The following is a 72,089-nucleotide window of genomic DNA, read 5'->3' as shown; positions in this document are numbered from 1 at the left end:
TTCAGAATACCCATAGTTCTGCTCTAGTAGACAGTCTTGTTTGTAAAAAACATAAAACTACGCTTGATATTTCCAACGGCTTTTTCAGTCACAACTTGTCCCCCTGAAAGCAGTCAATGGACCGACTTTACCACCGGCGGAAAACAAAAACAATTCCGACATTTAGCCATAGGCTACAAAAACAGCCCGGGTATATTCGCCGCCCATGTCTTCTCTTTGTTAGACGGTATAGATCCTGATGCGTACTCGTACGTTGATGATATTTATCTCATGGACGACTAATTATGGCCGCATCTTTGTCGTGTGGACTGCATCATAGTTTTGTTTGCGGATTAAGGCTATAAATTTAACTTTGCAAAATCACACATTGCAGAGTACAAAGTGCTGTTCTTGGGCTGCGAGCTCAATAATGAAGGTAGAGTCTTGGCGCCTCACTTCTTGGAGAAATGCGCATGTTTGTGATCACCGACAACACTGAAAAAATTACAGTCTTTGCTGGGATTTTTGAACTTCGGACAAACTTACATTCCCGAATTTCCCAGCATATCAAGATATTTGTATTCTTTGATACAACCTAATTTTTCAAAAGCCTGCTGGCTTCCGGAACATTCAGCTATCCTGCAATCTTTGCAGTCTGATCTTCTGAATCTAAATACTTGTTGACACATGATAACCACACAAACCTGGTGGTACGTATCGTGCCATGCGTGGTGGGTTTCACTTACTTGACGTTTAATGAAGGTGACACAGTGCCTATTGCTTACAAATCACATTTGTATACTTCGACTGAATTGCGGTTTTCCGCTGTTGAAAAAGTGTTGACAGCTGTCCAGATGGCGATCCTGAAGGAACGCGCACTGGTGCAGGGAAAACGCATTTTGGTTGTGACACCATATCTTGCTCTAGAAGCAGTGACGAAAGAAAGTGTACCAAACTCAAATGCTTTGCATCCGCATGGATACATTGGGCTACTTCGTTGTCATTCCCGGCTGTCACCTTTATCTTTGACTCCTCACTGCAGACACAGGAGTTTTTACAGTATGAATTTGTTCATCCTGCTCGTCTGTCTATGGGCCCATTGGAGGAGTACCATTGTATCATTTACACCGACGGTTCCGCACAACCGGCGACCGGGTCAATGCATTCTTATTCAGCAGCATGTGCGATTGTGGCAGGTGCCATAGTGAACGGGGAGTTCAAGTCCAGTGTTGTGCACACGCAGGCACTAGGTGATTGTACTGCCCAATTAGCAGAGCTGGGCACTCTAGTGCTTGCTAGTTTGACAACCTTAATTGTAAGTGATTCTTACTACTGTGTACAGTCTTTCAATGACAACTTACTCTTTTGGTCTCAAAATGACTATCATGATTCTAAATGCAGCGCAATTAAGCACTGTTAGAAATGGGATTTCTGGTTGGCTAGGGCTTGCGCCAAAGCCAGGCAGAAACCACCACTCTAGTCAGGGCAAGGAAGGTACACGCCAAAGATAACCCCTGCTCACCCCCTTGGTAGCTTGGCACGAGCAGTCAGGCTTATCTCTGAGGCAATGTGTAAAGCGTTTGCGCGCGCACCCAGCAACAACACCCAAGGCCCACCACAAAGGAAACTCCACACAAGGTATTATATAAAAATAGCCTTTGTATTATACCAAAACACATTAGATAAAAACACACACTTTACAATGTGCCAACAGGCACGGGCAGAATTTACAAGGGATTATATATACAGGGGACAGGGCCACATGGACCACTGTCAGGAATTAGCACTTTGTAGAAATTACACTTAGAACGTAGGAATAATACTTTAGAACATAGCACATACAATCACTGTAGCACTAAAAATAGAACATGTAGCACACAACCAGTAACTACTGGTAACAGGTAAGTACCACCTACGCAACCCTAACCACCTTAGGAAAATATTGTGCAGGGAATCAGGACCTCACTAGTACCACCTGTACTAGGAAGAAAACAACCACCTAAGTATCACAATACCTATAGGGGTAAACGCACATTACACATGATGCATCACATTCAGAGGTGTAGAACAAGGCACATGACGCATAAACACATTCCGAGGTGCAGGTTAGGAAGAATAGCGCCAAACTCACATTAGCCACAACCTGTGGCAGTCCCTAGGCCAACTGGCCTTGAAGGGGCAAGGACGCCCTGTGTCCAGAAAAGTCAGGGCGCGACTGCGCAGGCTGCGCAAACCAGGGCGCACAAAGCACAACCTACACGTAGCAGTTGCCCACTAAGTGCTGGGCAACTGGGAGAAGGAGCGTGGGCACCACTGTGCCCTTTTTCACAAGTATTTCGGCCGTTGGAGCCTTCTAGTCTCTGAAACAAATATGCCCCCTAGAGCCTGTCAGGGCTCTATTAACATATTGCCCCCGACGTTGGAGCGACCTCTGCGCTCAATGATCTGCCTCCGCATAGGTTGGAGCCTCGCGGGCTCTCAAATAATCATGCCCCCAGGAACGTTGGAGCCTCGCAGGCTCTACCGGCAATGTGGGACCGTTGGAGCGCACCAGCGCTCAAGGAAACTAATGCGGGCCCCGTGGGAGCCTGTGAGGCTCTGTGACGAATCCTTGCCCTCAGAAACTAGAGTCCCTACGGACTCTGAAACAATTTAGGCCGTCTTCGTAGGAGCGCCACTCGCGCTCGGGGACCAACGCTGTGGTCCCGTTGGAGCGGCCTCTGGAAGCGGGGCCGCTCTGCACCCGCCTCTCCCCACCCGGACTCCCTGTATTTACTCACCGGCTGGGGGAGAGGTGGCGCAGGCCGAACTCAGTCTGCGGGGCTCGCTCCCTGCAGTCTTCACCGGGGCACCTCTTCTGGCGGCACCGGAGCGCGGGGTGGCCTCCCGTCTGCTTCCGGGTTGAGACGAGGCCCCGCCCACGTCACCACAAGACTTGCCTGGCTTCCTGTTTGCACAAGGGCCGCGGCGGTGACTTTCTCAGCGGCAACGAGGGGTAGGCTCCCTCTGTAGATGCGATATACGGCGGGGTGGGCACCCGCCATAAAATAAACAAATTAGCAGGGTGAGCACCCACGGGCACACCACCATGCGGGGTGAGCACCCGCCGGTTTAAATAACACGAGGGGGGGGGAATCCCTACGCCGGGGATTCCCTCGTTTGGAAAGAGGCGACACAGGATCGCTCTAAACGCGCTGGGGCATCCAATAAAGCTCTCCTAGTGCTATATGTAAAATAAAGGCGCCTCCAGGCATTTGGGGACACAAATAAAGCGCTCCCAGCGCTTTAGGGGAGAATTACCACAAAGTCCAGCAAAGTCCTTAGGAAGGTGGGCAGGGGCCAGCTCACTGGGCCCTCCAGGCAGGAAGGCAGTCCAAAGTGGTGGCTCCTCCTGGCCTCCAGCAGCAGCAGCCCCCCTCAGGATCCTGGAAGAGAACAACTTCTGTGGGGACACAGCCCCATTTTTATACATCTTTTCCCTTTGTTCTGGGTTCAGGGTGAGGGGGAAAACTAGTCGCAGCTGGTTGGGGAGCACCCTTGATGTGCTCAGCCCCTCACTCTATTCACTGGCAGGGCTAGGGTCATCAGTCGCACCACAGGGGGCGGAGCCAGCATTGTGTGGGCAAAACCCTGCCCTATTCAGGTCCAAGGTGCACTCCTCCCCAGCCATCCGCATGCTAATCTCACACTCACCACTGGGGCAGACCCAACCAGACTCCTGGAGCCAGGCTCACCAGCCAGCTCCAGCCAATCACATGCCAGACACACTTCACACAGAAGTGCCCACTTCTAGAAGTGGCACTTCCACACTAGGAGTAACGTCTTTTACTCAGCACTCCGTTGTTGTCAAAATTCAAATAATGGTAATCCAGTTGATAATGCTTTCTTTTACAATTTGTTTTTTAATTCGAGTTGTGAACAGTTTCTTTGACATTCATACTATTACAAGAATAGTATAATTCGTTCATGATCAAGTTCAAAGTTCAAAATATTTCAGCCCTATGCATTTCGGGCGAACCCTTCTTCAGGGGACTTACATTTCTCGGCTGAGATGACATGAATTTGCCTCCGGCCTTTTAATCCACTTCCAGGCACGGCTACCACTTTATCTCACTCTTGCCGACCCCTGCACTCAGCCCTTGTGCGGTGTCTCGTGTCTCGGCCTTTCTCTTCCTTCCTTCCCCTTTGTGCTTTTGTCCCTTTATAAATGCATAGGGCTGAAATATTTTGAACTTTGAACTTGATCATGAACGGATTATACTATGCTTGTAATAGTATGAATGTCAAAGAAATTGTTCACAATTCGAATTAAAAAACAAATTGTAAAAGAAAGCATTATCAACTGGATTACCATTATTTGAATTTTTACAACAACGGAGTGCTGAGTAAAAGACGTTACTCCTACGGGAGACAACGCATTCACATTTATAGTTTTCACCTCCTGGCTCAGGAGGCTGTTTACCAGGCACCCTAAATAAACTCAACAGCATCTACCATAAACACAAGGAGTGCGACGTTCCACAATCCAATTGGAGTTTCACACTTCCACACTAGGTACATGCACGCCGCACATATCATCGCGCAGCATTCAATCACACGAGTCCGCACATACCAAACTCGGGCCTGCACACCCCACGCATCAGGAACTACTAGGGACACATACATTCCCCATGCATTCCTATGGGAGGGCAGGCCTATCTCACCACATGCACTCAGAGTGCGCACGCACTTTACCCTGGGACACAGGGAAAGTGCGCAGAAACCAAAAATCACCACACCAAGTCACCAGTAAAAAGCAAAAAAGTTCAGGGGTGAACCTGCCAGAAGGGCCAAGTCCAACACAACCCCCTTCCAGCCAAAACGCAGGGCAGACCAATCACCACCGTGATGGACTTCCCTGCTTGGGGCGATAGAACACGGACGCGGGCCCGCAACTGCAGGGACACCCTCCGGTTCTACGCCACGGTGAACCCATGGAATTCTTTCTAACACCACTGTCTGGACCAACTGGGCTACCCCACTGGTACTCCCAAGCTGTCCGCGGCCAAGACCAGGCCCTAGGCCACCCAGGTGCCACTGGTCTTTGCCTAACCATAGAGTGGGGGGTAGGAAACCCTGGCACATAGCGTCCATTCTCCACTCTTCCTGTCTGCAAGACAGGACTAGACCGCCACTGGTTCTCCAGCCTAGGGTCTACACCCTCAGGCGGACCAGGAGTCTCAGGGAAGGCTCTCCTCCCCCTACCTCTTCTCCTAGGGTTCCTCCTCCTCTGGCGAGGGGTACACCTAGAACGCCATTCCAACCCAGGGTTTAACCCCTCAGGTTGTACCGGGGCCCGAGGTGGGCTCTCCCACCATCTGCACCCCCTTCCAGAACCCTGCTCCCTACCAACTGGGGCGGTACCTCTGGAAGAAGAACCGGTCGGGACGCTGATTACAGACGTCCCACCCTTCAGGTCAGGCTGATCCCAAACCTGGCCTTCCAACCTCCGGCCTAGAACCTTTGGTGGAATAATCGCCTGGCACTCCAGGACTTTTGGGGAGTTACACTCCATCCCCCTGAGGCTATCAAATGACACATATGTCGAGCGACTGTCTGTCTGGCGCTGATCTCCCGTCCCCTGTCCACCTGACAGTGCGCGGAGATCCCCCAGAACAGAAGTGGTGTCACCCTGGTCACTACACGGGATCCTAGCCCAACTGGGAAGTCCCTGACCCACCGGCTCTTCCACTGGGGAACTCATCCCCCAATCACTCCTCACGCTGGACTCCTGTACCCTCCCTACCGGAGCGGTACTGCCAGACTCCAGAACCACAGGAGCCCTGTTTACAGGCGCTCCAGGTCCTCTACTCACTAAGAGATCTTCCTCAAGTGGACTAACAGGACAGCCTAGGTCCCCAACTTGGTGTTCCCTCATGAAACCATCCAAGTCCTGAGGCAGGGTTTCGGGCATCTGGGGACCCTCAGTCACCCCCTTACTCCTGCTCCACTGAGCCAGGCAGTAAGCCCCTACACCCTCCTCGCTATCCTGAGGCCTAGCTGGGCTACACTGAGCCTCCTCCACCACACTGGGCTGGAGGATCTCTGACCCACTATTGTTGGAATCACTCACTAATGACTCTAGAGAACCTCTGGCCCTTTCCCAGCGCTCTGCTTCCTCTGCAAGTTCCCATGGACAAAAAGAGCTATACCTCAACAGGTGTTGGCGCAACCCTGGAGAACAACTACTGAGCATCTGCTCTTTGATAATCATATTTAGTACTCCATCCAAATCCTGCTCCGGGTTAAACACCAGCCAGTCCACCAGGGCATCATGACATTCCTCCACAGCCTCCTCCCAAGACTGGTGAGACAGCTTCTTACTGCCCCTGAATTTCAACCTACATTCCTACTCTCGGGAACAAGGTACCACACTCGGGGGACTGGGACTCTCTGTACTGCACTTTATATCGCTGCCACCACTGGACTCCACCCTCACTGGGGAATCCAGAAAACTACCACTGTGCTCAGGGGACAGGGAAAGGGATGAGGCGCTATCTCCTACGCTGGACCCAGCAAGTGACTCCCTACCTACGGGGTCCTCACTCTCTACTGGCGTCCAGGTACTGTCATCTTCTTCTGAATCTTCAGGGCTCCCCACAGACCCACCACCCTCCAGGTGAGAGGCCCGGGCCCTGTCTTCCTCACTGCGCTCACGTTTCCATTCACCTGCTTGCCATCCAATCATGTGGTTCCTCAGTTCGTACACAGTGTCTGACTCTCTCACCCCTATGTTTCTCTCTCTACAGAACCTTCCCAACTCCTGCATACTGTATTAAACTAGATCACTGGGATCAAAAGCAGGCTCCATTCTGGCAGACGTTCTAGAGAAAAGATCACACAGGGAACCTAGGGGTCTGAGCTTAACACAGGAGCACACAATTCACAAAAAGGATTCAGCAAGCTCTCTATCCCAGAGAACTCACACTCACTTGCGTAGTGCCACACACCATTCATCCACACACAACCCTCCCCTCGGACTGGTAAGGCAGTTTCTACCACCCCTGATTCCTCAACCTGACCACCACGTGACACAGGTACCAACTCTGGGCGCAGGGCGGGGGACAAATGTACTGGACACTATTACGCTGCCACCACTGGATCCCACCCTCTGGTGAATCCAGAAAACACAATGCACTTGGGGGGATGATCTACCCTCCTGAGCTAGGGACACCTAACTCACAGTGCACAAAAACACATTTCCAAAGAAATGACAATTAAAAACAAACTTAAAACAATAATCCCTATACCATGTGATTTATCTAAATACAGAGTTTTGCAGTGCAGCCAGCTGCTGCTGCGGTACTGCGCAAACGCAAGTCCAAATCCCACCGCTGATCACCAATGTCAGAAATGGGATTTCTGGTTGGCTAGGGCTTGCGCCAAAGCCAGGCAGAAACCACCACTCTAGTCAGGGCAAGGAAGGTACACGCCAAAGATAACCCCTGCTCACCCCCTTGGTAGCTTGGCACGAGCAGTCAGGCTTATCTCTGAGGCAATGTGTAAAGCGTTTGCGTGCGCACCCAGCAACAACACCCAAGGCCCACCACAAAGGAAACTCCACACAAGGTATTATATAAAAATAGCCTTTGTATTATACCAAAACACATTAGATAAAAACACACACTTTACAATGTGCCAACAGGCACGGGCAGAATTTACAATGGATTATATATACAGGGGACAGGGCCACATGGACCACTGTCAGGAATTAGCACTTTGTAGAAATTACACTTAGAACGTAGGAATAATACTTTAGAACATAGCACATACAATCACTGTAGCACTAAAAATAGAACATGTAGCACACAACCAGTAACTACTGGTAACAGGTAAGTACCACCTACGCAACCCTAACCACCTTAGGAAAATATTGCGCAGGGAATCAGGACCTCACTAGTACCACCTGTACTAGGAAGAAAACAACCACCTAAGTATCACAATACCTATAGGGGTAAACGCACATTACACATGATGCATCACATTCAGAGGTGTAGAACAAGGCACATGACGCATAAACACATTCCGAGGTGCAGGTTAGGAAGAATAGCGCCAAACTCACATTAGCCACAACCTGTGGCAGTCCCTAGGCCAACTGGCCTTGAAGGGGCAAGGACGCCCTGTGTCCAGAAAAGTCAGGGCGCGCCTGCGCAGGCTGCGCAAACCAGGGCGCACAAAGCACAACCTACACGTAGCAGTTGCCCACTAAGTGCTGGGCAACTGGGAGAAGGAGCGTGGGCACCTTTTCACAAGTATTTCGGCCGTTGGAGCCTTCTAGGCTCTGAAACAAATATGCCCCCTAGAGCCTGTCAGGGCTCTATTAACATATTGCCCCCGACGTTGGAGCGACCTCTGCGCTCAATGATCTGCCCCCGCATAGGTTGGAGCCTCGCGGGCTCTCAAATAATCATGCCCCCAGGAACGTTGGAGTCTCGCAGGCTCTACCGGCAATGTGGGACCGTTGGAGCGCACCAGCGCTCAAGGAAACTAATGCGGGCCCCGTGGGAGCTTGTGAGGCTCTGTGACGAATCCCTGCCCCCAGAAACTAGAGTCCCTACGGACTCTGAAACAATTTAGGCCGTCTTCGTAGGAGCGCTACTCGCGCTCGGGGACCAACGCTGTGGTCCCGTTGGAGCGGCCTCTGGAAGCGGGGCCGCTCTGCACCCGCCTCTCCCCACCCGGACTCCCTGTATTTACTCACCGGCTGGGGGAGAGGTGGCGCAGGCCGAACTCGGTCTGCGGGGCTCGCTCCCTGCAGTCTTCACCGGGGCACCTCTTCTGGCGGCACCGGAGCGCGGGGTGGCCTCCCGTCTGCTTCCGGTTTGAGGCGAGGCCCCGCCCACGTCACCACAAGACTTGCCTGGCTTCCAGTTTGCACAAGGGCCGCGGCGGTGACTTTCTCAGCGCCGTAAAATAAACAAATTAGCGGGGTGGGCACCCACGGGCACACCACCATGCGGGGTGGGCACCCGCCGGTTTAAATAACACGAGGGGGGGGAATCCCTACGCCGGGGATTCCCTCGTTTGGAAAGAGGCGACACAGGAGCGCTCTAAACGCGCTGGGGCATCCAATAAAGCGCTCCTAGCGCTATATGTAAAATAAAGGCGCCTCCAGGCACTTGGGAACACAAATAAAGCGCTCCCAGCGCTTTAGGGGAGAATTACCACAAAGTCCAGCAAAGTCCTTAGGAAGGTGGGCAGGGGGCAAGGCTGGGCCAGGGGCCAGCTCACTGGGCCCTCCAGGCAGGAAGGCAGTCCAAAGTGGCGGTTCCTCCTGGCCTCCAGCAGCAGCAGCCCCCCTCAGGATCCTGGAAGAGAACAACTTCTGTGGGGACACAGCCCCATTTTTATACATCTTTTCCCTTTGTTCTGGGTTCAGGGTGAGGGGGAAAACCAGTCGCAGCTGGTTGGGGAGCACCCTTGATGTGCTCAGCCCCTCACTCTATTCACTGGCAGGGCTAGGGTCATCAGTCGCACCACAGGGGGCAGAGCCAGCATTGTGTGGGGGAAAACCCTGCCCTATTCAGGTCCAAGGTGCACTCCTCCCCAGCCATCCGCATGCTAATCTCCCACTCACCACTGGGGCAGACCCAACCAGACTCCTGGAGCCAGGCTCACCAGCCAATCACACGCCAGACACACTTCACACAGAAGTGCCCACTTCTAGAAGTGGCACTTCCACACTAGGTACCTGCACGCCGCACACATCATCGCGCAGCATTCAATCACACGAGTCCGCACATACCAAACTTGGGCCTGCACACCCCACGCATCAGGAACTACTAGGGACACATACATTCCCCATGCAGTCCTATGGGAGGGCAGGCCTATCTCACCACATGCACTCAGAGTGCGCACGCACTTTACCCTGGGACACAGGGAAAGTGCGCAGAAACCAAAAATCACCACACCAAGTCACCAGTAAAAAGCAAAAAAGTTCAGGGGTGAACCTGCCAGAAGGGCCAAGTCCAACAAGCACAAAATGCTTTGAGTTCGAGTCGCAGATCTTACAGAACGTCTGCTTCTCACACATGTGATTCATACTCTTGGCCACCAGCGCTTAGTAGTACATGCGGTAGGCAATAGTTTGGGGGATGAAGGAGCTAAATCTGCAGTAGCTACGTGTTCGGTAGCAGAAATTACAAGATCCATGAATAAGAATGATAATGACATCTTGGCAGCAATAGCCGCTACAGAGAAGGGTGGCAATTACCCGCAGGGTTTCCCTTCCAAATACTCTTATAATCTAAGTCCAAATAAGGTTCCTTATGTGAGAATTCATGACGTTGGCGATAGGTTGATTCCCAACGCAGACCGCAGACCTTCTCTGATAACAGCCGCACACAAAGGCATGGTTTCGACGCACCCAGGCGTGTCAGCAACTGTTTCTATCTTGCAGCAGCATTACTGGTGGGGCAGATTATATAAACAAACCCGTAATTATGTGACATTTGTCAGAAGATTAAGCTGTGTACAGCAACGTGCCCACCACAAACACAGCTATGCAATTCTAGTAAACCTTTCGGTTGTGTTTATTTAGATCACTGCGGTCCTTGTTCTTCAGATACTGCCTATAAGTTCATCTTAGTTGCAGTTGATTCGTGCACATGCTTTCTATGGGTGTGACCACAATGCAGTGATGATGCACAAACTGTCATCAGGGATTTGCATGACTTTGTGGGAATTTTTGCATGTGGCACCTTACATTCAGACCAGGGTCAGGCGTTCGCCTCTAAGGTGTAAAAGAATGCCATGAGGTCTTTGGGGGGGCAAGTCAAATTTTCGTCTCCATTCAGGCATGAGGGCATTTCAGTTGTAGAGCGAATGAACCATGACTTAAAGCAATCCTTGACAGTTAAAGTCTTAGGTACTGGCAGGAACTGGTTCGCAAATTGGTATAGCATACAACGTGCACTAAATAATCTCCCTAGAAGATCTCTGGGTGTGCGGACCCCATACTAAATGCACTTTGGCATGAAAATGTTTGTGCCAGACCTTGATGGTCTAGACATGGCGGCAGCTGCCACATCTTTTGACGTAGATAATCATTCTGCTATATTCTAGAAACTACAAGAGACCCAAGACAGTCTTGCAAAGGAACATTTATCCTCTGCCACTGATGCAGCACTGCAGCTACCCAGAGTCAGAGACCTAGTCCGAGAGAAGCTGGAGAACAGAAAAGAGTTTGGGCCCTCTTATCGTGCACCTGTCCCAGTGCTTGGTGTGAAGGGTACTCGTACAGTCATTTTACCACCACTTCCTGGTTACAAAGACAACAGATACATCTCAGTGGACAATGTCAAGTTACAACGTCTTGCTGATCCTGAATAGTATAATACCAGCTGCTTCCTGTCCAGCAATTTCCTGGAATCCAGTGTTGGGCACTTCTGACAACATGCAGCGTGACACTGCCATAGAGATAGACTCTGTTGCTAATCCCTTTCTAAACCCCCATGCTTCCAGTCATAGTGTGGAAACTGAATATGCTTATCCCCTGGTTTGCGATCAGATACCCTTAACCAGTTGCGTTTTTCATTTGACTCGAACTCCAAATTATCATTGGCCCCTACCAAATTCTCTATTTTTGTCACCTGGTTTAAACAGACTTATTTGATTCCACCTTGGACATACATCTGGTTGGTGCTCATCGACATTTTTCTGTTTATGTCAATTGGATTTGTGACTTTTTTTTCCTTCTCATAAATGGTCACTACCTACCTGAACGCTCTGCTGTAAAACTGGTTGATGGAACTTTGGCCCAGCACTCGTCTTCTCACTTCAAGAAAAGAGACCAGACTTTTGTCAACATCTCCGCCTGGCCGGTTGCGGATGGCATAGTTTGGGATGCAGTGGAGTTCCAGATTCATGGCCCTACAGAGATAATTAATGTACCAAATGTACTTCGTGTTTCCATTGGTGATGTAGTGAAACACAATATACTGTCTGATGATTGGGACGTACAAGCCATACAATCTTTGTTTTCTGATTTGAAGTATGATGCTGCATTTGATGCTGAAGATTTGTACTTGAATACTGCAAATTATGCTGATTTGTTTTGCTACCAGCATTATGGACATCATTATCTGCCTAAAGCTAATACATTTAGACATGTTTTTAATTACACACAGTGGGAACATTGCCCGACTCCATTGGAAGGTAGCTCAAAAACGCTTTTGAAAGAATTTACATATTTTACGTATTTTGATAAGTCCAAACCAGAGTCATTCTATTTTAGATTAAATACTTTGTCCAATCCTAAGGGGATGCTCACCCACACTAAATTATTGTATTCCAAATCCTTTATTAATACATTGTCGGTGGGTGGCTATGATCTGTGGAAAGCCACAGTGGATCTTAAATCTGTGTGGGGTTCTAGATCCTGGCAGGTGCGGGGCACAGAAGCTTTACATCGCGCTTGCCTCATCCCAACCCAAATTTTATTTTTAAATGATTCGATCTATCAGACTACTTGTTTTGGACTGGCTACTTCGAAGCAAATGAATGCCCCCATCATTCCTGCTCTGGCTACATATCAGAACTGGAGCAATCATACTGATTATTCTACTGAAAATTTGCAATCGTTTTTTATAAATGATACTTTTAATATTTCTAGTCTAGACCCAGAAGGTTGGTTGGTTTGGCAGACCAATTCGGATGCTTGCCAACTCCGTTTCCATGACAAGGCCCCCGGCTATACACAGGATAGGCCAGATCCACGTTTTTCTAACTCCCATTCGGTTACCACCTACTCTGTTGGAAAATTATGTCAAAATTGGTTACAACAATCAACACTATCATCAGTAAAACAACATTTGTAGTTATTATCAGGTGACATTCATTTGACAGATTTTATAAAAGGGCCTGCTGGCTCTAGATCGAAGCGATATATTTACGCAGCTTACAAGGAAATCTGGAAGCTGTCTCAAATTGAAGCTGCTTCCCGTTTACGGGCAATAGACCAGGCTAATTTAGAAAAAGTACTTGCTGTTGTTGGTATAAGTATTAACACACTTTCTTCCTGCATTTACACGTTGGATAATATTGTTTCATCTGTTGTTGATATTGTACAAGATGATGTGTCTGTTTTGTATCATGGACAAAATCAATTGCGTTCAGTTATGCAGTTTGCATGGACATTACAAACTCTGAAGATGGGGAAAGTTCCTTGGAATTATCTGAACGCGTCATCTTTATTTTTGCCTTTTAACTTAACAGACAAACAGTGAATTATGTCCATGAAAGATGCCACATACACTCTTTTACATATTGAAAAATTAGATCCTTTACCATTCTCTGTGGCCGAAACTGACTCAGCTGTCTGGCTCATCCATGGGGTAATAACCTTACCGTTTCCTTTCTTTAAATTTAGCTCCTGCATGAAACATTACCCCCTAGGCCGCTATGAGGCCTTAGGCAGTGCTTTCCTTCATGAGGTATGGTCATTACCATTCACTTACAGATGCTTGCGGGATGACAAAGAAGTTTGCCTTACTGGGGAATCATGTGATTCAACCATAGGTCATTCTCTGATTTGCAAGAATATACAGTTGCACAGAGCTTGTAACCTTACGGCCCCGAATCTGGCATGCGTTCTGAAAGGTATTCCTGTGCCAGCTATTACACCTACTTTTGCTCTGCTTGCATCGGTAGTTATCTGCTTTTAAATAATGAGGAATGCTGCGCATGCTTGCTGGCATCCCTTACATTGTGACAGTCTCACAACGTTTCCACCCCCACACGGGAGACTCGATAACTCGGTCTGGCCTTCCATTCCGACCTTGAAGGCAGACTTCAATAAGTTGAGCAGAATAAGAGCATTATTGTCTCAAAAAGAGGTTTCTCTCACAACTGCAAGTGAGATATTCGTCCTTCATGTGGCTAATACCCGGACAGAGATGCAAGCGCTTCTTAATACTGACCTCCCACTTCATTTCGGTGCATTAATTCACACCATTTTCAATGCCTCTCATACTACAGGCTTGGCCCATTTTTTTTTTAAGTTATTGGCTCTGGTCTTGTGACTTATTTCCAAACTATATTTGGTGTGATACCGGCATTTATTCATTCTATTTTTTCCAGCGTTTTCGGTGGGTTGCCACTATTACTTGCCTTAGCTGCTGGAGTTCTGCTGTTGATTTGCCTGTTGCGAAATGGCTGCTCCTCCTGTGGCTCTACACAGCCTAGAATGACTACAGATGCTTCATAGCCTTATGCTTGAATGCTATGGTAATCTGCCCCTGGCCACACTCAGCGTGGCTTATGGATTAACCTTCTGTTTCGCATACTACACTTGCATGCAACCAGTCTTCACCTGCTTGGAATGTTCGTTTGAATGGGCATTGGATCTTTGCCTCTCCAATACGATATCTCCTGCACTGGAATTTGATCTGCTAATGAGTCCCTTAGTGTCCCATGAGCAAGAATGTTCCGGTGTTGGAATTATGGTCTGCGCGGCTGCGCTTGGAGTTTTGGCATACTGGGATATCTGTGCAGCGGCACAAGATTTCCTACAACAAAGTTACAACAAAGTTACATCGAGTTCTCCTGCAATGAATGGTACTGGACGCACCCATTATTGAGGAACACATATGTTCATTCTGTTTACTAGACTGGATGGCGTCTCTTTTTTCTGACGATAACAATGACTTCCTCTTGGAAGCTGTTGCAACTTACTGCTCATACACTCTGATGGATTAACTTGGCTGGCACCCATCATCTGCCAGATTTTATTTTGTTGTATGTTTTACCTTTTTTTTACATGGTCAAAACAAAATGTCAACCATTTGTGCAAGATTTCAAATTAACTCTCTTTGCCTAGCTTTAAAGTCACCTAAAGATGGATACTCTTAATTCTTGCTCAAACTTCTTCAACTCTGTGTTCTCCATAAACGTCTGTCCGATGGCCTGACCAGGGGAGGGTGTAGTGAGGACATGAGATTAACTGCGGACATTGCTAAGTTAGCGTAAGTTAGTATGTTTTAGGCTGCCATTTTGCCGCTTGTTGCACGCGTTCCTACATGGTTCTGTTCTTGTAAATATTCTGCTTGCGCTTTTTGAACTGTCTGCCTTTCACACATCTAGCTGTACATTGTGCTCCTGGTCTGCACAGCGTGTTCAAGGTCGAAAAACAATGTATGCTGTTGATTCACTTTGGTCAGTCCCACGCCCATAGACATAACATAGAACACAGCTGCACTACTGAAACTCGGGTGCTTTTAATATGGCATTACAGGCATGAAAAAGCACTTGGAGAAAATCATTCCAACGAAGAAGAGCTGTGCTTGTCCTGAGATGTAAATCCTTGCATCTACACTTGGAGGTACGGGGTCCCCCTGACAAAGCCCAGAGGTCTTCTATAATTATAATAAACTAGCTCATAGCACGGGGAGGGTGGTAAGGCGCTGTAGTCCTGTTTCCACTGTCATTATAATATGATTTCCCATTTTGTGCTTTATGGAATTGTAACAATGCTGATTATATTGTTCTTAAGCATTTTGCTGCTAGTATTGGCTCGTGTACTGCATTATAGAGCATGTTAGTTAAAATAAACATTTTAAACTATACTGTGTCTCTGTTTACTCATGTTGTGGACAAGTATGAGTGTTTGAATGAAAGAGTCTTCTTCTTCCTGTGATTTCTGAGAGGGTCGGAGTGACATGTTCTAGGATGTCTAAACATTGGAAGCTTCACTGTAGTACGGAGAACGAATGGGACACTATAGCTAGTCGGATTGGGGTTCTGGGCACCAAGGTGGGTTTTCTGGTACACCACTACACACCGAGGTCCTGATTTCCTGCGCATAGTTCTGTGTATGTGCAGAATCCCTGCAGCACCGCCATCATAATATGGCGGGGGGAAACCGTGGTCCTATGACGGAAGGCCCACCACTGTACGGCTGGCGGTGGTGGGCCTTCTGCCATCATAATGACCCCCTTACTCCTCAGTATTTAAATCTCTGCCCGTGCAGTGGTCCAAAGCCAGCAAAGTTATACAGGTACTCGTAGTATTTAAATCTCTGCCCTTGCAGCGCTTTAAAGCCAGCAAAGTTCTACCAGTACTCATAGTGAGTTGCTACTTATGTTTAAGCAGCTCACATCCAGTGTAGAAGCAGCAAAAGTATTTTTTTTGCCCTTGAAGCAGTCCCAAAACCAAAGATGTCGACCATCGTAATACAAGTATGTTGGCTACTTACTTCTGCGATGCGGTCCTAGTGGAAGCAGCAGAAATATGCTGGTATTCGCGGCAGAGCAAAATAGATGGCACTCGCGATTGGCCGCACTTTCTAAAAATGGCGTCACATCAGAGAACGTCGATGGAATGTCGCACGTTCCCAAAATGCACTTGACTTGCCTTGTCACATCTGCTCAGCTCAGATCCTGACTTGACTTGCCTTGATGCATCAGCCCTGCTTCGATCCTCACCATAGTTTGGCAAGAGAGGGAATCATCACGCGAACCCTCCACGTTGCAATGGCTCCTTGCTGCAGTGCTCGCGAATCAGTCGGAGCTACATTGGTTCACGCGGTAAGGCAAATTTGAAGACAAATACTGCCAAAATTGCTTCTTTTAAATCCGGTCGCTCAGTGTTGCATGTATAATCAGCTCACCATCAAATCCAGCATGACGAATCAGTCGGTACATAAATCCAAATGCCAGGGGCATTGTAAACTGATATCCTTCAATTGTACGCAGTTGAATTAGAAAATCCATCACCATGTTCAGTCTTCTTGGATGTCATGATATCCCATCCTCGTCGCCATTTTTAAGAAGGAAGACACTGTTTAAATTGTAGATCATCTTTTATTTCAGATATCAGGAACAGCCCCCAGGAGCACACATAGTTCAGCTGCCAAATGTCCTCTGGACTTCTTCTTCTCCCTCCACATTCCAGAACTCAAAACTCCAAAGGCTGGCAGCATCATAACATAGCAACCGTATCCCAGGGCAATACAATACTGGCACATAACACAGACTAATGCAATATTAGGATATAACAGTCAGGCCATACATGAAGGTACCGCCTTGTCACGCAAGCTAAAATTATACATTGTACGGAGAGTTAACGATGAAGGTGTATTAAACCAGGTTTACAAAGTGCAGCTGCGGAGAGGACCGGACTGGCCATAGCGGGCACTGGGCGTTACCCCGTTAGGCCGCTAGGGTGGGGGCCAGTTTTGGGCCCCCTGGGGGGGCGTTTTTGTTACCGGGGTTGGCAATATCGCCCCCGGTATCAAAATTAAGCCTGGGCAAAGCACTACGCTACGCTCACGCTACTTCGCACTGCGCGAATTGCACGTAGCACAGTGCGAACACGCGTAGCGTAGTGTTGTGTAGTGCTGCAGTCATTTTTTGCTTGCTAGCGGTCCTCAACGTCAAGTTGGCGACCGCGAGCAAGCAAAATGACATCCCGGCGAGACTTTTTCCTTGTTCGCGATCAGCAACATCAAGTTGGCGATCGCGAGCATGGAAAATAAACCTCCCGGCGAGATTCCCAACGCGAGGAGGTCAGGTTTCTCATTTCGAGTGGTCGCGTATGCTCGCGACCTCTCACGATAAGAAACTACCAGTTCGCGTTGAGAAAGCTGCCGCTCGAGTAAAAATCTACTCGAGCAGCAGAAAACTACAGCTCGCACTGTGCAAGATGCCATTTTCAATGATTGCACAGTGCCGGTTGCTTGTCCGCACTGTGCAATCATTGAAAACGACATTTGGCACAGTGCGAACAAGGTACTACGCAGTGCTACGCGTAGCTTGCGAAGTGCTACGCGTAGCTCGCGTAGTGCGAACTGCACTTTGCGTAGCTTCGCGAAGTGCTACTTCACGAACTACGCCCAGGGTTAATCAAAATCTGCTGAAAACGGCCCTCGCAAACTGCTCGGCTGCACTCCCCCTCACCGCAGGGGGGGGCGGCTGAGCAGTTTGCCAGGGCGGGTTTCTGTTCCCAGTCCGGCCCTGGCTGCAGATAATCATAACTTGCAAAATAAGGCTCCGAACAGAACTGTTGCCAGGCAGAGATCAAGTAGGTGTCAGAAAATGTAAATTGACATTAATGAGAGAAGAAATAAATGACTTACCATATCCATTAAGTAGAGTCACCTCACAGCAGTACTCTGTGAAGTGGCTCAGGAAAAGGTGCCCGGAGTTGTGTTTACTGAGCCGTCCGTACCTGAAGTGACCAGCCACCAAAACTGCCGAGTAGAGCTCAGAACAACTTCACAGGCCTTCGAAGAATAAAGAGCCGGAAGCAACTTTTGGACTAGCGACATTTTTTAGATGGCAGCAAAGAAAGTCAGGTTTGCTGCTATCATTAAAGATGATTTCGAGGCCATCACATCGCATGGTCTCACAGATGAGTTTCCTAAACCAAGTCACATTGATCCACCAGCCAGTGTCAGTGAGTTCCACACTGGTCTAAAATGCTGCTGCGTTCCTGAAACCACCACCACCTGTTGATACAGTTAAAAATCTAAATAATGGCAATAGATGGACTGGTTACAGACATTTAATGATTTCATTGATACACGTGAGGAGACTGATACGAAAAGATTATCGAGTATCTTAAAAATCTTGCTGGCGATGGTGTGAAAGAAGTCATAAAGAAAATGTTGCGAACATACAAAGAAATCACATACCATCAGAATAAAGAAACGTTGAATATCAAGTTCAATCCTGTGCCAAACAATTACGAAAGATATATTTTAAGTCAAGATTGACAAAGAGTGGGTGAAACCACCAAACACTGTAAGTTCAATGAATTCAATGATGAAGAAGCTATGCGTCTTAGAGTTATAGATGGATGCTTGTCAGATTTATTCAGACTACGAATACTGAGAGAAGCTCTTAGTCTGGAGCAAGTGTTGATGGCTGCCGGAGCTGAAGAGCGTGCTGAAAGACAGGCTGATGATATGGAGGCTGGAGGCGCTCCCAGTGAGTAAATCATCAGCGTAAAAAGTAAGCCAAACACATAGACACAAAGTGATGTCTACACGTAAAAAGAAGTTATGTTTTAGGTAAAAGGTAAATGTCCCACCATTGGACAGTTATGTAAAGTCTTTGGGAAGGAGAACCATTTTGTGACAGATTGCAAAGCGAAGGAAAAAGTAAGTGCCACTCCATCGAAAACAAAAGTGTATACATGAGCTGCATTGAATCTCACAACAAGTCAAAGTTTGTTTTTTGCGACGATGAAACACAAGAGACCAAAGGTGCTAGCACCCATCCATGTGCTTTAAGGTACAGCGTCAAGTGCCTGTTTACTCAGTTTTAGCACAGCTGCTGATATGGGACTGATTTCCATGAATTACAAAATGTATGCTCATCATGCAATAGTAAGTCAATTCCGTTCATTGCTTCATGGGCTAGAAAAGCTTAAGAATATGAAAGTGAAATTGAACATTAATAAAAATGTCTGTCCTGTTGCTCAGAGACATAGATGAATTGCTTTCCACTTACAAGAAGCTATTAAAAACAAACTTGAATCATTACTAAAGAGTGACATTATTGAATGTTCTACTGGTCAGATGCCATGGGTTTCTCCCATATTGGTAGTGCCTAAAAAGGATAGTGAAGGAGCATATGCTATGATATGCGTCAGGAAAACAAGGCAATTGAAAGAGAAAGACATTCTGGTCCATATATTTCTTATATGATAACCCAGCTGAATAGGGCAAAAGTGTTCTCTCTCCTTGATTTAAATGAAGGTTATCATCAGTTAGAACTCTAAGAAGATTTGAGGTAGATTACAACATTTTCTACACATGTTGGTCTGCTTCGTTACAAAAAAATCAGTTTAGGTGTGTCATCAGCTGCAGAACTTTTCTAGGATGTCATTTGATGAATCATACAACCTGTTATGAATGCCTTTAATTATTGTGATGACATATTGGTTTTCAGAGCTGCACAGAAGGAGCACAATGAAGCTCTCAAACAAGTATGTTGTTTGCTTACTAATGCATGTTTGACATTAAATGTGAGTTCCACAAGAGAAGTGGAAATTCTTTGGCCTTATCTTTTCAGATAGGGGCATGACACCCGATCCTGTAAAAGTCCAATCACTATTTAATGCTCATCACCCACAAGATCTTTCAATGCTATGTTCGTTTCTTGGAATGGCCAGTTACTGTTCACGATACATAAGAGTCCTTGCTACTGTAAGTACTCCATTATGAGACTTGACAAAGAAAAATGGTTCATTTGAGTGGTTGTAAGAATGTGCAAAAAAGCTTCAAGAAAATCAAACAAGCCATTGAAAGTGCTGCTGAAATGGCCAACTTCATTCCAAAACTTTCATACAGAGGTTGTTATTGAGGCTAGCCCTGTCCGGTTAGGCGCTATTGTTGCACAGCACAGTGGGCATCTAATGCACGAAGGCAAATTGTGGCATATGCCAGTAGACGTTTGTCCCAGACAGAATAGTCTTACTCACAATCTGAGAAAGACCGTTTAGATGTGGTATGGACCTATGAATACTTCCATGTGTTCCTGTAAGGGAAACCTTTTACATTGGTAACTGATAATCAAGCTTTCCTGACTATATTTAGCAATCCAAAACCAAACCAAGAATTTGGAACTCCCCACCCCCCGAGCATTAGAAGAATCTCGCCCACTTCAGTTTTCAAAAAAGACGCTAAGACTTTTCTTATGAGCAAATTCCTCCCATAATAACAGTAGACCAGACACTGTTAGCATACTTTCCTGTTCACTTACTATGATAATACAAATCAATCTCTATTAGTCATTAGGACATGTACATATGTTTATGTACGCACTCTCAAATTGATTTACACTTGTTACTTTTGCTTAAAGTTCGTTTCAAACCTGCTGTCGAAAGTTTAATGATATGTAAATGTGAAGCTCTCTGAAACTCTAATTGGGTCATGTCCACACTTTATAAAACACTGAATAAAATAAAATAAATACAATTAAGATGCAGCCTCGCATTGAAAGATGGGGATTACAAATGGAAGAGTACAATTATACCATTTTGCATCATCCAAGAAAGGATCAGAATCCTGCTGAGTACTTTTCTAGAGTTCCTGTACCAGGTCAAGGTGCTCCATCCAAGGCAGCTGAGGCCTATATTCATTTCATTGTCAAAAGATATACACGAGCAGCCATTGCATTAGCCCAGATTATCACTGCTACAAGTCATGATAGTGATATACTGAAATTGAAAGATATAATTACATATCATACATGGAATTGACACATTTGGCCCCTCCCCAATGATGGTGAATATAAAAAAAAAGAACCCTAAAGATGAAGAATCCATAACTCAGACAGGAGTCATACTACAAGGGTCAAGAATCCTAATTCTGGAGATTCAGCAACACAGAATGATTGAAATAGCTCATGAAGGACATTGTGGCATTGTTGCCACACAGAGACCTCTTCAAGATCGAGTTGGGTTCCCATATCTAGACGAGTGAGACGAAAAAGAACTCAAGGCCTGTCATCTATGCAACTGCCTTTCTACAAATGTGAATCAATACACATTGAATATGTGAGAACTCACTAAGCATGCTTGGGAGAGAATAGACATCGATTTCCTTGGTCCACTTGATAATGGACATCTTTTGCTAGCAATTGTAGATAAATATTTCCGCTTCCCGATCATAGAGGATCTTTCATCCACTACTCATGAACGAGTCATTGAGAAACTAGATAACATTGGTGCGACATGGGGAATTCCAGAGGTTGTGAAGTCTGATAATGGCCCGCCCTTTAATAGTCAGGAATTTAAGGATTTCCTGCAGCATCTGAACATAAAGCATCAGAAGAGTACACCTTTGTGGCCGCAGGCCAACAGTCTTGTTGACCGTTTTATCAGTACGCTAAGAAAAGTGGTACAGCACTCAACTCTTGAAGGGCTCAAGTTGGAAACTGTACTGAATTCTACCCTACGAGTCTACCATTCAACACCGCATTCAACCACCTTCAAACGTTCTGCAACTTTGATGTTCGGGAGAGCAATGGCAACCAAGTTGCCTCTATGGACCAACCAGCGAGGAAGCAGTGAAAGTACAACTCGCAAAAAGGACTTGGTTAACAAGCAGAAAGTGAAAGACTATGCAGACAAAAGGTGACGGGCAAAAGAAGGAGATCTTGTGATTGCCTGGCAGATGCAAAGAAGGAAGTCTGAAGGAAGTCAGAATGTTAGATTTGGGGGTCTCTAGTTGGCATAGATAGGTACCTTTGTCCAAGTAGGGGCCCTTGCATCTAGTCAGGGTAAGGGGGTACACTCCTAAAGTAACCCTTGCTCACCCCCTTGGTAGCTTGGCACGAGCAGACAGGCTTATCTCAGAGGCAGTGGGTAAAGCATTTGTGAACACATACAGTAATCAAGTGACAACACTAGAGATGGAAACCAAACAAGTTTTATATAAAAAATAACTATTCTTTATATAGACTTATCACAAGACCACACACGACAAAAATCCACAATACTGTACTTAGAATGGTAGAATTAGCTTACTTCTCTTAAGATGGTAAATGCGACACTCAGAGTTCAATGTACCTTAAGATGCGTAACGCAAGACAACGAAAGTGTTGCAAGGACTGTGATGCGTTGAAGATCCGGTGCAAAGAAATAAAGATGGCACTTTCTTCTTGATGCGACACGCTTCCCGGTGATGCGGCAGTGTCTGCTGCAACGTCGATCCTCTTCTCCGGCGATGCGAGATGTTTCCACACGATGCGAGCCGCAACAGGCCCTGCAACACGCTTTCCAGTGATGTGGCTGCGTCTGCTGCGACGTTGATCCTCTCCCCTGTCGATGCGAGTTGCTTCCACAATGATGCGAACCGCTACAGGCCCTGCGACACTCTTCCCAGTGATGCAGCGGCGTCTGCTGCGACGTCGATCCTCTTCTCCGGCGATGAGCCGCGACAGGCTCTGCGATACGCTTCCCAGTGATGCAGCAGCGTCTGCTGCGACGTCGATCCTCTCTCCTGGCGATGCGAGATGCTTCGGTGGACCTGCGATGCCTCAACGATTCTTCTGTGACACGCTTTCCAGTGATGTGGCGGCATCTGCTGCGACGTCGATCCTCTTCTCCGGCGATGCGAGGCGCTTCGTGTTTGTGAGTCGCCCTTCCATCTCCTTGTGAATGCAGTCCCTCAGAAAGCCTCGCAAAACAGCAGGCACTTCAAAAGAACTCTTGGGGAGCTGGTGGGTGAAGTCTGTTGTCCCAGAGACTTCAGCAGGAGGCAAGCTCTTTTCTCAAGCCCTTGGAGATCCTTCACAAGTTGAATAAAGTACACAAAGTTCCTTTTCTCCTCTCTTTGGCAGTCAGACACCCACTGCAGGCCAATCCCTCAAGCTTAGGGAGAGTCTCTCCTCAGTCTCTCTGGTTCCGTCCTCAGCAAAGGTTTCTTCTTGTTTCCCAAAGTGATCTTAAGTTCTTGGGTTTGGGTCCCAATATTTATACCCAGTTTCTCTTTGTTCTCTGAAGGCAGAGAGGCCTTTGCCTAGTCCAAACCAGTTCTGGTCAGTCCTGGAGCACTTTGTTGACATGACTCCTTCTTTCCTTTCACAGTGCAGGGCAGAGACATCAGACGCACCACAGGGGTGGAGCCAGCATTGCGGAGGGAAAGCACAGCCCTATTCAGGTCCCAGGTGCAACTCCTCCCACCCATCTACATGGAGATCTCTCTATCCAGCCCTGTGCTGACTCACCCTGTCTCCGGGAATTCCCCAGCCCCCTGGAATTCCCCAGCCCCTGTCACTCAAACTCCAGACAAGGAATACACAGCCTAGCAGAGGCAGGTTTGGTTGGTTAGACAAGAAGATACCTATTTTCTAAAAGTGGTATTTTCAAACACAGAATGTTAAAACCAACTTCACTAAAAGATGTATTTTATCATTTCAGGCATACTAAATTCAAATTTCTACCATGTTCCCTGGGTCAGTTAGGATTATAGGGTGTAATAATCAAACTGCCCATTCTGTCCTATGGGGAACGGGGAGCCTTGCAATAGTGAAAAACGAAAATGGCTGTAATTCACTATTAGGACATGCCACACACATCAGGGCTTATCCTACCTTCTACTTACAATGCACCCTGCCCTTGGGCCTACCATAGGGGTGTCTGATATGAAAAAATGGAAGGCTTAGGGACTGGCAAGTGGGTGCACTTGCCCAGTCAGCATGGCAGTACCACACTGCACCCAGGCTCTGCAATGGCAGACCTGAGGTGCACTTTAACAGGCTGCTTCTGTGGGTGGCAGAATCAGTGCTGCAGGCCCACCAGCAGCATTTGGATTACCAGCCCTGGGCACTCCTGGTGCACTGTACTAGGGTCTGACAAGTAAACCAAATCAACCAATCATGGAATCACTAATCCATACATCAATTTAAATAGGGAGAGCATATGCACTTTAGCACTGATCAGCAGGGGTAAAGTGACCAGAGTCATAAAACAGCCAACAACAGGTCAGAAAAAATACAGGAGGAAGGCAAAAAGTTTAGGGATGACCCTGCAAAAAGGGCCAAGTCCAACACTCCCCATGATGTTGAACCCTTCTGTGTGGCATCCACCAAGGGACATATGGTGACTGCCCAGCATCTGGGAATTCTGTAAGCAGACTCTTCTCATTTTAGGCATTTAACTCAGTGGTCTCCTGATCGAAGTCATGAACAAAAGACTGAGAAACCGATACCTGTTGCTGTTTCTTCATCATTCTTTGAAGATCTCTGACACTGGAGACAACCGCTCCCAGTTTCCAGTAATAAGATCAGATCGTATGATTAAAGTACCAAAGAGACTAATTGAAGAGATTTAAATGTATATGTATAAATGCTGATTTGTAAAGAAAAGAATTTTGGGTTTTTATTTAACAGAGGCGGAGGTGTAGTGTCTTATGAGTTTTTATGATGGAACTCTTTTGGTTCCGACTGGACTCCATAGAGCCGTAACGTAGGTGTTAGAGCGGAATGCGGTTTAGAATTTTGAGTTTGCGGTTATATGTGGAAGAATAAAGATGTGTAATATCAAGCTCCATGTGTGGCGTAGTCATTGGCGGGTACGCAGGCTGGGTGAACACTACAGCTATCACAGGAAAGCAGGGCCAGCCCAGAGGATGGAAGGTGGAAGGTGCGCTTTTTCTTTCCTAAGGCTCTACTGACCGATACCCTTACCCTGGACCTCTCCATTTACTACTAATATTTGTATCATTATTGCTATTACTATTGTTCTTAGTATTATCATTGGCACCACTATTGTTTTCTATTGAGATTTTGCCTCTCGCTATACTTATGGAGCTCCCTTCCACCTTGCGCACAGCACACATCAGTGCTGTACAGTGCTCCGGGGCAAGCCATTATCTCTTATCACACTGGTCTCCCCCAACCCAAGCTTACAAGACTACAAGGTGGGTGTTGGAAGATATCTGATCTAGTGGTACTTTGCCTAGCTACTGATGGTGATGAACATGTTTCTGCATTGTATAAGAGGAAACCCCTCTCCCATTCTATTCTTATCCTCCCCTCACTCCCCACCATTGTTCAGAACCAGTGGAGGTGATCAGGGGTTTTCTGAAAGCCCCCTTTGTTGTTGATGTTGTCTTTGATACCAACAGATTTTTGCCCCAGTATACTACGGTTTTGACGGGGTGGTGATGTTGCTAGTTCAGCCTCTAGAAGCCTCTTTTCTCTTTTCTAGCCTTGTATCCTACTATTGTGATGCTAATGCAAAATTCAATTTTATTCCTTGTAATTGTAATGTTACTAAATACCCTGTTCTTCTATGACTTCCTCCATTTGTCAGAGGCATTTGTACTGACAACGTGTATCTCAATATACTATTTCAACAAAAAAATAGTTAGTTGGAACAGAGGTAAACTAGCAGTGACCCTCGAATATGATTCTGGTCCATACCTCTACCCACCTTCATGGGAAACCTTGGTGACTCCGTCTGCATATTGAAGGCTAATCAAAGTACAACCACAAAGCTTTTCAGAGTCTAGAGACATGGTGGAGTCCTTCACCACCAAGCCAACTTGTTAGACCTCATAGATCTGCAAGCAGATCTTCCTACCAGTGGTATTTATACAAGATATGCCTATGCCCGTGGGATGTACATTGCGATCACATCTTTAAATCAGATGGGGGTCTGCAGCATCACTATGTGTCAAGCAGATGAACAGTTTGCAACAAGGTTCCTAAACAATAGTTTAAATTGCAAGGCAAGGCCATTTTAACTTACTGCAGACAAAAAAAGTTATGGGTGTGTAACTAAACCATTATAGTAAAGCAGGGTCACAATCAAAACCAAAACCATTCTAACAAGTCTCAATGATGACTTCAAGCTGAACACAGCACTTGATATTGCCACGTGTCTCCCTGTACACTGAATCTGAGAAACCTCAGGTAACTGATTGGATGTTCAGTTAAACATTTCGGTCTACAGTATGTTGAAGGGTTGTGGGATAATTTGCCTTTATAAGACCTCACTCTGAGACAGTGGGTGGGCTGTAGGGCATGCAGGGGCTACAGAACAATCAGGTTTCTCAGGCAGATAGGATGGGGTGCCAGAGCAGAGCATTGAACAATCAACCAATGGACACAATTACTTCAATATCAAGTTCAACTTAATATAAAAAGCAGTTGTGAAAATATGGGTTGTTGGTTCAGGGGGTGAAACCCTACTCAAGCAACAGACACAATCTTTGTCAGGGTGAACCACAAAAAGGCATAAACTAACCGGTGCTCACCCTCTGGTAGCTTGGCACAAAACAGTCAGACGTAACTTAGAGGTAATGTGTAAAACATTTATGCAGCACTTAAGTAATAAAGTGAAAACACAATACAAGAAACATCCAACATCAAGTTAGAAAAATAAAGTAAATTGTAATTAATTATTTGACACCAAACCAAAACAAAGTCAATCAGTTGAACCAGAGTTATGAATTTTTAAAGTGAAAGACCTGGGAAAAGTTCAAAGGTATGGCAGACCATGAGTGAGCACGGGTCAGATACACAAAGTGGATTGAGTCCTGTCTTAGAAGACATTTTGTGACAAAATGCCTGAGACGGTAATGTTCCATGGGACAAGGCAGCCAGTGGTGTCCAAGGAGGAGGCGTCGTCTTTGAGGAGCTGCTGGACAAAGTCGCAGTGAAGATTTCTATGTTTGGACGTAGTTTCTTTTATTGATGTTGAACGTAACTGGAGCTACCAGAAAGTTAGTCCAATTGGCAAAGCACCTTAGGTGGATCAGCGAGCAGGTAGTTCCTAGTCCCCTCTCCTCTCGGTCCTCATGGCACTTCTTGGCCGAGAATGTTTTGAGTCCCAAGTTTTGGATTGGGACTATCTGTGCATCTTTGCACCACTTCCAAGGGTCCAGGACTGGAGAGGCACCACGTGGAGGATCAGGACTCACTTAGGCTGGGTACAGGTGTGGGTTTAAGATGGTTTGAGCCTTTTTTGCCCATGAGGCTCTGGTCAGGAGGCCAGCCAAGTAGCCCTTGGAGTCACTCTGAAAGTCTTGGGTTAAAACAGAGTAGCAGGTCTAAAACAGCATTGCAGTCCTCTGGGGGTACAGGGCAGGCTTTAGGCAGCAGGGCAGTCCTCTTGTTGCTGTACGGCCATCCTCTGAAGTACACAGCTGGCTACAGGGAGCAGGGTAGTCTTCCACAAGTCCTTCCAAAGGTCTAGAATTGAACTGAAGTGTAGGTGTGAGAATCCTGATTTTATACCTGTGCCAGCTTTGAAGTGGAAGAAACATCTGGAGTTTTCTCCTCCACAGAAGTGTCTGGAACTTCTTGCATCCCTGCCCTTGTCCTAGGTTGTCTGAAGTCCCAAAGGCTGATGTTAAGTTCTTTGCAGCTCTATAGCAAAACACAATAAACCAATTCATACATAAATGCCTAGATTTTATGAGTCGGATGTCTTATTATCACTAAGGCCCTCAGTCAGAAAGCAGAACCTGGAAAAAACAAAAATCTACTAATTTAATTAATAAGTGGCCTAATAAATATGCCAGTGGCACATTGCGCCACGGGAACGTAAACTAAATGACGTTCCGGCGGCGCAAACGTGCCTGTAGTTCGGGGAATCTGTGCAGTTCGTATGGTTCCCCCTTGGACCAGGTTTTCCTGAGAGAACCACAATAGAACCTGTTTCTCTGATTTTCCTGCAGAGTGGACTTGTGTGTTTTTAATGCCCAATTTTGCTCCATGAGTGAGTTGACCAAGTCCCGAACTTGCTGTTAAACCATTGAGCAATTTTGCATCCTTCACTAATCAAGATGCATGAAATAGCTTTTTCACAATTAACTTTCATCTTGGTTTGCAAAAATCCTTGGTGCCTCGTGCACTAAATATCTCAGTAAGAAACCTGAAATGTGAGCTTTTACACCAGAGCAGTGGAAGACTTTGCAAGAAAATTCATTGTTTGCAGTTTGTTCTAACAAAGTGCAAACAGACTTTTGAGCAAGACAGAGCTGACATCTGACAATGATGAATCGTGCTGGTACAGGCTATAGTGATGCTTCGGTGCTGCTCCAAAACCGCTAAATGTTCAGTGCTGTAAATAAGAGCTCAGTCAATTTGTTTTCCAGCTCTGTACTGAAGCTGTCACTGCCCTTGAAACAAACACAGAGCAGTCCAAATACATTCTGTGATGTTTGTGTCATCTTGTTCATTACTCCTATCGTGTCTGTCGATCACGTCTCATGGGCAAAGCACAACGTGTACCTGATGCTTTTGGCCTGAGGGACTTCTAGGCGTTTTTTATTTTCTTGTTGTCAAATTCTTCATGCTTTAGAGGTTGCACTCCATCTTACTTTGAAGCATTTCATGTGGGCACCGAAACTTTAAGTATTTTAGCTTTTTTCAAACAAAGAAAGCGAATGCATAAATATACTCTCAAACTGGCACATGCATCAAGCAAAAATCACCTCGCAAAAATACCGAATCGCTAAAATCTCCTGTTAGCGAGTGGCAAACAACGAATCCCAATGTATCAACACCAATAGCGAAAAAATAAAGAATCACTAAAAGAATCCCCATTAAAATAAAGAATCGCAAAAAAAACCGTGAAAATAAAGAATCGCAAAATAAAGAATCGGCAATACCGAAAATACAAATAGCGCCTGGCATTAGCGATTCGCAAATAAAGAATCGCAAAAGAATGCATCAAAAATCGCAAATACTGAAAATCTCCAAAATCGCTATTTAGCATGAACAGATTAAGGGGAATCAGAACCAGGAGGTAAAGTTGCAGAAAAAAGAAAAAAGAAAATAAAAAAATTGCACAAGTGTACCACAGATGTAATCAGAAAGCCATAAAAATTGGGCCTGGAGACCCTGTTTCCTTTCACAAAATGGCAGCCCTCTACGTGCTTGCAAGGAGGATGAGAATAAATGCAGCAGCACAGCGCAGGAGAAGGATCCAGGAGAGGGTATTCAGAGTACGCATTACATTGCTGGGCCAATATGAGGATGAAGTATATGACAAGTACCGTCTGAATCGTGCCATGATAATGCGCATAATTGCTGACCTGGAACCACTACTGCAGCACCAGACACGTAGGACCAATGGCATTCCTGCGCACGTCCAGGTCCTATGCAGCCTGCACCTACTGGCGTCTGGAAGTTTCCAGGGGGTCATAGCGGTAGCGGGAGGCGTATCACAAAGCGCACTTTCACACTGCTTACGTGAATTCATTGATGCCATGCTGACAATGATACATACCCACATCAGCTTCCCCACAACCCCACAGCAGATGGCACGCACCAAACAGGAATTCTACCAGGTGGCCCAATTCCCCCATGTCATAGGATGCATTGACTGCACGCATGTCCCCATCTGTCCCCCCTCAGCCAATGAGTACATCTTCCGTAACAGGAAGTCCTATCACTCCATCAACGTGCAGGTCGTGTGCGATGCCAAGCACATCATCACGGACATAGTGGCACAATTTCCAGGGAGCACACACGACTCCTATATATTCAGACACAGTGGCATCCACAGGCGTCTGCTCAATTGAGAATTCGGAGAGGGACTCCTGCTTGGTACATACTCATGCCTATTCATAACATCTGTATCACACATGTATCATCATAACTGCCGCTAAGCCTTTGCTTCCCCCCTGTAGGTGACAGTGCATACACCCTGCGGGAATATATCCTCACTCCCTACATCAACCCAGCTACACCACAGGAGCAACGCTACAACGCGCCCCATATTAGCACAAGAAATGTGATTGAGAGGACATTCGGGATCCTGAAGAGTCGCTTCTGGATCTTACATAAGACTGGTGGTGCTTTGCAATATAAACCAGACACCTGCTGCAGGATTGTAGCAGTATGTGCCATGCTGCACAACATTGCAACCAGAAGGGGGATACCCATAGAGGTGGACAGAAATGACAACTATCGGGATGATCAACCACCAGCACAACACCGACAGTCTCACGTTCCAAACACAGCTGAAGGTCAAAGGAGGCGGACATACATCACACAACATCATTTCAGAGCCAGGGAAGAATGAGCCATGACGATATCATTAGGAGTGCTACTGTTTACTTCACATGAGCACTTATGTAAGTAATGTTACATTAACATGCTAATTACAGTTTCCCCACACATTGTGGCAAAAAACATGACCGTTGGCACCACGGGAGGGCTAGGGCAAAATTAAAGTGGCCCATGGTTACCCAACCATGGTCAGGGATGCAGAACTGAATGTCTAGTGGCGCTTCCCAAGAACCCCCAGCCTCCTATCGCGTGTCTCCTCCACCTCACCACGCTGTGTCTCTGTGGCTGTGGAGCAGCACAAACTGCGTCTCCTGGTGCAGGTCTCCAGCACCGACACGCTGCTCACACCTGATGCGGCCTCACTGCCCTCCTCCCCTCCCAAGTTGCTACCACTGAATGTCCCTGACTGCAAGTGTTCCACTGCAGTGGTCACCTGGCCTAAGGCCTTCGCCACGTCCCCACAGTAATGGCCGAGGTCCACCTGCAGTGACACGGAGCGGCGGGACAAAACAGCAGTGCTATTGCAGAGCTTTGTGATGGCCCTGGTCGATGCAGTGGTACGGAACAAGTTCTGCCTATGCCTCCTGCGCTCGCTGTATTGTCCTGCTCGGATGGCACGGGTGAGCTCCTGGAGGTTCTGACTTATGTCCCTATTGCCCTCTGTCACAACTGTGGTCATGTGCCGCACAGCGTCTGTTAGAGTGCACATGTGTTTTGCGAGTTTAGAAATATTGATGTTCATTGTCCCCATGTGTCTCCCCTGCAGGCGCTGAACACGCAGCATCTGGGCTTCGACACCACCATAGATGTTCCTTGGCTGGTCGCCTCCCTTGGCAGTACTGCGCATGGACCTGCGCCGCTGTGTGACTCTGCCACGTGCTGGTGGGGGGGCTGGCAGTGTGACACGTGTCTGACTTTGGCCACTTGTGGGTGCTGGACTCGGGTCTGCATCCATCACCTGCAGGGAGGGGACATGTGCCCTGCGTCTTAGTGGTATTGTCGCTGGTGGTGGTGGTGGTGGTTGTATTGTCGCTGGTGGTGGTGGTGGTATTGCCGCTGGTGGTGGTGGGGATTGACCTTCCTGCGGAGTGTCGCCATCGGTATCTGCCGGTGTCTCAGAGATGACGAGGCGCTCACTGTCATCAGAATCCCCAGGAGATGCATCTGTGTGTGAAACAGTGCATTGTTAGTTTATTTTGTGACTACATCTGTTTGTCATTCTGCATTTATTTCCTACAATGAATTACATGATTTGACACTCTGTTGGCCCTGTACTGCTGATGTAACTTATTGTGCATTGGTGACTATACATAGACTTAAAATCGGCCTTTGATTTAGTTCCCCGTTGTAAATTTTGGTCTGTCCTTGCTGATCAAGGGATGCCATCTGATCTTTTGACTCTACTCGTCCGCCTGCATGAGAACAATTACGCCAGAATCAGATGGGGGCCCAGGGTGAGGTCACTGATTCTTTCCCTGTCGAGCGTGGGGTACGACAGGGGTGTGTCTTGGCCCCTACTCTATTTTCACTTTATATAAATGGACTAGTTGAACATCTTTGTAGCTCCCCCACAGATGCTCCTATTTTGGCTGGTGCGCGTGTGCCTGTTCTCATGTTCGCGGACGACACCCTTATTGTTTTGCGGACCCCGAGTGGCTTGCAGAAGGCGGTAAATGCCTTTGGAGAATTCTGTCTACGACGTGGTCTTGAGATTAATACCACAAAAACTAAGTTCATGTCTTTGAACTTGTTCAAACCCTATAAGGGTAGAATTCTCTTAAATGGTACTCCTCTTGAGCAGGTTGATTCTTTTGTATATCTTGGAATCTCGCTCCAGGCTAATATGGGACCTCTAAACACAAGTCCTCCCTAACTAGGCCTGTTACACCTGCCTTGGAGGTCTACAATATGAAAGTAATCAATACTGCCATTTATGGAGTAGAACTCTGGGGCTTTAACAACTTGAACCATTTAGTTAAAGCGGAGAATAAGTTCTTACGTAACTTAGTTGGTGTTCCACAAAGTACCCCGATCATTCCGCTCTTGTTGGATTTGGGCAGGAAAAGTATCAAAGATATAGCAAGGCTACGACCATTATTATACTGGAGACGCATTTGGTCCACTCCCGAACTTCTACATTATGCACAGGGACTGAAGGACGTGATTTTGGCCGACCAATTTCATAAAATTAAGTGGCTCAAGGAGCTCAGGTCTCTTTTATTAAAGTTGGACCTGAGCATCTCATGGGACAAACCAGATTCTTCAATTTTCACATCTAAAAAACTAATGAATATTGGGAAATGGTTCAGACAGAATCCAACAGAGCCAATATGCACACGAATTTAACTGGTCGGTTCTTAGACTATAAATCACGTCCATTGTGTGAAGCTTATTGGGATATTATCGAGAGGCCATTAGACCGTAAGTTATATTTTCAATTTAGGATAGGTACTCTCACGGTCAAAGCATTCACTAATAAATGGTCCTCTACAATGGATGAGAAATGTCATAATTGTCTGGATATGATTGAATCAGTAGCGCATGTATTCTTTGCGTGTCCCCTTTATGCAGCCCCGCGTCGCAAGTGGCTTAGACCTATCTGTCTAAAATTAGCTTCAAGTAGACATATAGAAGCATTAAGGATATTGGGTCTGACTGCTCGCCATGTTTGGCGGTGGCTGTAGCCAAATTTTTAAGTTGGGCTTGGATAATACGTACCCGGACTTCTATCCAACTTACTAGTTGCTAGTAAACCTCTTGAATTTGCTATGCTGTTTTAATCTTTTTTAAAGAGGGAAAGAAATTTTATGTAAATTTAGTAATTGAAAATGTATATTAATTCTTTTATTGACAGTAATTAATTGGATCTAATGTTTTTTTTTATATAACAAAGAGGATTGTCATGTGATATTTATTTTGTTTGTGTCTAATATGTTTTATGTGCTTTCAAGATTTACTGTTGAATAAAGCTTTTGATGATGATGACTATACATGCACACTTGGCTGACATGACTATGACTCCCATGATGCATTACTAATGTGAGGGCATATGTGTTATGCACTTCTACCTGCACACTGTGATTGACCTGGGGGGATGGGGATGGGTATACGATACGCAGCGTATGGGCGCAGGCATGCATCTTACCTTGTTCTGTAGTAGCTGCGCCGAAGGTGTCCATCTGGGTTACTCCGACGACTGCCACTGGCTCAATGGTCCCCTCAACGAGCTCCTCCAGGGCAGTGTTGGCAGGTACTGTGGATGGCCCCCCTCCTGTGCCAGCGGCCTCCTTGACCCTTTCGGCAATGCGTTCCTTTGCCCTCTTCCTGAGGTCATACCACCTCTTCTTTAGGTCGTCGATGCTGCGGTGCGTCACTCCTACAGCATTCACCCTCTCCCTGATGCGAAGCCAAATCTTCCTCTTCTCAGCTTCGGGCACCTTGAGTGACAGCTTCCCAAACAGCTTGTCATGCTTGCTGCTTTTTAACCCCCCTCGATCAGGTGCTCAAGTTCCCTGTCAGAGAACTTTCTCTTCCTCTTCCTGGGCGTGTCTGAAGTGGCAGGTGCATCCTTGTCCATCCTGGATGAAGGTAGGGTGGATGGTTTCAGGGGGTGAAGTCTCTTGCCTCAGCCTGTATGCTCTGCTTCCTCCTGTGAGCTCCTCAGGGCAGTGAATGAGGGATGGGCTGGTTGACTTCCTGATTGTGATGTCATCAGCCCGCTTCTTGTGCGACCCGTTTTTAGCGAATTCGCTATTTCCGAAGACGCTACTACCGAATTCGGTAATACCGAATTCGGTAATTGCTAATCTTTTTTTTAAGGAATCGCTATTGAGTTTTCGGTAAATATTAGCGATTTTTAAGGAAACGCTAAGATATACCTAATCTGTTCATGCATTCCGAAATGCGATTCCTTATTAGCGATTCTTTATTTTTCGCTATTAAGGAATCGCTTTTCAGAATGTTGATGCATGTGCACCTAAGATGTTTCTTTTTGCATTCTATTTCATATGTTTCTAAAGTTTCGCATGAACATAAAATAAAGCTCTGTACTTTAAAATATTACGAGCTAAGCTCCAGACAAAAATCAAAGATATAAAAACTAACGGTGCTATCTATGCACACGACGGAAAATACAGGATAATAGGAAATAGAAAGCAGAGACAAATATTTCACAAGCATTGGCAAAGCCAGTGGGTTTGGGATTAATGTGCTAATGCTGATGCATGTAGCACTGACACAGAGTGAGACACTGGAGAAGACGACATCAGGAAGGGACATAGAGAGCTATAAACCGCCTCATTCAGTTTCATGCGAGCACTGGAGTGGAAGGGGAAAGGTACACCCAAAGAGACAAGAGCATGAATACTGCAAGGGGCTGAGTCAAGTGAAGGGGAGAAACAATAAGAGGAAGAGAAGAAGACAGAAAAGTAATAACCTGAATCTCTATCTGGCTGAGTTTATGTAGAATGGTGAACGACTAGCCATTGCAATTATTGGTTTGGCAGAACCCTCTCTGGGTTCCAAATCCAACAGACAAGGATGTAAGCTATGGCATACCACTTGAGGAAAAGACAGGCTAGAGGTGCATAAATAAGTAGCAACAGACAGACAGATAATGCGGTAACTTCTCAGGTCAAGTCGAGATGGGAAATCATTAGTAATGACTAGTGTGAAATCATCTGGGAGTCGTACTTCTATGATCTCTAATGCAGGTGTAAGGAAAAGGCAGAATTGTAGCCATGGGGCCATTCAGGAAATGTTAAATACCATTGGCAGAGCAGAGAAAGCCTCTGTTCCATGCAAGCTCACAAAGGTTCTCTTAGCCCAACTCCAAAGCAACCATAGACTAAAGTTGTAATGTAGGTAAAACCTACTGTTTATACAACCTTGGAAGAGCTGCCAAAAGTTCTGATAAAATCAAAACTTTTCGCATTTATAGGTCAGTCTAATTTGACAAATGTATATCCTTAAACACAGTCTACCACAGGCACTCAGGGGCACAAACCAAGAACCAAAGCTGACACACTGACAATTCAAAGGAATGTTGCAGCAGCTATTGTGAGAACTTTGTAGAAAATAACGAAAGAGCCATTACCCATCTCTACCCAGTTTATAAAGGCCCCAAAAGCTATGATTGCACTCACAGATGAGTAAGCCCACCTGGATCCAAAGCTGTCAACATTTGGTCATTAGTTCATTGAGTTTAAGGCTAATCGAGACAAGAATTGTTCTTGAGAGATGGAGGGCACAGGATATCCAATCAGAATAAAAAATTAGGTAAGATTCACCAAGAGTATATAGCCTTGACTATCTCAACCAATGGTGCCAGTGTACTGGTGACGGAAAATGTTGTATCTCAAAGGTCCTGCTCATAATTCCCAGCCTAAATCTCATTCCTCTTCCAGCACAAGTCCATCCAATCAATCTCTCCAGAAACCCTAATTATGTACTTAGGTGAAATGTTGGCCAAACAGATGCTTGCATGAAAATCCCTGCTGCCATGAAATCAGCAATAAAATTCATCACACCGCTCACAACCATGTCAGAAATTAACTCAGGATTGATGATCAAGTGGAGAAATGTAAAACATTTCTGTCTGATTGAAACGAGGATTGCACTAGAGATGCAAGAGTCTTGACAGAGTTTAAAAGCAAGGTGGCCTTCTCAAATCAAAGCTTAAGGATTATGAAAAAAAACAATCATACCTGAAATCGAATGAGTTGATCCACAGTCTACTGCATAGTACCCTCCCTGAGTCGTGACAATGGAACTTGAATTATTACATTCAGTGGATTCACTGAATCACTGCCTCAATAACCCTAACCAGGAACCGGCACTCCCCATTTACATGTTATATATCCCTGGATATAGGCCTCGCTCGGACAAGACCACGAAATACCGGATCTTTGCACTATGTACTTTTCGGAGCGGTTTAACATTTGTATGACTTAGCTGACAGAAGAAGTCAGCTCAAGAGTGACTCTGTAATCTCAGAAGCCAATAATAAGCTACACTTGTCTGCAAGCCACAGCCAAACTATAGGACATGATATCATGGCAAACCACTGTCTATATACTTCTCATATTAATCATCATTGATTTATTAGGGAACACAGCTGATATCTAGTTAAGCTTCTCCCACCTCATGAATTTGCAAAACCAATCCAAGTTCTTACATTTTGTGTTCGTGTTTGCTGTGTTTCATGAATCATACCCATCTTTTCCCCATTGGCCCTTGTATTACTTAGTTTTTGTTTTTTCACTCTACAGTCTCTCTGCATTATTTCTAACTCCAACATGTCATTTTTATCAACCACGTGGTAACCACAAGGAGCACAGATTATTACATGCAATTTACTCTCCAGTTTTATTTCTCTCTCCATTGAGTTTCTCTTGCTCTTCTCTATACCTTTTCTTTCATCATGGTTTGAGGTGTCTCAACATTATTGAACCATGCCTCTCACCGTTATGAAGATGTAGAAGCATGGGTAGAATTAAGAAACCCTGAGAACTACTTTAGATTTGTGGGATGGACACAGCGAAACCTGCCTAAATGGGGTTTGCCTCTCCATTTAAAACATTATCATTATTACCAAAAACGCTTCACTAAACCCTTGTTGTACAGAAATAAATTGACACTGAGATCAAAGACCACATTCACAAGTTTGAGTTGTGATTGCAGATACCTATGAGTGATTGTATGACTTAACATCACAGCTATGAATATCATGAGAGAAGAATATCACAGACAAAATATTGAAAGTTAAATGCATACAGATGAAGTATATATTTAATATAAAGGGTGCATATATGTGGAGTTAGATACTTACTTTTTGATATTTTGTATTCAACATTTTGTCCTTAGTATTTGTATACCTTGCTATTCGAGCTTCGATATTCAGAAGAAATACCCTAAAAGTTACATGCAGACTTGCTCAGTTTGACAGAGGGTAGAGAAGCAGGCTCTCTATTTATGGTCTACTAAAATGAAGTATACTGTGTAGAGAGACCAGTGAGTAGAACAGATTCTGTACCATTGGCAAAACTCTTCCCTATAGGGTCCCCTGGGCCTAGGAGCTCTGATGTGTAAGGCCCAGGTTCCTGGGGCTCAGTTCCCTATGGGGCCGACAGGTCTTCTCCATGAGGAGTGGGTACCTGAGCTGGTAGCTGTTCGGAAGATGGTTTCCCAGTCTGCTTACCTTTCCTCTTGAAGGGTTAGTCCATCAGTTCAGGCTCCAACACCTTTTTTACCCTGGGCCTTGCTCTATGCTCGGGTTTTACACACACCCATTCAGGAATTCCCAGCATGGCTACATGGCACCTAAACTCAATCTCAGCCCAAGGTGAGGACTCCAGATTATTCCCTAGCAGACATTCAACTGGAATTACAGAAAAGACCATTACCTGTTTCTGGCCAGTAATCCATCCCCATTCTAAGGTCACCATCGCAATTGGATGTACTTTAGTGACATTATCAGCGTTGGTGACTATATAAGTTTGTCCAGTCAGATACTGTCCTGAAGATATCAGTTTTTCAGTCACCATGGTGACACTGGCTCCTGTATCTCACAGGTCTTCTGCCCTAATCCCATTAATCAAAGGCTGCTGTTTGTATTTTTCCATATTAGTAGGCCAAAAAACTAAGGGGCATATTAACAAGGGCTTTATCTCCACTTTTTTGGCTTTAAAAGCCAAAGAAGCGGAGATAAAAATATCGCCCTATCAACAACAGGGTGCTAACATGAAAAATCGCATGTTAGCACACTTTTTCACTACGCTTCCCTTTGCATCTCTAATGAGATGAAAAGTGGGCGTTCCAGAGCAAAATAATAGGAGAAATGACGCTCAGCGACATTTCTCCTATTATGAAGCTTCACGCTAACCCTGTTAGAGACAAAAAAAGCAGCGCTAATCACGGTTAACGCTGCTATTTTACGTCTGCTAATTTTCAGACTTAGCCATGTAATCCAATGGGAGGTGGATTAAATGGCTAAATCCACCATGGGCTATCAACAAGGATATCCCTATCCTTGTAGTTTTATCGCTGCATTACCAGCGATAACCTCCCAAAATGGCGCTATCTTTTTTTTATCGCCTAGGCTTTTAGCGTTGTTAATAACGCGATAACCAGGCAATATTATTATCCAGCGATAGCGGGCGTTAAAAAAATTAACTCTAAGCGTCCTTAGCGTTAATTTTCCCTGTTCCTTGTTAATATGCCCCCAAGGTTGCAAGCTCCACCCCAGCCTCAGAGACTAGTGCAGCTTCTTTGTGCACTTTGATGTACTCATGGCACACTAGGGATCCCACCTGGAGACCTGATATTCCAGTTCTTACTGGAGCAGTACTAGAGGGATTTTAATTGTGGATTCAGGCAGAATTTTGGGGCCCACACTCCTTAGCATGTTTTTGGGTGCCTTTAGAAGACTCTTTACTTTTATCGTTAGGATGTTCATTGCTCACCCTCTTTTCCCTGGGGAGGCTCAGTTGCCCCTTTCTTTTGGTCACACTCATCAGCGATAGTTTTGGCCACCCTAGTCTTGATCCGGTGGTCCTCCTTCTTTCCCAATTCTTGGGGAGAAATTGGACCTAGGTCTACCAAGTAGTGGTTCAACTTTTCAGAAACACAGTTACTCAACAGATGTTCTTTCAAAATCAAATTATACAGCCCATCATAGTCGTACACCTGGCTTTCTTCCAACCAACCACCCTCCCCTTCATTGGAAAGGCCATCAATGTCCAACTTTCTGAGTTCATCAAAGTGAACCACATCTTGGAACCCTCCCCATCCAGCTTCTGAAGCAACTACAGCAACGAGACCGCCATCCTCGCCGCCACAGATGACGTCCGCACCTTCCTTGACCGAGGTGAAACTACAGCCCTCATCCTCCTGGACCTCTCAGCTTCCTACAACATTGTTTCCCACACCGTACCCTATGCAAAAGACTCCATGATACCCTCATCAGAGACAAAGCTCTGGAAGGGCTTTGCTCCTTCCTCAGCGGCTGAACACAGAGTCAGACTACATCCATTCCAATATGAACCCAAAGAGATCAGCTGCAGAGTTCCTGAGGGCCCCTCCCTGAGCCCCACTCTCTTTAACATCGCCCGCTCATAGCCATCGTCAGGAACCACTGACTCAACATTGTCTCCTATGCAGACGACACCCAGCTAATCCTCGACCTCACCAACAAACCCACAGTTGCCAAGAACAACTTCCACAACGAGATGAAGGCTGTCACTACCTGGATGCAGGACAGCTGCCTCAAGCTCATCTCAGAGAAGTCCAAAGTCCTCATCCTGGGCACCAACCGCTCCGCCTGAGATGACTCTGGTGGCCCGCAGATCTTGGACCCCCACCAATAGAACACGCATGAAACCTTGGCCTTATCCTTGAATCATCACTCACCATGAACCACCAGATCCACACCGTACCATCATCCTGCTTCCACATGCTACGCCTTCTCTGAAAGATCTTCAAGTTGATCCCCACTGAGTCCCGAAAGACGGTCACCCACGTACTCATCAGCAGCAAACTCAACTACAGCAACGCACTCTACACTGGCATCACCTAGAAACTCCTCAAGAAACTGCAGAACATTCAGAATGCCTCATCCAGATTCATCCTCAATATTCCCCACTGCAGCCACATCACCAGCCACCTGAGAGACCTCCACTGGCTCCCAGTCAACAAAATGATCACCTTCAAGCTCCTCACACAGGCCTACAAAGCCCTACATGATGCAGGACCTGCGTACCTCAACCACCGCCTCTCATTCCACACACCCAAGAGAGACCTCTGCTCCGCCCATCTGGCCTTGGCCACTGTCCCACATATCTGCAAGACCACGGCTGGAGGAAGATCCTTCTCCTACCTTGTAGCAAAAACCTGGAACACCCTGCCTCTCCACCTCAGTACATTACTGTCACTGCCTCCATTTAGAAAGGACCTCACGACCTGGCTCTTCGACTGAACCACAGTGCCTTTAGTGAATCAGCAGCCCCCCCTTAACCACTCCAGCACCTTGGGACCCTTACGGGTAAGTCGTCATACTTTACAAGTCACTTGATTGATTGACTAAGTGTCTTCTCTAAACAGTCTACAAAATCAACCCTGGACTGACTGGAGGTTTTTAAGTCCAGCTGAACGGAATACCATATTCTTCAGGGGTGAATCCAAAGCCCTCAATCAGGGTACCCTTCATGTTGTCATAGGACTCAGCATCTATCCCTGTCAGTGTCATGAGTCTATACTTACACTTACCAGATAACAGTTCCCAAAGGAGACAACCCCAATGCTTCTGGCTGCCTTCTTCATACCACAGGATCTCTTGAACGCTGTGAACCACTCTGTGATGTCATCACCATCTATATATTTTGGGACAATCCCTTTGGGGATTTTAGGGTCAAAGGTTTCCTCTCTGTCCTTAGGTATTATGCTGCTGCCACCTTTCATGGGTGCTAAACCAATGTCTGTCCTTGCCCTTTCTATGGCCAACATCTTGTCCTCCAGGGCTATTCTGCAGCCCAATCTCTCCAGAAGGATCTTCTCCTCTGTGGGATCTTTAGTGTACCATGGGAAACCTGAGCAATCTTCAGTAGAGGCAGAGGTTCTTGGTGCTTTGGGTTGGTCTTGGGGTAGAGATGCTGAATCCTCTCCCTCGATTGGGGGCACGTCTGAGTTATTCTCCTCGCTCGTTCCACCCTGGTTCTCAGGGTTGGCGTCCTCATCCAAAGAATATGCCAGCTCATACTCTACCAACAGCTTCAGAAACGTTGCAGTGGTAGGTTGTGAGACAGTTTTTATTTTGTACCCTCTACAGAGGGCCCTTAAATGAGAATATTTCACCTGCAGGTAAGGGGTGATGTCGAGCTCCTTAGCCACATCCCTTGTGGTACTCTTTATCACACTAAACTTGCGACCTTTTTAGAGCTAGAAAAAATGCTAACATAAGTTTTTTAAACTTAACTATAGTCATTTTAACATTGTAAACAAATTTAAAATTCAGAGACTTAACCAAGGCCCTAATAGTTAATTTTTGAAATTTGGAAAAAGTCGTCCAATCGAAAAAAATGCTATTTTAACTAAAGGCAATTTGGGGATCTACTCATGTAGTCATGACAAAGTGGGATTCGTAAACGCAAAGTCATAGAACCCACTGCTGATCCATCAATGTACGAAACTGGCTCTCTATATAGTGTACTAATACGAAGTACGCTGTGCAGAGAGACCAGTGGTTCCCCAAATTGTTTACAGAGGCTAAAGTACAAAATACTGATGCTCTCTTTCATGGTAGTTTGGGTGAGCAGTTAGGCTTATTAGAGGCTAGTGCTAAGTATTTGTTGAGCTCACAGAGGCAATAAAGTAGATAGACTCTCAAAAAATAACTGAGACCAAATTAGAAAAATAGATCTTCTTTTTATATATGTTTTGAAACAAAAAACTTCATGCAAAGGTAAGTACTGTTTTCGATAGCAATATTCAAGAGAAAGTAAAACATTCAAAGGTGCACTTTTATGATTAATAATTCAATCGTATGGGAGGAAAAGTCAAAGATGCTTAAAGGTAAATACAGTCAGTTTCAGGGGTTCACCTTCAGCGCTGTAGTTCGCCAAAGTCCAGAGAACTACCAGCCCTTCCCCGAAACCCACCTAGATTCTACTGGGAGCAGGGTGCTGGTGAGGCTGGTACCTGGCATGCTACTATGAATGTGGGCCACCTGGAAATAGGCTGCACAAGGAGATTTGCGGGCAAGTCTCACAGCTCCCAAACGGGGGCTGAGGGCACAAGGGGTCTTGGAGCCAGGGGGCACAGCCGGTTTGTCGGGACCCGGGCAGCTAGGGTGCAGAGTGGCTAGGTCGGCTTGGCTTGATTTGTCAACGGCAGAGTATGTATCATTGCACGCAAGGAGAGGTGTAAGAGGATGACGTGTTTCAGTGCAGAGGGTAAATGTATCATCGTTACGTAGGTGATCGAACACTACCGACAACTGCCCTGGTATCACTAACTCTGTGCATCGCAAGACAACGACACAGCTGTGGGTCCTTGCTGACCGCTGCCTTTGGCCTACGTTGCGGGCGAGTAGGTGACACATTTGGAACTGAGTCTTGATCATACATTGTCCGAGTACGCACATTAATGCAGAGTTTACATCACTGTACTCCCTTCGATGTGGTGACACCAAGTATGTGATTGACATCCCAACCACAAATGTCTGTGGGCCCTTGATGACTACGCAGTCGGAATATACTGCGGTCCAGCAGGCCTCACGCCAATCCAATCCAGTCCGTACCAGGCAGGACATGTCATCATTGCTGACTGAACACCTGCTCGGCTCTGGTGCTTTTGCCTCTTCCAACCACAAGTCACCCCCAAATATAATGTCATTGTCGTGTGTTAGAGTTTCAGGAGGGGCTCGCTGTACCGCATCTGGCCCGCGCTGACCGCTGACCGCTGCCTCAGGCCTCCACTGCTGTCGAGTAGGTCACACTATTCGAATTCAGTCTTGATTTATTTATGGCTGACTTGATGTCATTGTACAGGCCTTAACGCAGACTGCATCCCCTTTCAGCCCCGGTGCCACTAAGTCTGTTCCCCGAGACCCATGGACCCTTTCTGGTTGAACTTTGGTGGCTACTGAGTCCATGGACTTGGGGTTGTCATCGCCATCATGTTGGTGATACTGACTTTGTGGCTAGAACGATGCCGTGGCATTCCACTCCCCCATTTGCTGCTTCCAGACAGATTCCACCCTCTGAATCATGCCCTGGAGGACACCTTCCACTGTCCCCTGCAACCCTCCACCACATACACCTTGGACATTGATGAGGACCCGCTCAGCTTGCGTGGCCCATCTGATTGCACCGCAAGTCACCGTCCCATGGCGGAGTGCCTGTGCCGGCCGCAGTGCAACCAGGGCCACTAACTCTGTGCTGGTCAGGTCCAGAAACCCTTCTTCTGAGATGTTGGATGGCCTCTGAGGCGATGGCCTTGGGGTCCTCAACGCCTTGTGTCTGTGGCCCTGCTCTGTCCGCTGCTTCCGGCCTCAAATGCCGCCCACCAGGGCTCACACATCAAATCGAGTCCTGACCATCCCAGACGCCCCATCACTGCAGGAGGCCCACGCCACCAGAATCAACTCCAACCACCAACTGCAAGTGTCGAAACGGTCATACTGACAGACTGACGGAGTTGCCCGCACCTCTTGTGGATGCCATCTTCTACCTGATCCCCTGCTCAGCACTCCAGGTGCCAATAGCTCAGTGCACCATGAATCATTGTCCATTACTGTTTTAGTTATGTGCTGTGGAGAGCTCATGCAGCAATGTCACCTCAGGCAATGTGGGAGACCTGGGACGGCAATGAGGAAGATGATGCAGGTGTGACCCCCTCCCCCACTGCAGCTGCATTAGGAATATCCAGAAGGGACACAATCCTAGACATTTTTCTTCACATGAGCACGCTCAGCTCTGGGGACCCCATCGCAGTGCACTGCAACTCACGGACACTTCTGTTTATATGTTGGGTGACCTCTGTACTTGCTCCGGCTCCCTCCATGTTGCTCAGCATTTGACTCTGTTATGCAGGTGTTTTCTGTTTCAATTGCACTGCTGTCCACTGTTCAAGTTGTTTCCAGCAACAAGCACTCTGTGCGGGCTGCCTTATACTCACCCCACACACATCCAGCACAGGCGTCACTGTACATGTGGCCCTGCCAATAAAGGGGCCGAGCGCATGCGCCCGTAGCCAATTCAACATGATATCTGCATGTGTCCCTGTTGTCTTGTTGAATGCATGAGGGCCCTAGAACATTACATTGTGCTGTGTACAGCGGATGCACACATGTCACGGCAGGCAGCGGGTTAGAGCTTGGACATGTAGCATTGTCGTCACCCGCACAATTTGTAAGGGCAGTGGACTGTGCCGTTGTACGCAGAGCCAATGTGGGTGTGTGACTGATATGTGCGTGCCCCTGGGTGTGGTTCTGTACTGGGAATGTGCATCTGCATGTGTCTCTATGGCAGTATGGGTCTCCTTTGTGGGTGTAGGTGGTCCCTGAAGGGTAATAGACACCCACGTATGTGAACTAGTTCGCCTTCCATGGGTTCGGAACACACCCGCACCTGTTGGGCCACCTCCTTTGGCGTTCTGACACCTGGCATTGGGGTGCCATGTGTGGGTCGGTGAAGTGTTGGGAGCCTGCCGTGCTTGCGGGTGCTTTATGCTGTGTGGTCTGTTGCAGGGGCTGGGTTCTCATCTAAGTAGCCTGGCTGTCCTGGTTCTGGTGGTGGGTTGTGTGGGATGTTCATGGGCTGTTGTAGGGCGTCGGTGTCGAAGGTGTGGTGGTCCTCACCGGCATCACTGATGTGTGGTCTTCTGTGCTCTGCTGGAGGTTTTGTGTGTCCCTCTGCAATGTGAAGGGGAGATGCATGTTGACATTGTGTTGACATGTGTGTTGGTGAATTGTTCTTGTTTACATGCACATTGTATGACAGTGTCCAATGTGACTGTTTTGGAGGTGCAGGATTTGGATGCAGGACAGTGTACATTTGGACTACATGGCGGGTGTGAGGTTTTACGCGTACATTTCCATCTTCACTGTTTCCAGCTCTGTCAGATGTAGTGGGCCTGTTTCTGCGAGTGTGCGGAGCCAGTTGTGTCCTCTGTTCTGCAGAGTCAGGGTTGCATATTGTAACACATTATCGTCAATGTGGATGTGCTGGTATTGCTATGTGTGTGTGCTGCAGTGTGCCGTGGGGATGAGGGACATGATCCAGTGTCATTGTGGGTGTGCAGTGTGCTCTGCCTATTTGTGCAAGTGTGCCATTGTGCCCATCAACCCCGTTCCCCCTAGTCCCTGGTCTTTACTCACCCTGTTGATGTTGTGTCAGGTCCTCCCGAGCTGTGTCAGCACTCCCGACTCCTTGCACCATCTCCACACTGTTGACTGTGGCCTCTGTTTCCTCCAGCTCCTCCTGTGGCGCAGGACTCCCACCTTCTGTCGCCGTTGCTGCCTTCCTGTAGGCAGTGGCTGTGTGCCTGGTTTAGATTATCACGTCATGCCAGCACCTCTTGGCCTCCTCCATTGGCCTCCTCGACACTCTGGCTGCATTCAAGGTAGTCTGATTGTGGGTCAGTTACTGGTTGTGTTCTGTCACCTCCGTGACGCTGGTGTTGTTTTCTTGCAGACTGCACCTCGTCTTCCTCTCCCTCTTCTCCTTGGCCTTCCCCGACCCTGTTGTTCCTTGCTGGTGGTCTGTGGGGCTTGTGGGGTTTGGGTTGGCCTCTGCGCTGGGTCAGGGTGCATCCATGTTGCTACGCACTGTGGCTTCTTTCTGGTGTGTTGTTTTTTCTGCTTTTATAGTGCATTGTCCCACCAGACGTGTGGGATTTGCAGGCCTGCTACTGGTTTTTGCTGCTTTTTGTATCGCAATTGGCCTCATCGCAGCTTTTTTGGTGTTCCTGTTTCGCATTTTAGCGGCATGGATTTGATTTTAATGCGGTCCGTTGACCGGTGAATACCTGATTAACACGGCGTAAATTTCCCGTGATGGACTGCGATGTTGAGGGTTGTGTTAAGTAACTTTTGCGATGGTTATCAAACGTTCTTGAGAATATCCCCCGTAGTGTTGTGCTCGCGTATGACTCTTCAGTATTCTCTGCACCAAGACATGCAGGCTGCAATGGCAGTTTGCACAAGCTTGATGAAGGGCCCCTTAGGGTGGAACAATTTGTGCTGCAGCCCTTAGGGACTCTCTTTAGTTCCAAGGCCTTAGGTACCAGGGGTACTACTAACTCGACACTTACAGGGATCCTAAAGGTTTGCCAATTGTGGAACAATGCTACAGTTTATGGAAAGGTCCTGGTGACTTGGTTAGCAGGAACTCTGTCATTCATAGTTGCACCAGATACCAGGCAAAAAGTGTAGGCTGACCGTGTCAAAAGGGGCACTTTCCTACAACTTGCATTATGAAGTTGTCTCAACAAATTGGTCAGAGAATTACGGGTAAGCACACACAAGCACGAGATGTTGAATTTCATCTGGAGTCTGCAATACAGGGCGTATCCCCTCAACAAGTACACAGGAATGTATGGCAAATGCCAATAAAACCCCCAAAATGACAGTCTAGTTACAAACTAGGCAGTATTATCCAATCAATCCAACTTACAAAACATATGTATTCTACAAAAGGATTCCTATTGTGCGATACTACAATGGTTTTAAAATATATATTTTTGTTTGATGATGCAAAGTATAACAACATCAGCACAAACTGGTGCCCACCATAAATAAAAATACAAAGCAGAAACCCATCAATGCACCAAATAATTTGCCATCCATTAATACAGTGAATAGAGCAGACAGTAGAAACACTGCAGTTAATCGACCTATACAATCCGTCAGAAAGCTTGGATTAGTGACCCTGAGAGAAGGCATAGCATCAACCTTATAATGCATATCCAGACCATAGTAATCAATCCAGCTATCCCATACTAACTTACAAGGACAACCCCTACTCCTGTAGGTATCTCTTTCCGCAGCCATGTATATGTGGCGTAACAAAACTTGAGAGGGCCCCCTGCAAGGGACATGGTGGAGCCCCTCCGGTCTCAATCTGGAGCTCTCCGGGCGAAGTACGGTGCTGAGGGGGCCCCCTGGAGGTTGGTGTCTGAGGGGGCCTGTGCTGCCCCCCTGGTCCATGCCTGTTTTCCATTTAGACATTGTGGAAGTTTCAGGCCCCCCCAATGTATGGCCAGATCTCGCTGGCAATCACTCGGTCCAGGTTAAAGAATACTAGTTTTACCCACAGGAGATCTATGTCAATAGGTATGCCTAGGAGCACAAACTTAAGATCGTCAGGTATTGTCACCCCTACCACTTTTCCCAGTTTTAGGAGCAATTTAGGCCAAAAAAGTCTCCAAGTGGCTCTCCTCATCTCAGACATCCAGGGGAGGTCACCCTGCCCATTATGTGAATCCGAGTTCTGTCGTAATCTGTCAGATCCATTGTAAAATTATAAACTGGATCAGCACCAATTTAGGATCATCAGGTATGGTCGTCCCTACCACTTTGACCGATTTTAGCAGTATTTTATGCCAGTATGTGTGTATGATGGGACAACTCTCCAAGGGGCATATCAGCAACAACCGGCGATAATTATCACTAAGTGCACTTAGCGCTAGGATAATTATCGTCGGCTAACGTGGATTTTTATTGCTGAGATAGCATGCTATTAGCAACGCTTATCTCAAAAGCGATAAAAATCCTAGTGCTAACTGCCTAACGTGAGATTATCAGTGGAAACCCAGCGATAATCTCACGAAATGTGGCGTTAGCTTGTTGATAGGGCCTCACAAACTTAGCCATGATATCCACCTTCCATAGGATATCATGGCTAAGTCAGTCCTGAAGCAGGCGAAAGGAAAGTAGCGATAACAGGAGTTAGCGCTACTTTTCTTGCCTGTTATGCTTCATAGCGTGGGGCTTGATGATAGGAGAAATGTCGCTAAGCGACATTTCTCCTGTCATGTCAGGTCAGGAACGCCCACTTTGCATCTCATTAGAGATGCAAAGCTGGGCGTTAAGAAATCGTGCGCTAATGCAAGGTTTCACGCGTTAGCGTGACCTTGCTAATTAGGCGATAACATTTTCGACGCTTTTCGGACGAAAACAGCCGCAAAAGCGACGATAATTTTCTATCGCCGCCTTGTAGATATGTCCCCAAGTGGCTCTCTGCATCTCAGACATTCTTGGGAGTTCGCCCTGTCCATTATGTGAATCTGAGTTCTGTCATAATAGATCTGGTGTACAAGCCGGAGACTGTTTTTCAACGCCACCTCCCATGGAAACATTGGTGCAGTTATATATCATATCATATCATATCATATCATATCATCCAGTTTACCTACTTCAGTCACCCACCTGTGTCTAAGTTTCAGAAGAGTGTCAGGATTATTATTGCTAATGGTTTTGTAAATGAAGGAGATATATTTTTCTATTACTTCCTCCATTAGAAGTCTACCCTCATGTGGTGAGTATTCTGCAAGAGCTATGGGAAAATGTTCCACTCTCCAGCATTGAGTTAGTTGCAAGTACTTACAGAGTTGAGTTTCACTATGTTTGAAATCTCTCTGGATGGATGAGAAAGGCATTAGTGTTCCCTCTTCAAGGAGGTTTCCCACCCTGGATATGCAAATATGGTTCCAGGCCTCGAATCCTCTCCTTTTCCCAATTTCCTTAAGTAACCCTCCCATCCACAATGGGGTTTTCCGAGTGACCCTGTGAGCCCATCCCAGACATTCCTTGTTCTTATGTGATGTCTTGTTAGCTACTTGAGTGGCTGGGATCAGGTTTCTGGTTCCCTTCCTTCCATAGAGATAGTGATGTAAGGGCGTACCTGAAATTGTGTGCATTTCAGCATATAAGTGGGATGGTCTCCATCTAGGTGGCTCCAATCATCTATAGAAATCATGTTCGAGGCCTATTAGTAGGCCCGGAGATCTGGGAGGGCTATCCCACCATTTTAGGAATTGTAGGAATAGTAGGAATTGCACTGTAGTGTACGCAAGGCTATCCTAGGGTGGTAATATTCCACAATAATTGCTTAAGTATATCGAAAGTTTTGAAGTAGGTGTTTTGTAGAGCATATAGGAGTTTCAGAAGGGTGATCATTTTGAATAGCGCGGCCCTACCTAGTATGGTAAGGGGAAGCGTTGTCCAACGGTCGGCATCAGTATGGAAGTCTGCCAGTACTTTCCTAACATTGTAGTTGATGGATTTTCATTGTAGTTGAGTTTTGCATTTATCCCCAAATACTGAAATCCCTCTCGCATTTACCTGTAGTTGCCCAGGGAAGTCCATCTAATCATGAGAACCCCCGGTGGGGACTAGGACAGATTTACTCCAGTTTATTGTGCAGCCAGAGTAAGTCCTGTATCGCTCAAAGACCTGGAAGACAGTCAGAAGTGATATCTCTGGTTGGCCCAGTACAATTGACATGCCTTATGTCTGCTGGGTAATGATCGGAGCCTCCTCATTTTTACTAGATGCGTTGCCTGTGAAGGGGACAACCTCTCCTGCTGACTCAACAATTTAACAAGCTTAATGAACATTATGAATATAACAACAAAGCTCTGATCACCTACACTCCTCCCTACCTCCCACCCTAACCTTCATACCCCACCAGGTAACCACATCACAGGTCTAGGCCGGAGAGGTATGTAGCCCTCCCTACCCCAGCTTAACTGTAATTACATTCACAGATTCATACAAAAAGATAATACCAGATGTTCTTTCATACACATTCAATCCAGCTTCTCAGTTGGAGGAAACTGGGGGATGGAAGCCCTCTATGAACAGACAGTCCCTCTCCACAAATACAGTCACACTATCCCACTCTCTTCATTCGCTATGCTGACACTCACAAATGAACTTATTTCCATGATACTCTACACCCACAGGTACACTCTCTCACATGCACTCTGACAGTCTACAGTCACTACACTTCTAGCTTCAACAAAGGTCCCTATTCAGTGTGATCTCCATGTGGTAGTCACACCCACCCTTCATACTCAGCCTACAGGGGGCTGCAACCTTTATCATCCCTGTACTACCAATCGGTCCCTCTTTTTTACAAGTCCACCTATTTATCACTTCTCCCCTGCAGCACCTCGAGGGCCTGGGTTAGACCAGCCATGTCGTTGATCATTTCATCTTATGTTGTCTGTTGGACATTGTCCTCTCCGTTCTCCAACAGGGAGAGCTGGCTCCCCCTCCACCAACCATCACACTCTGAGTCCGATGGTGAGAGTCTGTCTGTTTGCTGCATCGCTCCTTGTGTTTCTGCTTTGCGTCCATAGCTTTGGGCTAGCTCCAGGATTGTCTCTGTCCGTTGACTCCTCCGTGTTCTGCAGCTGCGGTTCTCTTCCAACCACATGCGGGCGTCCTCCAAGAACAAGTGGTACTTTCCATTATGAAGGACCTTCAACTTAGCAGGGAAGAGTAGCATATACTGTAATTGTAAGGCTTGAAGGTTGACCTTCACCACATCATAGGAGCTGCGCTATTCTTGTACTTCCCAGTAGTAGTCAGGAAACAGCATTACGACAAAGATTCAAATTTGATTTCGCCTATACGCCTTGCCTCTTTGAGCAATGTATCTCAGTCCTGAAATTTTAGGAGCTGGACTGGATCACCTGTGGGGAGCACTCAAAGGCAGTCTAGCAGCCAACGCTGTGTGGGCTCTCTTTATGATGAAGCAGGTTAAGAAAGCAGCCGTCGGGAAGGTGGTTCAGAACTGGTTGTCTAAGGATTCGGTCATGTTAGGCCCTTTGATCGCCTTCAGAAACCCCAACAGTTGCAAGTTATCATGCCTTCCTTGACTTTCATCTACTCTCCATTGTAAATATTTAGTAGTTGTCTTGATGTCAGCTAAGTCTTGTTTCATAGTATGGGTCACGTCTTTCAGCTCAGATATTCTCTCTTCAGCTGCTGTTACTCGGTCTCCTATGTTACGCAGGTCTTGCTGCAGGAGCCAAACTTCAGAGTGGAGTTCCCCAATTCTCAATTCTAGTGTTGTTCTAGATTGTTGAATCAGTGCCAGGATAGTTGCATTATCAGGCCCAGGGAGTGTTGCATGATTGCTCAAGTTAGGGTCTGTTGCTCTCGCATATTTGTTAATTTTCCCCTGGTCGGAAGGCCATGATTATTTTTCTTTGACCATTTTGTCCGGTCTAATTGGGAATGTATGGAGGGGATCGCGGACAGAATGAGTAGTACGGACAGCACCCAGGCAGCGCGTCAGTGGAGGAACCCTGTGTTCAGCACTGTCATCATGGAAGGGTTACCACACTCACTCTGGTCAGGATGAGTAGGCATTGCTTTGTTATTGGGATGTGGGGGGGACAATCAAACTCCAGAGATTACCTCAGCGCTACACCAGTGTATTTGTGGCTGGTAGAGTACCTCACCGATGTCGATGACGATCAGAGGCGGTAGGTCCCACGTCCAACAGGTCTTTACTTTGAGTTCCTCTCTCGCCAATTTGAGAGAGCGTTGGAAGTCACCGCTGGGGCCAATAAACCTCCCTTTTATAGGTCCTTTCCAGAACGTATACATCCACTCCTTTTGATTACATTTTTATTATTTATTCCACTTTCACACAGGACTACCACAAGAGTCCACATTGTAGGGGACGTCACCTTTATTATACATTCTCACATGTTGACTCAACATCCAGTGATTCTGGACAAAGCACTTAATCTCCAGAGTCCTAAAAAAACATGAATGTGTTCTTGTGCAGTGTAGCTGGAGCTCATGTAAAGTGCTCCAATACCTAAGGGCAGTGTTGCGCTATATAGATCTGCAACAACAAAAACTGTTACAATGCCTATCTCTCCCACTGACTAACTAACTTGGTTACTACATTTATTAACTGCTAACTTTTTCTTCAAAGCACATAGACATATGCTGTTTACAGTCAGATGACTTGTAACTTAAGCTCCTCTTTAATGGTAATGTTGGATTTTAAGTCATAATTCTGAAAATGCCACTTTTGGAAAGTTGTCCTCACCAATGCCATCTGGCATTGTCCAAAGGCTCTCCTGTTGGGGACTGTGTATTGCTTGCAGACAGTGAAACTAAGAGCAATTAGGTGTGGACAAGAAGAGCCATCCTGGCAGGGTGACTGGATGAGCCACGCCCAGTCCCACTTGGACTTCAAAGTCTCTGCCTCACACGCACACACAAAGGAATGACACCAGGCCTGCCCTGTCTTTTGTCACTGCAGGCTTTTCGGTACCTTGATAGGGGAATGGAAGAACGCTCCAGAACCAGATGTGGGGCAGCATAGGCAATCCCCCCACTCCATAGGCTGGCACCAGGTATAAAATATTGGAACTCAAGAGCCACACTTTAGTACAATTGAGGGCCTGTTGACGACCCTGCCACCAGAGGACTGCCCTGCTGCTTGAGGATTGCCTTGTTCTCTGAGAAGGAAGACTGAGCCTGCTCCCTTCATCCCAGGCTAACCTGAGTGGCTAACCTGAGTTACCTGACCTTGTGCATAAGGTACAGGTACACAACCGACTCCAAAGTCCTCCGTGCAACTACCCAGATGACCTGCTGCACTGGATCTGCCTGAGTCCCTCTAACCTGTGCTAGAGTGAGTACCTGATCTCAAAGGTCCTGGGCCCTTGGATGGCATCAGTGGAGCTCCTTCTGGGTTAAAAGGTGAAATCCTGAACTTTTGGGTTCTTTGCAATCACTAACTGGCCCATACACACCGATTCTCTGCAGGCCGCAATGAACACCAAAGTGAAACTCCGGTAAACCCAACTCCTTGCTCTGCAGGGACACCTAGTGACAACCATCAATAAGATCTTCACTTCACGCTACAGCATCGACAGCCCGCGATGATGGCCAACATGTAGCTACAGCAGAGACCATCTTCGATGCCCAAGGGGCTCTGCAAGCTGCAGTGATGACAGCCCATGCGGCCTGCTTTTTTCCGCTATTGTGATAACCATCCACAATGCTGTCCCTGCTTCTAACTGCCTATTCCACCGCAAAGTGTCACAATACCAAGGGGCAAGAATACAAACTTGCACATATATTGACTCCACTATATCCAGTACCAACATCGCCTTCAAGGTAAACATACCCAGTGAAATATCCACATATACTTACCTTCACAATACATTGGTTGTTGACATTATGGAGCCCATCTCAGTGCCTGTAGATATTTTCATTATTATTGTCCTAGAAATTGTCTTGTTTCTGACCGTGTTGTATTGTACACACATGTGTATCAGACTTCGCTGGAAACAAGCGTCATTCTGGTGCTTGGCTGCAAGGTTTAGCAGTGAGAACATAGCACAGTCCCTTCTTAGGAGGGAAAAGAGGAGTGCTGCTGGGATATTACATGCTGAAGGAGTTCAAGCGGAGACTCCGCCCTTCTCATTCAGTATGCGATATCCCAGGAGCCTCTGCTCTTCTCTCAAATGCACCTGCTTTTGCTCTTGGCAGTCTGCTCATGCACCTGTGGGGCTGGTGGGAGGAGGCATGGCCAGCATCATACACCATCAGTGCTGGAAGAAATAAGCATGGTTAAAAGCATTTTTCTCATTACTCCCAATGTGTCCGTGTCAGAAGAGTACACAATGCATCACAGCCATCCCCATGTCAATCACCTTATGTGTTGCTGAGAGCCTATCTGGTGTGAGCAGTGTTGTCTGCCCGAGATCTGGTGCAGGAGGTCTGACTCTTCACTCCATCTAGGAGCAAGTGAAAGATGACGTCTCATCCCCTCACAACCAGAGGGGAGGAATAGGGAGGGAGAAGTGGAAGGGGCCACAAGGAGTGGAGAAGAAATAGGAGAGGGAAACAAATGTGAGGAACGTTATATAAATCTTTCGAATTGAGATAGCTGGATGCCTGAACAGCTGCCCAGGTTTTGTTGCGCCATTCCACACAACCCAATGCGGTGGCCATTTGATAGTCAGGTTTGCACACAAGCCCCAACTAAACCGTTACAATCCAAACGAAAGCAAAATAGATTGTTTTATTTGTAGAATGAATGTATGACACAAAGAGGTGGATGAGTAAAACAGTCTGATGTCCTCAATGCACTTTTCACAAATAAAATTGTCATCATGCATTCCAATGGAGGCGGAAGGATACACCTAATCTTCAAATACCAAGATGGTGAGACGAGAGTAGGCCTTTGTACTGGTCCAATATCTGATTGGCAATTTCTCAGACCTTTGACTGAAGGTGGTTGAAGCAAACAACCCTATGATTTGAGGGGGCTGACTCAAAGCACCCTCTTTGTACTATTTGAACACAAGAGGTCTTGCTTGGACTGCCAGGTTAAAAAAGTAAAATATTTCAAATGTTGGAGTGAAGGGTCTCTCTTCACATTTAGGCACATCACTGGTCTTTGAAACATGATCTCTGTCTCCAAGTAGATATTTCACTTTAAAAAAGAACAAACATACTGCAAAGTGTTACAATTAGAGGCTGATAAATGCTTTTGTGTCTTCCTCAATATTCTTTTAAGTTTTTGAAATGTAGGATGTAGTAAGTGACAAGGAAGATTGGCAACGTTAAGGAAACACATATAGAAATGTGTTCATTTCTACCCATTGTAAATCGTGCATTACCATTTGGCTAATAGACATCCTTCCTCTCTCATGTATTATATTAGACTATAGGTGTCTTAGATTTTAAACAACAATCGTTAAATACCAGGGCACCCCTTGTTTAGCTACGTGCTATCCCTAGCAAAAGTACCACAGTTCATTGATGCCACTAACTTTCTGATATATAACAAACCAGGAGGCATATTTACAAACCCCTATCGCCACCACAAGGTCACTTTTCATGACGTTGTGGTGTCGCTAAGCGTTTTGCCTTATTTACTAGGCAGCGTTAAGCCACTTAACGTGGTTTAGCTCTGCCTTGTAAATGAGGCACCCTTTCACGCTATACTTAGCGTGAAAGGGGTGGGTAATGGGTGTTGTGGTGGGCGTTTCACGGAAACACCCATTGATTTTGACACTGCCCCATATTTACAGTGGTGGCATAAATATGGGGCAGCGCCAAAAATAAGACCTGAAAAACCTAGTCTTACCCTGGCGCAACAGGGTGAAATGTTTAATTTTGCCTAGATTTTTCTGTTTACATGTGTGCTGCATTGTGCAGCAGACATGGAAACAGCAAAATGCCATTTATTGTTTATGTGCAGGAAGATTCTCCTTCCTGCACATAAACAATCATTTAAAAGAATGACGTTTTGCGACTTCTATGTGTGCTGCATTAAGCAGCACATATAGAAGTTAAAAAAAGCCATTTCAGAACAACTTCCTGAACATAAACAATCTTCCCCTGCGACGCAGGCACCCTCGCACTATGGTGCAAGAGTGTCTGTATAGGCACTAGTCGGTTCAATTAGCACCAGCGCAGGAGGAAACACAGGGCTGCAACGTATCCATGTAAATACAGTGCAGCCCTGCATTTCAGAAGTGGCATGGCGTGGCGTTAAGCCAAGGAGGCTAACGTTGCACTCTACCACTTCCTCGTGAATATGCCCCTAGAGTACAATATTTAGCATTTTGTGAAGAATATTCAGCATTTTGAACTCCAATGGTTAATTTGAGCTGGTGGTTTCCGGTGCTCATCACTGGCACTTAATCATCAACACCAAAGCTTTTCATGAGCATTGGTTAAGGACACATTAATTTCTGGTAGGCACAGAAGATTACGTGATTTGCCCAGAATCACAGGGTGTTGAGCTGACACCGAGACTCTAAGCTGTTTCCTCAGCTTCGAACTCTGCAGCTCTGGCCATTACACTGCATCCTCCTCCCAGTTTCATGGTTAATAGTTGGTTCTGTTTTAGGTCGCGCTGACAGGAGAAATGGGCTGGTACAAGCTGCCTCCTGAGGAGTGCCCCGGCAGTTATCTCCTTCAACTTCCCTAATTTAGACTGGTTTCTATTGAAGAATATTCCTTTATCGTTTTTCCAGTCCACTCCTGCCCTCGATCATTTGAAACATATGGAATCTTTCTTCTTTCTCCCTCAAATCCACGTTCAATTAGGGCATGTTATCTACCGCACGCTGCACTCGCACAGAGCCCTGAAGCAATGCACATTGAATTATGCATATGCACAGAACAGACAACACATCCTTTGAGAAATACAAGCATTCTGACACAAACCACACTGCCTGGGATCCAAGCGCTCGGCAGAAAAATCATGGGGCATATTATCAAGCCAGGCGATAAAATTATCGCTGCTTCAGCGGCAGAAAACTGCCGCTAAAACGGCGATAATCGGCTTGATAATATGCTCTATGGAATTCCAATTGAAGCCCATGTTAGATGTCCTTCACATTTAACATGGGCTTCAATTGGAATTCCATAGAGCATATTATCAAGCCCATTATCGCCGTTTTCTGCCGCTAAAGCAGCGATAATGTTATCGCCGGGTTTGATAATATGCCCCCATATTTTTTAAGTTATCTGCCCCACATGTACATCTCACCCTACGCCTCCCTGATTCATTGCTGCTTATTGTTGAAGAGATAACACTAATGTCTCCTCCTGAAGGGCAGATTTTATACTAAGGGGCAGATTTATGAGGCCCTTGCGCCTCATTTACGCCGCCGTTGCGTCACTTTTGTGACGCAGGGGCGGCGCAAATCCTGCGCCATGCTGTGGGGTATTTACAACGTGACGCATCTGGGAGATGCGTCACGTTGTAAAGCCCTGCGCCTGAAGTAGGCGTACCTGTGCAGGGAGGGGTGGTCTGTCGCAGGAACGCCTCCTAAAAGTGGCTGAGTGAAATCTATAAGATTTCACTCAGTCACTTTTGAGCCAATGCTGCGTCAAAACCCTGCGCCTGCTTGAAGCAGGCGTAAGGATTGACGCAGCATTGTAATGATAGGGCACCCCCGAGCCTTGCTGGAGCTGCGTCGCGCTTGCGGGGAAAACATGCTATTAGCAACGTTTTTCTCCATTGTGCTAAAATATCCAGTGATAGCGGCGAAATGTGTGAATATCGCTGGAAATCCAGCGATATTCGCGCATTAACGCCAATGGAGACTTAAGCTGAAGATCCACCTCTCATTGGATAAACAGGTAAGTCATGTTTTAAGCAGGCGTTAGAGTATAGCGATAAACACGCTTATCGCGTTTTTTTTTCGCTTCGCCTGCCTTGCTAATAGGCGATAGCTGTGTTAGCGACTGCTTTCAGTCGCTAACAGTTTGGGTACGCCCACTTTGCATGTCATTAGCGATATATATCGCTGACATGCAAAGCGGGCCCCAAACCGGTCGCTATCGCCTGAAAGCTGTTAGCGACAGCTTGCTGATAGGGCGATAGAAATATCGCCGCTTTAGCGGCAAAAAGTGCCGCTAAAGCGGCAATATGGCCCTTGCTAATATGCCCCATATATTGTTACGGTGCATATATAGAAGAGTTATATATAGTGAACCTTTGCATACCTTAAGAAACATACCTTCACAAAATGTTTGTCCTCAATGTTCTTGTCACAATATTTTGTCCACATCATATGTTCTCTCCGATATTTTGTCTAAACATACAGCAGATTGCCTCTGTGAAAGTGCACAGTTACAGCATTGAAACACTCTCCAAATTGAGCTAGAAACTTTTGTGAATTGCTTTGCAAAAACAAAAATATTGTGTGGACAGATAATTGTGTCAATAATTTCAAAGACCATAATATCAGGAAGGTAAGTGCAAATAGGTAAGTGTAGATTTCCTTTTCTTACCTCCTCACCTACATACCTTGAAGATAAATACATTGTCATGGTGCATATATGTGGAGTTATATATATTAGAACTTTGCTTACCTATAGAAACTTACCTTCACAATATATTTACCCTCAATGTTCTTGACATGATATTTTGTCCACATGATATTTCTATCCCGATATTTTGCCTAAACACATAGCAGATTGCACGTGTGAAAGTGCACAGTCGCAGTTAGCATTAAAACACTCTCCAAACTGAACTAGACATCAGCTTCTGACTTAAGTACTTTTGAATTGCTTTGCATTTCTAGTCATATGCATTGGCACTGTTAGAGTGACAGTGCTCTTACCGCTCGGTGATCCATACATGTAAACACAGGTAGACTGCTTTCCATGGGCACACATTTACATCTTCCAAGTACTTACATAATCCAATAGACTTCTTGCATTGGAAATGGGCCAAGCCTGCACTTTCCAGTAAATCTAAAATCCTTATACAGTCATAGTACCACTTCTCAGTAGGTAGCATGAACTCTCACATCAGCACCTGGTCTTCCAGTTTTTATGCATTCACTCTTTAGTCTTTTTTTAACACAAAGGTCTTGCACATTATCCAGCATTGTCCATAGCAAATTCTATTGCTCCCCTTTGCTTGTCCGAGGGCAGTGATGATCGTGTTACTACTTCTGACCCACCACTTCTGCATGGAGTTCTATCTTCATGATTACCTATTGATTTGTGATTTTTGTTCAGGGACTCAAGCAGACTAAGGCTCTTCTTATGAGTGGCTCAGTGTTTGGTGGGCTACTTCAACACAACCAGGGCTCTGAAAGTATTGGGCTCACTATAACATCCCTGTAACCTTTGTATTTTTTCAATGAATTTCTAAGGTTTTTGTTATTCCAATACCTAACTATAACGTCCTTGCAACCTATGTTTTTTCAGTGAATATAGATGTTTCAATGAATATATATATATTTTCCTTCGTTGTGAAGAAATTGTGGCAGATTACAGCGGTCTGGTTCAAACCGCCAGGCTAACGCACCTTAATCTGTGCGCCAAAAACATCGGAGCCCTCTGAACCTTTTTGGATAGTATTTCATCCGGGATGGTGCTCGCCGATCGAAGAAAAATGCTTGGGAAATCAGCTGCTCAAGTTTAAGTAGATGAACGCGACCCGGATTTTGAAACCCGAGGTAAGGAAGCGTCATATCTTGAATTATCTGCATTTGTGAAGTAAAATAACTAGTCACACTTGTGATTTATCGGCTAAGAAGTGGGGACTGAGCACAAAGTGGTGTGTTATTCAAAAAGCAATAGGGTTTCAATTGAAACAAGCTTTCTTAAAAAGAAAACCATTCATCTTTGATGCTAAACCTCAACAGCAGTGCACTGGCCAAACCAGCAGGCCAGCAAGTAAAATTCATAACGAATCCTTGAAATAGGTAAAGGAAAAGAAAGATTATAAAAACAAATCGAGCAAACCAAAAACACAGGCACAAAATGGAAAATAGAGAGGTCAAAAGGCAGGAACAATTAACGACAATGTTTGAAAAGGGAAATCTGCAAAAGGAACCTGAGAAATCAATCACATCAGGAAAAACAGATACAAAAAGCAAAATACGACTGTGGGAAAAGCTAAGCAAAAAATAAATTAATAAGTCATGGGAAATGATAACTTTAAAGAAATACCTGAAAGTACAAAGAGTCCCAAGGGGACTAAGGACTATGTTAATGCCCAGCCACCTGGACTCCTCAAATGATTTATTGCAAGAGTGGGGGGAATATACCTTGAATTCTTCATTGGGGTTAATCAAAATACTTGTGAAATTTATTGAAATTGTCCTACAAAATATTAAAGAACAATTACACGAAGTAGAAAAAGAACTGGATGCTCTGAAATTAAGTGCTGAGTTGTCTAAATTCAAGGACGATTTAGAATGCCAAATAAATAAGCATGAAGAGGTAGTACGTCAAAGAAAACACAATAAGTTTGTGCGTGACACAATTGATTACGCAGAAGGGAGAATATTCACCTTTGTGCGAACATTTGATCCATTTAAACAACAAGGCCCTGGCAGCAATTTTGCGGGAACATCGAGTAGCCTTTCCTCCCTCGCATCCACTGATTTAAGTACAGGAGAACTGGATACTTCAAATGAAGGTGCAAGATCGGCTTTTTTAGGGGACATGCGCCTTATCCTTCAACAGCGCCAGTGGGAACAAAATCAAGCGGCGCAAAGACAACCACGAGGAAGGGGGAGAGGAAAAACCTGGTACGAAACGAAGGGGACGAAGATGCAAGTACCTCAAGCGAAAGGATTGGTACGAAGTCCAGAAGTATGAGGCAGAGGAAGGAGCAATAACTGAGGAACTCCAAGTAGTGAACCTCTCAAAGCAGGAATTATCTCCAGCTAAAATCTCGCTTCTAAAAAGAGGAATACATTTCTGTCCAGTGCAAAGAATGGATCTAGCACAAACAAGGGTAGATCTTTACCTGTATATACGCAAGATCAAGTTGGCTAAACACTTTTTGGAAAACCAAAATAAGCCTAAAATTGTTCGATCATTGGGGACACAAACATCCACTCTTTTGGCAAAAGACTCAAATGATTATTTAACATTGTTGAACTTAAATGCAGAAGATGGGGAGGAGATACCCTTAGAGACAGCTTGTCCCCAATTAGGGGCAGGCTTAAGCAAAAAACAACCTAAATCGAAGTTCTACCCACTGTTAACCCCCGGAAATAAAATAGATGTGTTTCAAGAGGCTATTATTCATGATCTGTATAAAATGAAAAAATCTCAATACAAAGATAATCTAACTAAATTGGAAAGGGAAGCTCTGGAAAAACTAGCTAATGATCGTGAAATAGAGATCAAAATGGCGGATAAAGGGGTTAATGTGGAGATATGGGACCGAACATTATATACCACAGAGGCATTTCGACAACTACAGAATGACATGTACTATGAAAAGTTATCAACAAACCCCGCAATGTCCTTCAAACTTGAAATTGAAAGAAAATTGAGACTTTGGGTATCAAAAAACCTGATAGATGAGGAGGAAAGCAAATACCTATCAGTGGATTTCCCAAAATTGGCAACGATGTACTTTCTCCCGAAATTACATAAAAATCAAAAGGAACCACCAGGAAGACCAATTTTGTCAGCCAAAAACTCACTATTTGAGCCTATTGCAAATTACATTGATTATTTCCTCATCCCATATATGGCGGAGTTAAAATTAAGTTCATATATCAAGGACACAACTGATTTACTTAAAACCCTATAGGGGGTGACCTGGCAAAACACTTTTCATTTAATAACCATGGATGTAATTGCTCTGTACACAAATATTGACAAAAATTGGGGCCTGAAAGCGATTACTTACTTCCTGCAAGAAATAAATATTCATTATAAAGAACATAATGAAATGTTGATGGATATGATTGCATCATGCCTCAATTGCAACATCTTCCTATTTGGTGATGACTTATACCGCCAAAAGAACGGAGCAGCTATGGGCTTTTCTTTCAGCCCTAGTTACGCATGTTTGGTAATGGGCTGGTGGGAGAAGGAAGTGGCTTGGAACAGGAAATATGAGAAATACACTACAAAGATAGTAACCTGGACCCGCTTTATAGATGATATTTTGATTATCTGGAACGGGACCATGGAGGATTTCCAGGAATATTTTGAAATTTTAAACAACAGCATTTCAAATCTGAAAATTAAATATGAAATTAACAACGAAAAAGTAATCTTCTTGGATGTTGAAATCTATGTAAAAAGAATTGCCTGGAAACCACCCTACATCGAAAAAGCACAGCCACAAATGCCACCCTTGAGGCAACAAGCTTCCACCAGCCGTCTTTGATATCCAGCATTCCGTATGGTGAGTTCCTTCGTTTGCGAAGAATATGCAGTGAAGAGGAAGAATGGAGGAAGCCAAGCGCAGGAACAATAAAAAGATTTGAAAAAAGAAAATACAGCAAACGTACTGTAAAAAAATGTTGGAACAGAGCAAATGATAAATTAAGGGAAGAGTGTCTGATAGCAAAAAATGAAGATAAACATCAGGATGAGGAACCTATAAGATTAATAATGGACTTTTCCCAGGAATCTAAGGAAATTGTGGGCATAATTAAAAAGAACTGGAAGATCTTGCAACTAGATGGCACAATGAGAGAAAGAATGGGACCCCAACCCACGATAACTTACCGCAGGGCGAGGAATCTGAAAGATCGACTTGTACATAGCCATTTCAAAGCAAACCAATTAAAGGAGACATGGCTAAAGAAAAAAGGCTTTATCAAATGCCACAGTTGCAAAATCTGCCAGATTGCAAAACCAATAATGGAAATAACGATGGCCAAGAAGAAAATATGGCAAATCAAAGAACTGATATCATGTAAGAGCCAATCTACAAATTATGTAATAGAGTGCCCGTGCATGCTAACATACAGAGGAAGCACCATATGTGAATTAAAAAAAAGAATTCTAGAACATACACGAGCCACTAAGAACAAGGACAAAAACAACGTGCTGGCTAAACATATGGAGCTACACCATAACAGCAACTGGAAAGCCCTGAAATTTTATGGGATAGAGACAGTACCAGCTAATGCACGAGGAGGCAACCGGGAGAAACTGTTACGTCAAAAAGAATCACGCCACATCATAAATTTCAGGAGTATGACACCGTATGGCTTAAATCAGTCGGAAGAATTATATATACAACTTTAACAACAGAAAACAAAGCACAGCAGGAATGAAAGGAATTTGAAAACAGAATCAAATGAAAGAGTGAGTGGAGGGCACGATACACTAATGATAGAATCTGAAGGAATGATTGGATTACTGAGACTGCTCCATATTTATTGATGAATAATCTGCCCTCAATAAGGAATTATACTAAAACAATGTGAATTTGAGCATAAATTTGAACACAAACAAAAGGGTTACTAGTAACTGAAGTCACCATGATATGCCCACTGGAGGGCGGCCGCCTCCCTAGAGTAGAAGCTAAACTCATGAAGGAACACAAACATGGGACATAAATTCAAATTATGCTTGGAAATCACATTTAATACAAATAGGGTGCTTTAAATAGAACAATCAGCTGATGTGTAAAATAATTATTTGCGTGCAATTATCTTTTTACTGCTGATCTCTCAGTACATGTTTATAATTTGAAATTGTTAGGGGACTACGTCTCCCAGGAGGCGTTAGGTAAACACCCTGTCATTCGGTTGGTCTGTGTTTGCGGAACTTGCGGACTTTGAAAATGATTTAAGAATAAATTAATTATGGATTTATAAATGCTGGAGTGCGACCCTATTTTCCTTCGTTGTGAAGAAATTGTGGCAGATTACAGCGGTCTGGTTCAAACCGCCAGGATAACGCACCTTCATCTGAGCACCAAAAACACCGGAGCCCTCTGAACCTTTCTGGATAATATATATATATATATATATATATATATATATATATATATATATATATATATATATATATATATATATATATATATATATATATATATATATATATATATATATATATATATATATATATATATATGTATATATGTATATTTGTATTTTTTTTAAACAAACGACACCCGCACTCTGGAACCTTGTAAGTTTTTTATTTAACAGAGCCCAGTCTGTCACACCAATGCGTTTCAGCCTAGCGGCCTTGCTCACGGTAGGTGGCACTACTTTCCGCAACTGTTTTTATGTCATTTCCTGTGTAACCAAACATTACCCAAGGATTTCTGGGATTTGTAGTTCGCAATATATCTAAAATAGAACACCTTGTGACAGTTTAACTTCAAAACAAATGATATGAATTTATAGGGTTACATAAACACCAGCATTTTATGAGTTTGATTGTAGTGGTATTCAACCACAACCTAGCATAACAATCAATAAAAATAAACAATTAAGGTATTGTGACGACATAGTGACTCAGTATATTAATATTGTACTTTAAGTGCTATGCATGTGCGTCAGTTATCCGTATATTACGGCTGTTAATGTATAGTACAACGTATTTAACAGTTGGATCTAAGCAATTGTGATGGAAGATTCCATATATATATATATATTTTTTTTTTTTTACCAAACGCCCTTGCGCTCAAGTGGGCACTTGACGCTGTCCTAACCTTACGGTAGTATTTGCCTCATGCAGCTCGCTCTCATTCAGTCCAAAACTGCTTCCATGCTTGACGCGTTTCGAGGCACCACGCCTCTTAGTCATGAGCTTGAATACAAAGGCACAGACAACAGCACCTGTTTGTTCCTTAATTTATTTAGTTAAACTGCCTTTAGTGGGCGTGGCTAACAATTGTTGTTTTCTGGCATGCTGGTTGTCGTAGTCTATCAGGTGAGTACTAGTGAATGCCTATAGTAGGCTCCGTGCCTCTGTATCAATTTAAAAGCTTTAAAATACTTTAGTAGGAAGGGACTTCCTCAGTGCTGGCTTATTTTCGCGTTAGGACAGCGTGCTTCACACAGACGGAACATTGCCCTCCACAGCCTTTCCAAAATTCGGAAATGGTGCTCCTCTTGTTACCGCGGCTCGGTTAGGTATAACTTCAATTTCAAGTTTGCGCATCATCAGTCGAAGCGAACCTTTCGTATATAGACTTGACTCATCACTCGCCACACTACATTAACTATAAATTGCCACTCTGCCATGCACTGTGTTCTCAGAAATTGTGTAACTTGAGATGTAATAAGGGTTATTATACTGCTATAAGTCATATAAAATGCAAGAGTATAACCAGTGCATGGAGAAAGGGCAAGTTAGAGTTAATGTAGTTTGGGGAGAGAGGTGGAGTGACATAGAGTGGAATGGCATACAGTAAAGTGGTATAGAGTGGAGTGTCATCGATTGGAGTGACATTGAATGTAGTGGCTTAGAGGTATAGAGAGGCATACAGTCCAATGGTGTACAGTGGAACAGCACAGAGTGAAGTGCCACACAGTAGAGTGGTGCCGACTGGAGTGTTGATCAGTGGGCTGGTGCACAGTGCAATAGCGTAGAGTGGAATACCATGGAGTGGAAAGAGATACACTGCAGTGGGATAGAGTGGAGTGGCATACAGTGTAATAGAGTGGAGTGGCAGAATGTGGAGTGGCGTAGAAGTTGAGTATTGTAGAGTGGAATATCATAGAGTTTAAATGCTCAGAGTGGAGTGTCGTAGAGAGGAGTGGCATGCAGTGGATAGGCACAGAGTGGAGTGGTGTAGAGTGGATGGTATAGTGCTGACTATAGTGACGTAGAGTGGACTAGCATACAGTGGAATGGGCTAGAGAGGAGTTGCATACAGTGGTTTGGCGTACAGTAGAATAGCATATAGTGGAGTGGTGTAGAGTGATGTGCCAAACAGTGGAGTGGCTTAAACTTGAATAGAGTATAGTGAAGTGGCATACCTCTGGAGTGGTGTAAAGTAGAGTGACATACAGAAGAATAGCGTAGAGTCTAATGGCACAGGGCAGAGTGGCATACAAAAGCATAGAGTGGAGTGGAGTGGGGTGGAGTGAAGTGGCATATAGTGTAATAGCATAGAATCGAGTGGCAAAAAGTGGAGAGGCGTAGATTGGAGTGTTGTAGAGTGGAACAGTGTAGAGTTTAGTGACGTAGAGTGGAGTGTCATACAGTGGAGTAGTGCAGAGTGGAGTGGTGTAGAGTGGAAGATATAGTGTGGACTGTAGTGAGATACAGTGGAGTGGCGTGGAGTAGCATACAGTGGAATAGGATAGAGTGCTGTGGAATACAGTGGGTTTGTGAGACATTTTAAAGGTAACCAGTTCCTCTCTAATAGTACATTAGGCATATACGTGCAAGTTAACACTGCATGCCTGACACTCTATGTCGCTGGGAGATCTGAATTTCAGATCATGTTGCCCTCACACACCTTTTTAGGGGTGTCATGGTTCTGCAGATCGGCGCATATAAAATCCCCCTGCTTTCACGGACAGAGTAAATCTACAGTCACACGCACATACACACATCATACGCTAGGGCCCATCACACTGAAATTCATACTATTACTCTATCCACACTGAATATAGGAGAGAAACCTAAACCAATCTGCATCTAAACGAGGTCAATGCGACCATAAAGACATTGTCCTGAGTCATGATTTTAAACATAGGAAATACATCTGTAACTCAATAAATGACAAAGAAATGACCACCCGACACTGGAATTCAAACAAATGATTGTTTATCTAAATTAGTTCAGATTAAAAGTCAATCAATAGCAAAATCATTATTCTCATAGTTACCTATTCTAGCTAAATGGGTCAGGACAGGTCTCTCAGTAAAGTCTCTCAGATCACCGTCCTCACGAACAGCATCGGTCCTCACGAACATAGGTTCAGGAAGAAGTGGCCAAAATCGGAAAATGCTAAGCAAAGACCCTCTCTAGTCTAGAAATATTTATACTGAAAATTTGCATACTAAAGTTACAAACAATCTTTTTAACGTCCGTTGTCCGTTGAGCAGAGCGAGCAGGAAAGGATGTTGCAACATTTAGAAAAACCTCCGCTCAGGAAAAATCACAAAAATAAAAAACACGGAAGAAGGAAGCTCGAGTTTGCAAGTGATACAGTTATTAATGCTTTTCCTCGGCACCATAGCAGAGCCACCGCAGATTTATCATTGTTCATTGTGGCTTTATTCTTCTCCAAGGACAATTGGAATCATGCCCAGAGCTGCTGTCCTCACGGAAACTTTTAATTCAGACAGAGGCTGTGGCCAGGTGACTTTCAACCATATTCAGCAAGGCCTCTCGTCACATCTCAATCACTCGAGCGCAGGCTGTAAATAGCAGCCATCTTTGTTTAGGCCAAAACGGACCATCTTAATTAAAAGAAACACAAAATAATGTTACCACATCATAATGATTGTACAGTGTTTTTTTTCCACTAATACCCTTATGTGTATGTAATTACCTAGCCGTCTGCAACATAAAGAATCATTAGTACACGTTATTTTAAAAAGCGCAAACCCAAAACAAATAGCACTTTGCGATATTCATTTAATAAAATTGCAATTTATTATTAAGCAACATATATGCATTCCCACGTGTAGTCTCTCCCATTAGTAATGTTGATTAATTTAGACATTTAAACAAAACTAAAAATTAGTGATTACAGATTAGTAATTTTAATCATAACCAATAAACAAAACTGGAGCTTAAAACTCGATAAATTTTCAACAGAAAACTCTGCTCCAGCAATCCTCCCTTTGGTGATATATTATCACTACAAAAACCAACCCCCCAAAAAAAATGTAGTCCCAATTTTTAGGAGAAATTGAAAATGTCTTTTATGACACAACATTAAACACCAGACTCTCTCTCATCATCTCTCTTCGTCTCCAAATAAACACTCTCCCTCATTTCTTCTAATTCTATTTCTTGTGGGTCTCTCTTTGACCTCTTTTGTTTCTTTGTAGTATTTTGCCCAATTTTCCTCTTCTTCCCTCCCCTGTTTTTACAACACAAACACAACAATCTTAGTATCAATAAAGCAACAATCACACATGTCAATGGAAATAATATTTTACCAATAAAGGTACTACCTATTTTAGTAATAAAACTCTTAACAGCAACTATCTTATTAGCTATTTTAGTCCAGATACTTTCAGCTTCCAGTGGTACTAATTCTTCATGCAAATCAGTAATATTTTTGATATAGACCTTTAGATCTTTACTTTCATCAGGAATGTAAGTGCAACAATGTTGAACTCTCAGCATTCCACAGACTCCACCCTCCTTAGCCAATAGAATATCAAGGGCAAGTCGATTTTGCATAGACATGGCACGTACGGCAATCATCTCCGTATTTACCAAAAGAAACCCTCCAGCGGTACTTGTCGATAAGCGATCCACCACTGTTGACACTTTCCGAATTCCATATGCATTTAAAGAAATTCCCACTGCTGGAATTAAAGCTCCAAAAATATCACCCACAATTTCCGACCAAGTTTCTCTCTTAAAACGTGTTAGTAGATTAATGTGTTCTACATCTTCTATCCTATCTATATGGAAAATCTTTGGAAAGACCAGGCCCACATAACATGTGCCATACCAATGGTCAGGCAACTTGTAATAAGCCTTGTTCCCACAAACATAATACACTCCTGGGAAAACTGGATCTTCTCCACCTTTAAAACTCCATCCTGTTGCAATGAAGTATGTATCATGACACTCACTAGTCCCAACAAAATAAGTATCATATTGGGATTTCCTTCTGGTAATGCATAGTTTACCCTTCTGTGGTGCATCTAAAGCTAAAGTTGGACTAACCCCATTTTTCAACTCCTTTCCCATCTCAATACCCCAAATTGTTTCACTCACTTTATATTTCCCTGCCTTTTCATACATGCTCATTCTCCTTTCCTCCACCATGTTTAGGAAAGCCTTCTCCTTTTCTTTCAAACTACAAGGTAAATTGTTTCTAAAAATGTAATCTAATGTTAATTCTTCTTGTTCAATAAAAATCTCACCAAAAATGTTAGCTTCTTTAGCTGGATTCAGCTTTTTGTTCATAGGCAATTGCCCGAAAATATTATCTTTGTTAGACATCTCATAATCTATTTTCCCTAACAAATAAAAAACACTACTTAGCACACTACATGAAATCCCATACGTAGCTGGTAAATGGTGATAAGTAACACCTTCTGAAACGGATGCAGGTAACTGCATACAGACGTAGCAGTCCCTAACTTCCATTGTCTTCACGTATTCGTACAACAACTTTGAAAAAACATTGCTAGAAAAATCATTAATCGACCTATCTTTATGTATGTAAATGTTACTAATTCTAGTTGGAACTACTTTTTGTGCACTCTTCTCTACATTAGTCACATTTTCAGGATGTATTCCAAAGGTGTCTACTGTAACCTTAAAGGTAACTAACAAAGCTAATACACCCCATAATAGCATTAGTAATCCAGTACAGCAGCAGCACATTCTACACCATCTTTTCATGAAGGCACATTCACTTTGATTATTTCCTGTGTTAGCCATTTTACTACTTTGGCAGTGTCTTTTGACTTAGCCTCTTCTACTCCACTACTGAGTTTTGGAACTCTAGATTATCTCACACACTTAATTTCAGATTTTTCTCTTTCACTTTTCTCCAAGTGACTCCTTTAGTTCACTCAGTTTGGATTTTCATAACTTTTCACTTCTTCTTCAGCAACATCAAATTGTATCAGATCTTCCACAACATCCTGTGCGTCCGACTCTTCTCCAATGTCAGTCAGGATAACTTTTAGGATTCCAACAGATTTCTCCTCAACCACTTTTCTCAAGATCCCCTCCGGATTGACTTGACTCTCTACCTCTTCTTCTCCTTCAGGCAATGCCACATAAGTCCATTCCGGTGACCTGTACTTTTGGTTGGGTTTTCTGATTCTTTTGATCTCCTCTGGTTCTTTTGATTTCTTCTGTTCCTCTTCCTTCGCTTGATTTTGACTCGACACCTCGTTCACTTGTTCAGCTTTTGATGAATTCACTCGTGTCAGTCGATACCTCAGCCTCTTTATCCTGTTAGGCCAAAGGTCTCCTCTTACACTCATTTTTGGTCTCACTTCTTTATTACTTCTCTCTCCAATCCAAGTTCTCTTTCTCAGAACTCGACCCTCTGATTTCTCATTCTCACTCTCATCCGATTCTGTCTCATTTGCCTCTTGCTCTTCAACAGTTTTCTTTCGCTCCACAGTCTTTTCCACCACCGATTGAGATTTCCCTAATTCTATCCCTCCTCGGGTCTCCGACACGCAATCTTCTTGCTGTCTACTTGTCCCTTCACCTAGCTTATCAGAAGTGTTCCCTACACCTCCTCGGGGGTCTTCCGCAATCTGTCCCTCTCTATCTTCTACTGACCCTGCTTCTTCAGGCGTAATCTCAAGTGGATTTTCAACCTCCTCATCTGATTCAGGAGTAGTCTCCGTGGAATTGCTCCTTTCAGCTCTTTCTTCACCACTGCTCGTTGGAACTTCAGGCACTCTTACAGAATCCGATCTCTCTTCTGAGACTCTCAATGTTTCTCTTGAAGCCTCTCTTGGAAAGAAAAAAGAATCTCCTGACTCTCTTTCTCCTTCACCCCTTTCAGGATTCTTTCCTCTTCTCACTGGTTCAGTTTCTGGATCATCACTGGAATCTGATTCTTCAAAATACTCCTTACCAGTCCCATCCTTTGGATTTGGAACTCTCAGAGTATGACTCGCATGAACCCAGTTTTTCACACCAGCACACTTTACTGCAGTTGTCGTAGTCAGAATGACTTGTCTTGGCCTTCCCCACCTTGGAACCAAGCAATTTCTTCTTCTGTGCACCTTAATCCTCACCCAGTCCCCTGGACTTAGATCATGGCCTTGCTTCTTCTCAAGTGTGGTAGCGTCTCCTCCAACCTGGTGAAACACAGAATGAATTGCGTCAGCCAGGCCTTTACAGTAATCCAAAATCATGTCATCAGTTATTGTCATCAACTTGTTGACAGGCACAAATGCATGTCTCATTGCACGTCCCATTAATATTTTGTGCGGACTCAAACCTGTGGTTCTATCTGGAGTAGACCTAATAGTCATAAGCACTAGAGGCAAGACATCAGGCCATTTCATTCCAGTGGCTAAACACATCTTACCAATTCGGTTTTTAATTGTACCGTTCATCTGTTCAACGACTCCAGAAGCCTCTGGTCTGTATGCACAATGTAGCTTCTGCTGTATGCTCAATGCTTCACAAATTAAACCCATGAGCTCATTGTAGAAGTGTCCACCTCTGTCAGACTCAATTGTCACTGGGAACCCGTACCTAGGAATCAACTCCCTTAACAGTAACTTTGCAACTGTTATTCCATCATTTCTCCTAGTCGGATAGGCCTCCACCCATCTTGAGAACAAACAGACTACCACTAGAACATACCTCAATCTGTTCACTTGGGGCATTTCAATTAAATCTATTTGCATTCTAGTAAAAGGACCTCCTTCTCTGCCTATTGTTCCTAGACTCACCACTGTTTTCTTTCCAGTATTGAACTGCTGACAAATCAAACATCTTTGACAGATGCTCTCCGCAATTAGCCTGAACTTTGCATTGTACCAGGTTTGCTTGAATGACCTAATCATCGCATTCCTCCCCAGATGTCCCTGGCCATGATACATTCTTGCCATTGTCGACAGCATGGAATTAGGCATGACTGGTCTACCATCTCTATAGATCTAAACATGATCTGTTTCTCTTGGGGCACAACCTGCCTTGATCCAATCTCTCATTTCCTCATCTCCTGCCTCATCCTGCAACTGTTTCACTTCATCCCACGTTTCTAGGACATTAGTAAACATCACAGAACAAAAAGACATTTCCCTTTCTCGTGCCCTATTGATCGAATGATTTTTCTTTGCACAATACTGTGCTATGTCATTGGCAAAACGATTACCAAGAGTAACAAAATCATCTCCTTGTTCATGAGCAGCACATTTTACAACTGCTAACTCTTTAGGCAGCTGTATCGCCTCAAGCAACTTCCCAATCACTTCAGCATTCTTTATTGGAGTCCCACTCGACGTCAAGAAACCTCTCTGTAGCCAAAGTTGGCCAAAATCATGAACGACTCCAAATCCGTACTGACTATCAGTCATCACAGTCACTCTCAGATTCTTCCCAATTTTGCAAGCTTTCGTCAAAGCAACCAATTCAGCCACTTGAGCAGATCTTACTCCTTTCAAAGACGAAGCTTCCATAACTTCTGAAACCTTGCACACTGCATATGCTGCACTCAGCACACCATCATCAGTTCTGAGACATGATCCATCCACAAACAGCACATGATCACTCTCAGGCAGTGGTAAATCTCTTATGTCTGGTCTAGGTTTTGTGCAGTAGTCAAGCACATCCAAACAATCATGATCAACATCATCTCCCACATTCACATTGTCAGCATCTGGTAACAACGTCGCTGGATTCACATTCACACATCTCTCAAGAGTCACATTTGATGCTCCCAGAATGATTTTCTCATATTTAGTCAACCGACTATGTGACATATATTGAGTCCTGCTTCTTGTCAAAAGAATAGCCACATCATGAGGTACAAATACCCTTACAGGATATCCCATTATTATACCCTCACTCTGTTCCAAACTTCTGCATTTAGCAGCTACTGCTTTCAGACAACCTGGCAAACCCACAGCTACCGGGTCAAGTGTCGATGAGAAGTACGCAATCGGCCTTCTCAGTTGTCCATGTTTCTGAATTAACACTGAAAGTGCACATCCATTTCTCTCACT

This window comes from Triturus cristatus, chromosome 2_1 (genome assembly GCF_964204655.1).
Source record: "Triturus cristatus chromosome 2_1, aTriCri1.1, whole genome shotgun sequence".
Taxonomy (NCBI): Eukaryota; Metazoa; Chordata; class Amphibia; order Caudata; family Salamandridae; genus Triturus; species Triturus cristatus.
The sequence above is the reverse complement of the archived record's forward strand: the minus strand, read 5'-3'. Positions refer to the sequence as shown.